Below are 66,011 nucleotides of genomic sequence, written 5' to 3'. Positions count from 1 at the left end.
GTGTGAGATGGCAGACAGTGAGGAGGGTCAGGCAGGTTAGTGGGCTTAGAAAAAAAAGGTGTAAACATTATGTATACACTTATGTATGGGATACATATAAAATTAGTGGATGGTTAACAATGCATTATAAGAAGTTTGATCCCATGGCCACAACCACCCCTGTCTGACCTATTTGGTACCCAGCATACACTACCAAACAAAAGCTTCCCAAAATACAGTAGGTGGACAGTGGGATATCTATTCATGGTGCACCTGACTCTGAATCTATACAAGTGCTGCTGAGGCAAGGAGTCCAGGAGGCATGCACACAAGTGACATAGTAACCGTAGTGACTCTATGGTGACATAACTTGAGTTAACCCACACTTAAACTGTAGATATGGCTTTATGTATATTAAATGTTTGAGAGTATGAGGGTAGATTAAGATTCATTCAGGTGTTTAGGCTCAAGGCATTGGAACTGGCCTTACTGCACCCTACAGGCTCATGAACAAAGAGGCACATAAAAAAAAGATATTTATTTATTAAAATTTCTTGACTCAAGATTTTAGAATTCTTGTGGTTGTAAAGGTATCTTGGGGTTGTAGATGTGTGTTCATTATATTTTGAAAGGAAAAACTATGAATGGGTTGAACAAAGAATTAGATCAGTCCCTCAGGATAAGTAGATTGGCTATTAGCCAAGATAATCAGGGATGCAGGCCCATGCTCTACATGTCCCTAAAACGTTCTTTGACTGCTAGATGCTGGGAGTGAACAATGGGATGGTTCAATTAGTCATTGCCTGGTCTGATCATTCCCTTAGAAGCACCTGGCAGTGGCCACTGTCACAAGACAGGATACTAGATTAGGCGGACTATTGGTCTGACCACCAATATTTACACCATTGGTGGATTGACTCAAAACAAAGTTTTGACAATAGGCCAGAAATTCAGTCAGAGTGGAAGTCAGATGATCCAACAGAATAAACATCTGCTCCAAAAATGAGAAGAAAAAATTAAGAATTAAAAATTCAGGGAATCCTAGCAGCAGCTAATACAACTTGGGAAATGGCTAGGAGACTCTGTGCATTCAGATACAGCAGTGGTTCCCAAACTTTAACAGCCCGCAAACCCCTTTCACTAAATTGTGAAATATCATGAACCCACTCCTAAAAATGAATATTTTCAGGGATTTAAGTCTAAATTTCCTCAATGTGATGGATGCCCCAACTGCCGGCCCTGCTTTTCCTGGGGCTCGGGCTGGGGTTCGGGCTGCCGGCTCCCCCGCTGACGGGGGCAGGGCTCGGGCTGCCAGCCCCAACTGCCTGGCCGTGCTCTTCCTGGGGCTCAGGCTGCCAACCCTACATGGGGAGCACTGGGGTTCAGGCTGCTGGCTCCCCCGCTGCCCACCGGGACTCGGGCTGCCAGCCCCAACTGCCCAGCCCCGCTCTCCCTGGGGCTCAAGTTGCCAGCCCCCCGCGGAGCACTGGGGTTCGGGCTACCGGCTCCCCTGCTGACGGGGGCAGAGCTCAGGCTGCCAGTCCCAACTGCCCGGCCCCGCTCTTCCTGGGGCTTGGGCTGCCAGCCCTGTGCGGAGCGCTAGGGTTTGGGCTGCCAGCTCCTTTGTTTCTGAGGGGATATATATAAAATGTTTCACTGAATTAAGTCTCAGGGATTATCTACACTGGCAAGTTAAAGCTCTCTAACTTGCTGGCTCAGGGGTGTGAAAATTCATCCACCCACCCCGATCGAAGCAAGTTTGAGCGCTTTAAAGCACTAGCGTGGACAGGCTCGGTTCCCAGTGCTTGGAGCTAATCCCCTCGTCGTGGTGGATTACCAGGAGCACTGGCACCCGCGACAGCGCTTTGAAATTTGTAGTGTAGACACAGCCTCAGTAGGTTAGATCAGACAAAGAGGAGATGCATTGACTGGGCATTGGGATGCCTGTGCCTTTAAGAGCCCAGCCCTGGGAAGCCGATTCTGAGAGGTGCTGTCTGTGAGAGGGGAAATAAAAAAGCCCCTCTGCCCCCCCCCCCCATTTTTGCAAACACTGGTGTCTCAGTCACACTGGGGTAACTGTTACCCCCGGTGCCCCTGACTGTGCTGGGTTTTGCCCTCTGACGCCCTCTGCCAGTGCCTCACTCCTGGACTTAACTCCGCCTCCTCACCCCCATTCCTGATTTTCCCTTTAGCCCCTCTTCTACTGCTGCCTCCAGCTGCTTGACCCCCCAGACCAGTAAATTTCCACCCCCTGCTCAGACCCTGGCCACCACCACACCCCCGATTCGCCCCCTTTGCCCCTTTTTAATCCCTGTCAAAAGCAGTCAGCAAAATCCTACGGGTATAAGGGCAGGGTGAAGGGCAGTGGCTTCAGCAGATGTACTGAGCGTGCTCAATACACGGTAAGCAGCACATTTTTAGCAGCGCGCAGAGCGGACCCTGCCGGAAAGGAGCGCGGTAGGGGAAGGAGTTCGGGACGGATTACCCCTCCCCCACGCTATCGACAGGTGAGGAGCAGAGCCGGCCTCGGGGTGTCTGTCTGCAGAACTGGGGGGAGGGGCTGTCCCGGTGCCGAGCTGCCCTCCGCCCTCCCCCGGGGTGTCTGTCTGCAGAGCTGGGGGAGGAGCTGTCCCGGTGCCGAGCTCCCCTCCCGCCCAGGGGTGTTTGTTTGCAGAGCTGGGGGAGCTGTCCCGGTGCCGAGTTCTCCCCCCCCGGGTGTCTGCCGGCAGAGTTGGGGAGAGGGGCTGTCCTAGTGCTCATGGGAGTTGAGGCTGGCAGGGAATAGGTTATAGCTTTGACAACCATCGCCGGTCTGACAGTGTTACTGGTTCATCTCTTGCATCACTAAACAGACCAAGGGGTCTCAGTACCCAGCTCTGCCAACTGGGCTGTGGGCTCTTTACTGTATAGCACTTTGCACACTTGAGCAGTACTCAATTGTAGCCCCATTGGGGGGGGGGGGGGAGGGAAATGTGTGCTTCCAGTAAGGATTCCTAGGCTGTGGAACTCTACTCTCTTCCCCCTGCTCCTCAGAGTCCTGATTTGTTGATCAGAACAAAGCTTATCTACTTTCTGGACTTACCCTGAGTAGGTTGATAGAATGGGGCATAAATGTTTGGGGAGGAGAAGTGGGGTACTGAATTTGGGGAGGGCTGGGTGGTCATTTTGTGGATATGGCTGTGATGGAGTAGGGAGTGGGGCGGATTGACCTGGGAATGTTGTGTGGGAGTTTTACTGGGACTGTCTGCACTGGTGATGGGGATATCAGGGCGTGACTTCACTTGAGGGATGATACGTGAGAATGTAACCTGAGCCCAGGAGGGGGGTTGGGGCCAGGTGACACCTTTGCCAAACTGGACAAAGGCTGGAGGAGGGGAGGGGGGAGAGTGTGAGGCTGGGTGAGACTGCTGGAGGGGGTTTTGGTTGAGAGTTGACTGGGGAAATGGAGGGAGCCCCTGGGCTCAGATCTAAGCTCCCTGCCCCTCAGATGGACCTGACTGAGGGGGTTCTGTGGTCTGTACCTACAAGCTCTGATTTGGACGGTGTTCCTGTCATCTAATAAACCTTCTGTTTTACTGGCTGTCTGAGAGTCACGGTGAATCGCAGGAAGTGGGGGGTGCAGGGCCCTGACTCCCCCACACTCCATGACAGTGGCTCCAGTGGGATCTGTTAATAAAGAAATGTGCAAGCTCTTAGAGTTTGGTAGGAGACATTATTGCACTAGACATAATTAAATCATGATGGTGGCTTGGGTCAATAGTCACTGGCAGCATCCTTTATTCTGTTGGGTCCTGACCCTCTGTCGTGAGCATAGGGTTGCCAGGTGTCTGTTTTTTGACTCGTCAAAAAGGGACACTGGCAGCTCTGGCTGCTAAATGTCTGGTTGGCCACATTAGGTGCTCAGCCAATCATTAAAAGACAAAAACAATCACTTTGCATTCTGCAGCCTCCCCTAATGACATCAGTGATTGGTTGCTGAAGAAGTTGGAGTCTGTCAGAGATGGAGCACCAATTGAAAGTAGCCATCTTAGTTTTGATCCCATTCTTGCCTCCCACCCTTAGAAATCCTCCACAATAGGGAGCTTTCTGAAACTAGCAACTAGATCAAATGCTTTTACTTCTTTCCCACTCCTGAAATGTTACTTTGAAGTACTCCGAGGGGTGCTTCCATCACCGCTTCCTGCTGCCTCTGGATTTCTTCATTCCTTCCTATGATATAAAGGAAGCAAAAGCTCACTTACTGTCTTGTGATTCTAGGTAACAGGAGCGATGTAGGAGGATTCCAGAGCTGCACATTAGCAAGGCCAGCTTTCCTAATGGAAGAGGTAAAAACTCATTGTGCTCTTCTCTGCCTTCTGCACTCAAGTTGATTGATACAATTAAAACTGCCACCTGGCCTGATCTTTCAAGGCATTTTCCTGCTGCCCCGTGCAGAGGTTGCCATGCATTTTTTCCCCTCAAAGCTCCCCACAATTCTCCACATATCAACAGGCTGACCATATGTCCATCTGTTAATATTTGTAATAGCTTCAAAAAAGCCTTCATATTTTTGTAGTGATAAATGCAATGGAACATATTGTTCAGAGTACAGCACTTTGCTAACAGTATTACATTCAGGTAAAAAAGTTTGTATTGATCCCCAAGTATATACGATTGCAAAATGAAACCCTAATTTAAAATATTTCAAAAAATTAAAAAGGGACCAATATAATTTCTAACTCATCTTTAAACTTGTCATCTTTAAACCTACACAAACTATTTTCATTTTAACTTTTTCCTATGGTATATTCTTGAGGAATATAAGAAGTCTTGGAAATCATCTACAGTCAATCAATCCTAAGGTCTACCACTTTTGTAGTAATAATGAAAAAGAATCCAGGTCAAAGTTTTTAAAACTGACTAGTGATTTTGGGAGCCCAACTTGAGACACCTTAAAAAAGCCTGATTTTACTGAAAATGATGAGCACCTGCCCTCTTGAATTCAGGCCCTGTTGAGGTATCTCAAGTTGGGCCCCCAAAAATTATTAGTCAGTTTTGAAAATCTTGGCCCTAATCTTTTGGGTTTAGTGAGTCTTCTGTTTGTTCAATGTAACTCAATTATGTATGTTCAAATGTATTTAATTATCTGTTTGATATACTTCACTCTTTCCATTGTAACATAGATACAAGTTACTTAATGCAACCAAGAGAGAGTGGTTGGGGATGGGGTATAAGTTTTATACAAAGGAGATAATTTCCTGACCGAGAGATCTGTTAGACTGGAAACTGTTTTGCAAAGAGGATTGGTGGGAACCCATCACGTAGGACCTTTAAATTAGACACGGCATCAAACTAGAAAAATCCTATAGGGAAAATCCTGACCGCATAGAAATGGACAGGATGACAGACAGTGGACGCATCTTTTCTGTCACTAATTTCTATGATACAGGGGCCTCATTCAATAGGCTTTTAACAATTTAACCATAAAACCACCACCACTCTCACTCTGAGCCTGGATTAATACAGGGCCCATAGTACTTTTATTCTTCTTTGCTTTGCAGCTGATGTGCAACATTCATAGAATTTAAGGCCAAAAGGGACCATTGTGATCATCTTATCATAGCTCAGGCCAGAGAATTTTAGAACAACCTTTTTTGGTGTCAGCTACAAGGGTGTGGGGTTGGTATATGTACACGTCCACACTTTAAAAATAAACATTGTCCCATCTGTGCACTTCCCAATATCCTAGACTCCCCAAGGGACATTCCAAGATGAGCTGGAGTGGTGTATTTTGCAGCTGGAAACAGGCCTCCTTCGTCTCAATCCAACCCCAAAACAAGGTATGTTTTCTGGTTAAAATCTAAACTCAGTGCTGGTTCAGTTCATCCAGAAGCCTTTCTAATTTCTCTGTCTATTGAATTATAATTGGAATTTTTTCTAAATGTAAAATGTAATGAAACATTTTGTCCTTATTTAACATCTGTTCTACTTTGAACTCCATCTGCCTATCCGCTCTTAATCCTGCCTGTCTCCTTCCTTATGCATTGTTTCTTCTCTCTTCATTTTCCTTTTAGCTCCTATGCCTCATTCCTCCCTTCCCCTTAGTTGTGCCCTTTCACTTACATATTGCTCAGCTACTTCAGGCTTCCTACAGTGCTTTGCAGCTCAGACAGTGGTTTCATCCCCCTCAGTGCTTTGATCACTCACATTCTGTATCTGATACTTTATCTGTGGTATAATCCCACAATCTCAAGTGACTGCTGCTGCATAGTATCAATAGAGATGCCCCTTAAATGCTTGTAGCTTTATTTTTTTAAGCATGTTCCTCATTGTCCCTGGAAAAAGATGAAATCACTTAAAAGAGAAACTTTACTGCCCATTAAAATACTGGCTTCAGGGTATTCAGGAACGTTTTAAGAGTTCACACCTGTTGATCCACCAGGCCCAGTATCATGCCTCCAGCAGTGACCACTACTTAGTGGTTCAAAGGAAAGTGAAACTTACCTTGTAAGGCATCTGGCTGACTGTCATGGTGCACATGAGGATACAAAATTCCTTCCTGAACATTGCAGCCATTGGTTTATGCAGAAGCATGAGATTTGATCATTTATATATTAGAGCATTGTTTCATATGCTATTGGTTATACAAGTATCCTGCAGTCCAGCGGTTCTCAAACTGTGGGTTGGGACCCCAAAGTGGGTCACAACCCCCTTTGAATGGAGTCGCCAGGGCTGGCTTAGACTTGCTGGGGTTGGGGTCTGAGACTGAAACCCGAGCCCCACTGCCCAGGGCTGAAGCCAAAGCCTGAGGGCTTCAGCCCTGGGCAGCAGGACTCAGGTTACAGGCACCCTGCCTGGGGCTGAAGCCCTTGAGCTTCAGCTTTGGCCCCCGCTACCTGGAGCAGAGGGGCTTGGGTGGGCTCAGGCTTTGGTCCTCCTCCTGAGGTTGTAAAGTAATTTTTGTTGTCAGAAGGGGGGTGCAATGCAGTGAAGTTTGAGAACCTTTGCTGTAGTCAATCCCCACATACTATGGGGACAGGTACTATAGAAAGATGTATGCAATAATAAGCTGTGGAGGAAAACAAAGTCCTCACTCTGAGTTTAAAGCAACAAGCCAGAGGCAGCTTTATTATGAGTAATTGCAATATGCACGGGAGAGTACACACGGACAGGGATTCCCCCTCCCAAGGCAGGTCTCTGTTAGATAAATAATTAGGGCAAGCATTTATACCTTTTGTTACAGACAATAATGATCAACAACCTCATCTTGTTTATACATATTCCTTCCTGATATCTTACTTTTCTCAGTTACTTTCTGCTACAGTCTGCGTTCCATTCTTATCTAACACAAGGTCAAAATAATCTCTCACAGTTTTTCCCACTCGCCCAGGCCCTGCATTAAAGTTTCATGTTCTTAAATAGAAGAGTTAGCCTAAGATGTCTGCGCTTTTCCCAACTTCCACAAAGCACATAAAAGTGCTCCCCCAAAAAGCATTACATGGTATTGCATCCATTTGTAGAAATCCCTATCTCTGAACCACTGATAAGGGACTAATTCTGTATGTGGTGTAACTATCCAGTGTCCCAACCAGTAGCCATTCCAGTCCTCATGCAGTCAAAGAATAGCGATTGGGACACATCTGTAGTACTGCCGCTCTGAGACTTTTCTCTGATCCGAGTACCTGGCCTAGGGAAGAAGCACCATTGTTTCCCTCCCTGACTATGGTTCGTAGGACTCACTGTGATCCCATTTCTTGTCTTTGTGTTGGTTGGCTTCTCAAATGCAGCAGAGGAGACGCAGCACATCCTCAAAGTCCTGCGCTCCCGCAAGGCTGCCTTTGTGAAGAAGCGGCAGGTGATGAACCGCGTGTTTGGGGATTACCGACTGAAGATAGCCGAGGAGCAGAAGAAGATGGAGAAAGCAGGTGAGGCTGGGGCCATCCCTGGAGTCTACAGAACCATTTTGTTCCTTCTGATGTGGTGTTAGCAAATGGCCTTTCTTGAGGCTTCTCGTCCAATCATTCCCATGAGGAATAAACCTTCTTTCACCCGTCCTGTTCTTTTAAGGGGCCAGCCAGAAGCCATTAAAGTGGAAGGGCCTTTAAGCATATGTAATCCCAGAGCTGAAGGGGGTTTTGAGGGTGAAGTAAAGGTTGTATCTGTCTGAACTTCATGGCATCACTTTGGGGTGGGTCCAGTGTTAAGGAGAAGTTCATAGTTTTGGAAGCTCTACTAGTGACAGCTAGAGTAAGGCCTAACATGGCACTGAGCAGGATGAAATAGCAGAAGATGGGACTCCTCCAAGAATCCATTGTGGATCTGTGTGTGAGATTGGTATGATGGTGGTGCACAAGGCCTGAATAAATAGGAGCGAGTCCCTCCCGCCCCCCCATTCCCTCTGCATGTCAGGCAGTCCCATGTGGAAATGCTGCACTGGGTATCTTGCCCACAGTCCCTTGCTGGTACCAAAATACAATAGTATTCTGCATACACATAGGTTGGGTGTCCCTTATAGAAGTGAATTGTTCTAAGTGTGGCGCCAACATGATAAGAAATCAGAGAATTAATAGAAACACAAATCTTCCTCTTTTCTCTAGCCATGAAACCTGGGAAAGCACAAATACAGCAAGGGAATGTGCAGGTTTCAGGGAGCGTGGTGTATAGGAAGCGATCTGGACAGACCTCTGAGTCAACAACAAACTGGTTCACACCATCTGATGATAGCTTCCGATTTAGCTTTGCACTTCCTGAGATGGATCCACAAGCAACCAGTGGAACTATGGAAGAGGCCCAGGGGGTAGGTGGTTCTGAACGGAGGCCCTCAGAACTAGATGATTTGAGTGGAGTGTTGAACTTTTCCACCCCTGGACAAGAGCCCAAGTTTGCTTTCAATTTTGTCATCCCAGATAAAGATGGCATCAGGGGGCCATCTGTTACAGGCCAAAGAGCGGAGAGTGTAGCAGAAAATGTGACATCAGGTGGCTTATCTGCAGGACCAATTACGCATTCAACCCTGTGGGAGGCTAACATGCCTGAGGTTGTGGGCTGTGTGGCTGGAGGATTGGGGAGAAAGGTTCTCGTTTTAGAGACCCCAAAACCAGAGATCGCCGCTGAAGATGAGGTTAAGGCAGAGAAGACAGCAGCAACTGGAGCACCCAAGAAGAATAAGAAAAAGAAATTATCAAATAGTAAGAAGGAAATGGCGGAAGCTGAGGTCAGCAAGAAGGTGAAGGTGGGAGCCAGTGGGTGTGAAGACACAGATTTGTCCCTCCAGGACAAGACCACGCAGGTATGTGAATGAATTTCTGGCTAATAAACAAACATAACCTCACTGTTAAGTCTCCATAGTTTCCTTGGAAGGGAAAGTTAATGTATGTGTGAGGTTTCTAAATCTGTGTGGTAGCACAGGCTGGAAATGGATAGCCATTTATTGCTGCTTATCCCATTAGGGTTTCACTGTGACCAGAAACCTAACAAGTGGGGTGGACTAGGTGGCTCAAGTTGATGTTGCTTTGTCCTTCCCTAGAACCGTGTCTGAGAGTCTGCAAGCACTTTGCAGGCATGTAATGATTTAGACCTTGCAGCATCCCTGGCTGGTAGGTATTTATCCCCATTGTGCAAATGGTGAAATTGAGATGCAGAGAGGTTAACTGACTTGGCCAAAATCAAGACTGTCACAGAGCCAGGAACAGAGCCCAGAAGACCTCCTGTCAAGTATCAGGGGGTAGCCGTGTTAGTCTGTATCTACAAAAACAACAAGGAGTCTGGTGGCACCTTAAAGACTAACAGATTTATTTGGGCATAAGCTTTCGTGAGTAAAAAGTGAGGTTTTTACTCACGAAAGCTTATGCCCAAATAAATCTGTTAGTCTTTAAGGTGCCACCAGACTCCTTGTTGTTTTTTCAGAAGACCTCCTGTGTCCCAGCCCCTGTCTCTAGGTTTATAATGGCACGGAAAGAGGTTGAAGGTACCAATTGCTCTGAGTCATGTATTCAGGGATCATTAAAGTACACCTTACCATCTGCTAATGCTGGACTGAAGTCTATAGTCTGTTACATTTTTTTTTTTTTTTAAATGTCAGTGAATTTAGGTCTCATGAATGGTCCCAGATCAGCAATGCTGGAATGTGAAGGCTACAACACAGGAAGCAGCCGTGAGCTTCCTCCACCACCCAGCTGCTGTGCCTCAACCCTGACCTTGAGAGCTCCCCCTCCAAGAGTGTGTGTGGGGGTGGGGGGTTCAGTCTCTGGCCATTCTGTTATTGGCCTCTCTGTTGAGACAGACAACTACAGTGGTTTGTGCGATGTGGACAGCTGTCCATTATGAACTGGACTGAGACCCACAAACTCGCCTCAGAAGATGAATCTCAGCAACTACTACCCTAGACTAGACCAGCCTGAGGTGAAAAGCCCCACAGCCCTTTACCTATCTCCTGAGGCATCCATCCCTCAGGTGGGCACTGTATATAAGGCACCAGGGGGTAGCTTTCCTAGGTAACTGTGACATAAGAGGCTCTGAAGGAGACTGAAAGCCTGTTGGAAAGAAGTTGTGGAACATGGAGGTGATAAGAGCTTGGGGATTCTCATACATGTGTAACAGTTACAACATTGTTAGATCTAGAGCATGATGCTACTTCAATTCTAGGAGGCAACCCTGTTACTCCCTGTGCCAGTGTCCAGTCTGTTGGCTATGCTGGACAACACTTAGTGCTTAAATAGCTCCTTCCATTTTCACAGACATTAACTAGCTAACTTGCACATCCCTGGGAAGGCAGGAGAATGGGAGACAGGACACCAGATTCTCTTCTGGATTTTGTCACTCACCCACTGTGCAACCTTGGGAAGGTCATGTTGCCTCTCTCTTCCTTAGTTTTCCCCGCTGGAAAATGATTTATTTTATGTTTGTATAACTGCTGTCAGACCAAAGGCTCCCATAGTGTTGGACAAACATAGGCAAGCAAACCTTCCACATATAGGTGTTGGGAGGCTTCAGTACTGTTTGTGCAAAGGCTTGACATCATCAGGTGGAAGGTGCTGAACATAAAATGGCATCAAGAATATGAAGTGAAGCCAGCTCTGAGGGAGTGAAAACATGAACATACAACTCCTAAATCTATAGATCCTTGATTTTCCTTGCTGACTAACATATGCTGTTTTAGTTTTTGGACGATTTAGTTTCCTCGCCTTGCTGTGTTCTGTTTTATGTAGCAGTCAGATAAACAGCTGTGGAGGGAAGTGGACTGGTGTGTGGAACAGCTGGAACTTGGCCTGAAGACACAGAAATCCACTCCAAAACAGGGTGAGTAAGCCAGAGAGTGCCTTGTTAGAAGGGAAGGGAGGCAGAAGCGGTGGTGCAGAGAGAGAGCAAAAGGAAAGATTTATATTCTGTGTTCGCATGTCTCTCCTTTCCAATGATTCAGCTGAAGAAGTTCTTCGTGCCATCAAGACACTACGCAGTGACAAGGCCGTGCTGGCAAAGAAGCGTCAGGTAATGCGAGCCATGTTTGGAGATTACAAGAAGATGATGGAGGAGGAGAGACAGAAACAGCTGAAGCTTATGCAGGCAGGTATGAGAGGCAGACTTACATGAGGGACCAGGATGGGAAACCATGCCTGAAAAAAGGGAGCAGGAATACTAATCCCTCCATTATCCATGTAGCCCTAGAGAATAGAATTCTGGTGCATGAGAAGCCTTAATGGTTTTTCTTTGTGTCTTTTTGTCTTCCCCTCTGTAAGCTGCAAAGTCTGCTCAGGTCATGGAGGTGAGGGAGAATGCCCGCAGAAAGAGCAGCCAGGTTTTCCGGAAGTGTTCAGAGGCATCCAGGAAAAGTCCAAGTTCTGCAGGATCCCCTTCTCATCCTCCCAGCCATCCAGAGTCACGCCAGGCCTCTGGCACAAATTCGTTCATGTCCCCAACTTCCCAAGAGGCGTTCCGCTTTAATTTTTTTTAGGAAAGTCCCTTGGACATTTATTGTTTTTGTTTAATGGCTGAAAATGTTGCCAAAATCTGTATAGTCTTAGAGGGTAGAAGGATGCTGAGCAGAGTAAAAGGATCATGTGGGAAACATGCATAGGTTCATAGTGAAAAGACACTAAGTGCCTTGGATCAAGTGTCTATAACAGCTCTATCTATAATGCATACAATTCCCCAGACTCAGTCTGTGGGCTGGACTCCTTTCCTCATACGTACCTTTGCTTGGAAACAAATCCGATAAGAAGAAGATCTATGGTCAGAGAAGGGATAAGTAAAGGTGAAGAGAAGCTTAGCACTTTGAAGGCAATTCTTCTGTTGTATGCGAAGTGCAGCTGTCATGCTGGCTGTATGGAACAGAGTAACAAAGTAGGATCGAAACTCCTTGTGGTTGTGGAAGCAGAGAAAGAACTGACAGGAAGGAACTGCAATGCATGACAGTTCATTAGCAAGAGTCAGGCTAACTGTAACCCTAATAACGCGAGATTTGTAGAAACGAGGATTGTGTGAGGTGAGTGGGAAAGAACTGTGTGAGAAGTTGTTGCAACCTTGTGTAAATAATGTGTAGAAAATATTGTATGTAGGCTAGAGTCAAAACAAGTGAGAAAAATAAGATATCTAGATGGCCTATGTATGAACAAAATGCAGCTGTTGCTTATTGTCTGTAATGAAAGGTATAAATGTTTGCTGTAATTGTTTACCTGTAGAGAGACCTGCTTAGCTCTCTCCCTCTGCGCAATTGTGAGAGAAATAAAGCATCTGACTTGCTGTACCCAAACAAAAAGTGAGAACTGTGGTTTTTCTCCGACAATTTGGGGGCTCGTCCGGGATGGCAACGCCCACAAAAGCACCGGCAGGTGCTACGGATCGTTCCCCTTCAAACCCCATGGCGCCACAATAGAGGTAAGAGACCTTTTGAAATCTCTATTGGGGTGTCAGAGGTGGACTGTCCGTGGGGCCGTCTGTCCCTGTTGGGCTCACGCCATCCGAACTTATTGACTATGCAGCAAGGTCAGATGCTGAGCGGTGTAGGGGAATTGTTTGCCGCCCCCTGTATTCGTATTAAACATGAAAAAGCTGCATCACTCCCAAAGTTCTAGCATTTTGATGCAGTTTACAAAGACACTGCAATAATTTTTTCCCATTGCTGTAGAATTATGGTCGTCTTTTATCCTCACTAGTTTTGTAGTCTCTATTAGGCAAATGTTGACTCTTTTGCTTCCAAAGAGCCTGGAATTAATATAGCAGGATTTTATGGTAAACTGCTATCTCCAAAGGTGGCAGGGGACATGAAAACTGCTTCCAAAACTTGGGAGAGCCATTCTGTGGGCTTTCACAGGTTTGTGCTTCAGACCTCTGTAAAGCTGTTCTATAAAGCCATATTCCTTTCCCTGTGCTTCAGCATGGGAGGATCCAGAATGCAGCTGTTCAGTAAAGGGGTACATTACAGTTCCAAGCACAGATACTTTACCTTTGTAAGTTGGAAAGTGGACTGATCACAAGAATGGGCTCTTCCACAGATGCACTGTGTGACCCTGAGCAAGTTATTCCAGCTGTAAAATGGGGATACTGCTTTCCTACTTCAAAGACTTGTTGAACATTAGTTAATAAATAACTGCTGTATAAGAAGCAAGCTTACAGCAGTTTTTAACTCCACTCTTGTTGCTTTCTCATGCTCGAAGTATCTCTGGACCATTATCAGTTGTTAATGTATCTCTTGACTATTTTTGGTTCAAATAGCACAAACCAGATGCTGTGGGTTCCACAAAAATGTTTAATCGCAAAGACACAGTGGCTTTTAATAAAAAAAAAAAATCTATTTGGAATCTGGGGGACTTTCCTTGTCACTGTTTGTAATAATATGGGGCCTACCCTATGTGACTATTCCAGTAAATTATGAGCGTCTCTTGGATATCTTCCACTCTCTGCTTTGATTCTTTGTAGCCTTGCATTGCTGGGCCTTTTGTGGCCACATCTCTAAACTTGCTTGTGCAGTTGGCTTGGTGTGGTAGGACATCTCACAAAGGAGTTGCTTTTGTACTTGGCTGAGTGTTAATGAAAGTCTTGTAGCACAGGCTGACAGTCTGTTTTCTGGTGCTGGCTGAGTTACACTGAAAGTAGAAGTTTGTTCTGGTTTTCTTATGATCTAACCAGCCTTCTGCTGTAACACCCTACTCATTTCCTTACTGGGGAATTTTCAGCTCATACTGCCTGTGTTGCTTCCTGGTGTGTAGGCTACCTCTACAAGTGAATTGTGCAAAATTGAGGCGCTCCAGCTCCTAAAGCAGGGATCTCAAACTCAAATCACCACGAGGGCTACATGAGGACTAGTACATTGGCCCAAGGTCCACATCACTGAAATCTTTTCATACAACAATACAAAAGTATAGTCAAAAATAAAAGAATGAAGAGTAATATAGTATGCTATTAAAAGTCAATGTATTAACTTTTTTAAACTGTAATGCGAAGGGGTTTTTTAATAAAATATAAATACCTGTAACTATTCCTTATGTGATCAGTAACACTGATTATGATCTACACTAAGTCTATCAACATTGCTGTAATGGCAGGAACTTTTTAAAGTAACTATTCATACAAACACAAGTACTCCTGTTCTTTATTCATACAAAATACGTTGCCACTTTTAACAAACATTCTTCCCAACTACTCACAGCATGCCCTGCTCTGTCTCTAAGGCAGCAGCTCTATGCAAGGTGGAGTACAGCATGCTGGGAGTTGTAGGCTTCTATTGAGCGAATTTACTCAGCAGTCAGCACCTGTGTTGAAGCATCCGCATCCCCTAGGGGATTTCTTTCCCACCCAGGTGTTGTTGAGGGTGAGAGATGTGGGGAACAGGCTTGGCTTTTGTAAACTGGAAAATCCAAGATCCCTATTCCCTCCCCCTTCCCTCATGATATTTCTCTCTGATTTGCCTCCCTCCCAGTGTTAAAGGAAAAGTAGTGACTAGCTGCTGCAGCTTTCCCAGCTCCCTTTTCCCCCAGCGTTTCACACTGTGCATGTGATCAGTGGGGATGAATTTCAATGGCGGGTATGTTTTGGTCCTCCCTTGAGGGAGGGGAGATTTAAAGAGTGGTGAAGGGGCTGGCCGAGGGTTGGTGTGCGTCAAGGTATAGCTGGAGGGGAGGATTGGGGATGTAGGAAAAGCAGGCTCAATGGCTTGGTCGCTGCAAGGCTATTTGTCAAGCTTGGGCAGTTTGACTTGGATAAACTTCAGAGAACTGTGGAAACAGCTAATTGAAATGCACACAACAGACATCCCCCACCCCCAAAGCGAGAGTGACTTTAAACAGCAGCTCCGAGAGCCCGCCTGTCAGCCTGCCCTCCTCCCCAGAGCATGTGTGTGGAAGCTGGCAGCAGCAGGGCCAGAGGTGGATTATGTTTTGCTGATCCAGCTAACAACATCTTTCCTGTCCTGCCTCTTCCCTCTCCTTCCCCACCCCCATTCCAACCCCTTCCCCAAAGCCCCTGCCACAGCTCCTGGCCACTGTGGGCAGGGGGGGTACCCCGAAGTTCCCAGCTGCTACAGGTGACATGGGACCCCCACAGCTCCCCAGCCACCATGGTGGCAGGGGGATCCCCACAGCTCCCTGCCAGCTGCAACAGGGCAGGGGGATCGGCAGGGCAGGAGGACCCCCAGAGCTCCCCGGCCACCTTGGCAGGGCAGAGAGACCCCCGGAGCTCCCCGGCCCCCATCACGAGGGGCTCAGGGGGATCCCTGCAGCTCCCTGTCACTGCAGGGACAGGGAAACCCTGGAGCTCTGAGCCCTAACAGGTGGTGGGGGCCCTGGAGCTCCCAGCCACCCAACAGCTGCCCAGCCCCTTCCCATTTTATCATGGATATTTTTAGTAAAAGTCAGGAACAGGTCTCGGGCAATAAAGAAAAATTCACAGAAGCCCGTGACCTGTCCCTGACTCTTACTAAAAATATCAATGACAAAATCTTACCCTTACTCAAACATTGCCAAATTTCCAGCTATTTGGGCAGAAATTTTCCATGCCAACTGTTTGCCTCAGGCTGTAATTTTTTATTTTATTTTAATTTAATTTTTAAGTTTTAATTAAAAGTGAGTGGCCATTTCCAAGAATGAGGTTAGGGGGAAATATGCTGTTTGCTTGTGCTGGGGAAAAAAGAAAATCTTACAACCATTTCATTGAGAAGCTCTAGTGCCCCCACGTTGTGGAGCGGGGACTTGAAATTTCATTGGGAATGGGGAGGGAGCGTGTATCAGGAATGTGTGTTTTGCCATCCCTGTGAATATCTGACAAAATTTGGCCAAGTTATAAACCTTGGATAAATCTCACTTTGCTCAGACTCAGTGGACACTTGTTGGAGTTTGATAGCTAAATCTGAGGGGTTTTTTTGAGTGCTTGCTCATGTCCATTCCAATATAGGGCGTGTGCACCATCCCTGGAAGTTTTTCCCCCCTACTGGTATCTGTCAGGTCAACTCTGGTGGCCCCTGGAGTGGCACCTTCATGGTGCGGTATATAAGCACCTGCCAACCTGCTGCCTCCTCAGTTCCTTCTTTCAGTCTGTGACAGTTGCTGGAATGCTCTTGTTCTCTTGCTCTGCAAGCAAATACTCATGCCCATTGCCAACAGTGCCGAACAAAAGGACAAAGAAGTGGGATTGGGGACAATCCTCTTTGAGAAAAGCTGCAGACAGAGTGAGACCAGTGCTGGGCTATTCTCACACTGGCAGCGACCAGCCTGCGCCATTGACTCTGGCCCCGGGAAGGGACCCATTGAGTCCGGTGAGCATGGACTCCCCGCCTAGGGTGAGCCACAGATATGACTCAGTCCTGGCCATGCCAACTACGCCAGAGGCATATGAGGCAGCGAAAGGCTTTCAGTCCCTTCCAGCACCTTCTCCGAGCCAAGGCCCATCGGAGGTAGGTCTGGTACCACAAGAACTGTCCCATGGATGCAAGTGCCTGTCTTTGGCAAGCCTTCAATGTTGGCGAGACACTGCCTGGTATCTCACTCATCCTCTAGAGGCTCCACTCCTCGCTGATCACAGTCCCGGCACCTCTCGCAATCACAGCACCGATTGGAATCCTAACACTGGTCACTACCCCGGCACCATCCCACATTGAGGGACCAGTCACATTCCCAGAGCAAATCCTCATCGAGGCACCGCTCCTCTCGCGATACCACAGCCCGGGTGGGTAAGGCACCTCCATGGTCACCCAGAAGTGGGTCCTCGAGCTCCAAGTTGATGGCAAGGTCCTATACCTTGCAATGAAGCAGACATCGAGCCAGACCGTAGGCATCCTGTGCCGGTGACCTAGGGGTTGAGCCAGCCAACATAGCCACCTGTCCAGTAGCAGAGGCCACTACAGTGGCCAATGTGGACTCCGTGGGCAGCATAATCCTACCGAGCCTCCCACACGGGTCGGTCCCACTCGGCACCCTTGGAGGCAAGAGTACCGCCACCTTCCCCTTCAGAGAGGGGTTCAATTCCGGGTGCAGAAGTGGATGAGACCCAGGGAACTGACCAGCAACAGATGATGTGAAAGCCCAGATGACAGTACAAGCCTCCTCATTGTCTTCCCCTGATGAAGAAGTGGCGGGCATGTTCATAGCACCCGCACAAGGTTATTACAAGGCCCATCAGGAGCTCTTGCGTCGGGTGGCTCAAAGCCTGAATGTACAAGCAAAAGAGTTAGGAGTCAGCCCTGGCCCGGGTAGACATACTGGCACACTCAGGTCCAGCTAGAGTGGCCCTACCTTTAAACGAGGCCATTCTACAGCCCATCAAGGCTTTGCAGGTGGAATGTGCCCCAAAGGGGTATGAGTACTTTATACCCATACCCCGCCGGGTTCCCTAGTTGTGGCTGTTGCCAATTAGCGGGAGAGAGAGGGACAGCAAGGATTCTCTCCTAAGGCAAAGGACTCCAGGAAACTGGACCTGTTGGGGAGAAAAGTCTGCTCTACGCAGAGCCTCCAACTGAGAATCTCAAACCACCAGGCCCTCCTAAGTTATGATTTTAATTCATGGTCTGCCATGTTAAAGTTCAAGGAACTCTCATCAACAGAGTCCAGATCTGAGTTTGCGGCTTCGATGGAGGAAGGTAAGGCTGGATCCAAGGCATCCCTCCAGGCCACAGCCATAGTGAGGAGATGGAGCTCTTGGCTCCAGCCCTCTGGACTCCCTCAGAGGTCCAGGAAACAATTCAGGACCTGCTGTTTGAGGAAACTTCCCTCTTTTCAGACCAGACAGATGCCCGCCTACATAGTCTGAAGGATTCCAGGGCCACTCTAAAGTCGTTAGGACTTCACGTGCCAGTCCCGGTTCGTAAACACTATAACATTGTATAAACATTTATAAGCCCCAACCTATGGGCCCATTCCACCAACCTCAACAGCAGAGGCAGGATTTCAGTCAGCAGAGAAACAAGGGTTTTAGGAGGAGACCTACACCTCACGCCCCTTCAACATCCGTGTCTGCGCCCGCAAAACAACCGGTGGGGTCTAAGCAGCCCTTATGAGGGTGCACCCGAAGATGGCACACCAGAACAAGGCTGGAACTTACCCCTACATTTGTGGACTGTTTGTCCCATTTTTACCATGTGTGGATCAACATCACTTTGGATTGCTGGGTACTCTGCATGGTAGAAGTGGGATATACCCTGCAGTTCATTTCCTCCCCTCCTTCCTATTCTCACTCCCATTCCCTCTTCAGGGACCCTTCTCATGAGCGGCTTCTAGCCCAGGAGGTACAGTGGCTTCTAAAGGTGGGAGCTGTGGAGGAGGCTCCTTTGGAGTTAAGAGGCAAGGGGGTCTACTCACTCTACTTCCTGATCCCCAAGGCCAACAGGAATCTCAGACCCATCCTAGACCTGTGGAACCTCAACAAGTTCATGAAGAAACTGAAGTTCCATATGGTCTCCCTGGCCATCCCTTCCTTAGATCCAGGGGACTGGTTTGCCGCCCTCGATTTGAAGGATGTGTATTCTTGCATAGCCATCCTCCCAGGGTGCAGAAAATACCTTCGGTTTGTGGTAGACCACAAACACTATCAGTTTACAGTGCTGCCTGTCAGCTGCCCCATGAGTATTCATGAACTGCATGGCAGTGATGGTGGCCTTTCTCAGCGGGCAAGGAGTCCAGGTCCACCCTTATCTGGACAACTGGCTGATCAAAGGTCGGTCCAGAGACATGGTAGAAGGGCACGTGAGCCTCATACAATCCACTTTCAGGAACCTGGGGCTCCTGATAAACAAGCACAAGTTGACTTTCTCTCCTATACAAAGGAGTTCATAGAAGCAGTTCTCAACTCGAACCAGTCCAGAGCCTCCTTGCCGGAGAACCACTTCCGGGCCTTCAAAGAGATCATAAATGGCCTGAGGTTCTTTCCCGTCACCATGGCATGAAGATGCTTGAGGTTCCTGGGATATATGGCCCCCAGACCTACGTGGTGCAACATGCGCAGCTCAGACTGTGGCCTCTCCTAGTGTGGCTGGCATTGGTATGTATACCAGGCTGTAACCTGTTGGACAAGGTGGTCACTCTTCCCTGTGCAGTAACGCTCACTCTTCAGTGGTGGCTGGACCAGGTCACCGTGTGTGCCAGCGTCCCCTTCACAAGGCCTGCCCCTTCAATGACGCTGGTAACTGATGCCTCGGACATGGGATGGGGAGTTCACTTAGGGCCCCTCAGGATGCCAGAGGAATTAGCCCTACAAGTCAATGTCTGGAAGCTAAGAGTGGTGAGCCTAGCCTGTCAGGTGTTCTGTCACAACCTACATGGCAAATGCGTGTCAGTCCTCCAGACAACACGACCATGATGTTTTATATAAACAAACAAAGGGGGGCTTGCTCCTCTCCCCTGTGCCAGGAAGTACTGATTCTATGGGGGTACTGCATAGCTCACTCCATTCACCTGGAAGCCTCCTATCTACCAGGTGCTCAGAACGGGGTGGTGGACCACCTGAGCAGATCCTTCACCAATCATCACGAGTGGCCCATCCAACCAGACATCTTGAATGCAGTTTTCCAGAGTCGGGGTTTCCCTAGGTGGACCTGTTTGCGACCAGGTTCAATAGGAAATGTCCCCAGTTTTGCTTGTATCTAGGAAACAGCCCGAGCTCATGCTCAGATACCTTTCTCCTTCTCTGGGGAGGGAGGTTTCTCTATTACCAACCCCCCGCCCACTCATCACAGGGTCTTGCTCAAGGTAAGGAGGAACAAGGCGCACATAATCCTTATAGCACCAGCATGGCTGCACCAGCATTGTTTCACAACCTTGCTGGCCTTCTCGATAGTTAGCCTTCCGCGTTAGCAAGCCTACAGGTAAAAGGAAGTGAGTGGGCACCTGTCCAAAAGAGCCAATGGGAGGGCTAGAAATTTTTAAAATTGGGGGGGAAAAAACTTCCCTTTGTGTTTTGGTTCTCCGGGAAAGAGGGGAGAGGCAACTCTAGATTTAGTCCTGAGTGGAACGCAGTAGCTGGTCCAAGAGGTAACTATAACAGGACCGCTTGGAAATAGTGACCATAATACAATAGCATTCAACATCCCTGTGGTGGGAAGAACATCTCAACAGCCCAACACTGTGGCATTTAATTTCAAAAGGGGGAACTATGCAAAAATGAGGGGGTTAGTTAAACAGAAGTTAAAAGGTACAGTGACTAAAGTGAAATCCCTGCAAGCTGCATGGGCGCTTTTTAAAGACACCATAATAGAGGCCCAACTTCAATGTATACCCCAAATTAAGAAACACAGTAAAAGAACTAAAAAAGAGCCACCGTGGCTTAAGAACCATGTAAAAGAAGCAGTGAGAGATAAAGACTTCCTTTAAAAAGTGGAAGTCAAATCCTAGTGAGGCAAACAGAAAGGAGCATAAACACTGCCAAATTAAGTGCAAGAATGTAATAAGAAAAGCCAAAGAGGAGTTTGAAGAACGGCTAGCCAAAAACTCAAAAGGTAATAACAAAATGTTTTTTAAGTACATCAGAAGCAGGAAGCCTGGTAAACAACCAGTGGGGCCTCTTGATGATTGAGATACAAAAGGAGCGCTTAAAAACGATAAAGTCATTGTGGAGAAACTAAATGGATTCTTTGCTTCAGTCTTCGCAACTGAGGATGTTAGGGAGAGTCCCAAACCTGAGCCGGCTTTTGTAGGGGACAAATCTGAGGACTGTCACAGATTGAAGTGTCACTAGAGGAGGTTTTGGAATTAATTGATAAACTTAACATTAACAAGTCACTGGGACCAGATGGCATTCACCCAAGAGTTCTGAAAGAACTCAAATGTAAAGTTGCGGAACTATTAACTAAGGTTTGTAACCTGTCCTTTAAATTGGCTTCTGTACCCAGTGACTGGAAGTTAGCTAATCTAACGCCAATATTTAAAAAGGGCTCTAGAGGTGATCCCGGCAATTACCAGACTGGTAAGTCTAACATCGGTACCGGGAAATTAGTCGAAACAGTAGTTAAGAATAAAATTGTCAGACACATAGAAAAACATAAACTGTTGAGCAATAGTCAACATGGTTTCTGTAAAGGGAAATCGTGTTTTACTAATCTATTAGAGTTCTTCGAAGGGGTCAACAAACATGTGGACAAGGGGGATCCAGTGGACATAGTGTACTTAGATTTCCAGAAAGCCTTTGACAAGGTCCCTCACCAAAGGCTCTTACATAAATTAAGCTGTCATGGGATAAAAGGGAAGGTCCTTTCATGGTTTGAGAACTGGTTACAAGACGGGGAACAAAGGGTAGGAATAAATGGTAAATTCTCAGAATGGAGAGGGGTAACTAGTGGTGTTCCCCAAGGGTCAGTCCTAGGACCAATCCTATTCAACTTATTCATAAATGATCTGGAGAAAGGGGAAAACAGTGAGGTGGCAAAGTTTGCAGATGATACTAAACTGCTCAAGATAGTTAAGACCAAAGCAGACTGAAGAACTTCAAAAAGATCTCACAAAACTAAGTGATTGGGCAACAAAATGGCAAATGAAATTTAATGTGGATAAATGTAAAGTAATGCACACTGAAAAAAATAACCCCAACTATACATACAATATGATGGGGGTTAATTTAGCTATAACTAATCAGGAAAGAGATCTTGGAGTCATTGTGGATAGTTCTCTGAAGATGTCCATGCAGTGTGCAGAGGCGGTCAAAAAAGCAAACAGGATGTTAGGAATCATTAAAAAGGGGATAGAGAATAAGACTGAGAATATATTATTGCCCTTATATAAATTGATCATACGCCCACATCTCGAATACTGCATACAGATGTTGGCTCTTCATCTCAAAAAAGATATACTGGCACTAGAAAAGGTTCAGAAAAGGGCAACTAAAATGATTAGGGGTTTGGAATGGGTCCCATATGAGGAGAGATTAAAGAGGCTAGGACTCCAGCTTGGAAAAGAGGAGACTAAGGGGGTGATATGATAGAGGTATATAAAATCATGAGTGCTGTGGAGAAAGTGGATAAGGAAAAGGTATTATGGGAATAAGTAAACAAAAGAACTAGGGGTCACCAAATGAAATTAATGGGCAGCAGGTTTAAAACAAATAAAAGGAAGTTCTTCTTCATGCAGCGCACAGTCAACTTGTGGAACTCCTTATCTGAGGAGGTTGTGAAGGCTAGGACTATAACAGCGTTTAAAAGAGAACTGGATAAGTTCATGGTGGTTAAGTCCATTAATGGATATTAGCCAGGATGGGTAAGGAAGGGTGTCCCTAGCATCTGTTTGTCAGAGGGTGGAGATGGATGGCAGGAGAGAGATCACTTGATCATTGCCTATTAGGTTCACTCCCTCTGGGGCACCTGGCATTGGCCACTGTCGGTAGACAGGATACTGGGCTAGACGGACCTTTGGTCTGACCCGGTATGGCCGTTCTGATGTTCTAACAGGGAGTAGGTATGCTGTGAGAAGCTTAAGCCGGATATGAAAACAATCAGATCATACCTAGAGATGGCTTATCTGAAACCCCCAGATATACAAATAAATTAGGGAATGTCTAGAAAGATGCGATTAGGTCTATTTCTGTTTATTTCTTATTGGCTTGTGGACTTCTCTGTGCTAACCCCAAATGCTTTTTGTTTTGCTTGTAACCTTTAAGCTGGATCTCAAGACTGTTATTTTTGATGTTTAAATTTTGTAAGTGGGTTTTTAAAGTCTAGCAAAAGCCTAAATTCCAGATGTATTTTCTTTCTTTTTGTTTTTAATAAAATTTACCTTTTTTAAGAACAGGATTGGCTTTTTGGTGTCCTAAGAGAGTTGTGCACATGTTGTTTAATTAGCTGGTGGCAACAGCTGATTTCCTTTTGTTTTTCTTTCTCAGCTCTTCCCCAGAGGGGGGTGAAAGGGATTGAGGGTACCCCACAGGAAGAAATTCCCAAGTGCGCCTTTATGGTTTCAAAGGTGGGGTTTTTTTTGCATTTTGGTGGCAGCATCTACCCATCCAAGGTCAGAGAGAAACTGTAACCTTGGGAGTTTAATACAAGACTGGAGTGGCCAGTATTAACTTTTAGAATCCTTACGGGCCTTCACCTTCGGCACTCAAAGTGCCAGAGTGGGGAGTCAGCCTTGACAGACCTGTTTGCGACCAGGTTCAATAGGAAATGTCCCCAGTTTTGCTTGTACCTAGGAAACAGCCCGAGCTCACTCTCAGATGCCTTTCTCCTTCCCTGGGGAGGGAGGTTTCTCTACACCTTTCTGCCCCCCCCTCCCCCTCCCCGGCACTGCTCATCCATAGGGTCTTCCTCAAGGTAAGGAGGGATAAGGCGCACATAATCCTTATAGCACTGGCATGGCTGCGCCAGCATTGTTTCACAACCTTGCTGGCCCTCTCGATAGACACACCAGTCAGTCTTCCGGTGCTGCCAGACTTGATCTCCCAGGAGCATGGACATATGCTCCACCCCAACCTCGAGTCCCTACACTTGATGGCCCGGAAGCTCCATGGCTGAATGAGGCAGAAAGGAGTTTCTCGGCATTGGTGTGTGCCGTTCTTATGGATAGCAGAAAGCAATCAATTAGAATGGCCTGTTTGGCTAAGTGGAAGAGGTTTACACTGCGGTCACTGCAGAGAAAGATCCTACCTTTTGGAGACCCCACTGCCCGTTGTCCTGGACTACCTGCTCTACTTGAAAAAGGAAGGTCCTGCGGTATAATCCATCAGGGTTCACTTTGCTGCAATCTCGGCATTCCACATAGTGGTGAATGGCCGGTTGGTATTTTCAAACCCAATCTGCGCCCGATTCTTGAAGGGATTAGAGTGTTTGTATCTAAAGGTGCACCAACGTTTGCCTCCTTAGGACCTCAACTGGGTAGTGTCAAGACTGAGTCAGTGGCAACATGCCCGTTGCTCTACTTATCCTAGAAGACTGTCTTCCTGGTAGCCGCAAAAAGAACAGGAGTACTTGTGGCACCTTAGAGACTAACAAATTTATTAGAGCATAAGCTTTCGTGGACTACAGCCCACTTCTTCGGATGCATATAGAGTGGAATAAATATTGAGGAGATATATATACACACACATACAGAGAGCATAAACAGGTGGGAGTTGTCTTACCAACTCTGAGAGGCCAATTAAGTAAGAGAAAAAAAACTTTTGAAGTGATAATCAAGATAGCCCAGTACAGACAGTTTGATAAGAAGTGTGAGAATACTTACAAGGGGAGATAGATTCAATGTTTGTAATGGCTCAGGCATTCCCAGTCCTTATTCAATCCTGAGTTGATTGTGTCTAGTTTGCATATCAATTCCAGCTCAGCAGTCTCTCGTTGGAGTCTGTTTTTGAAGTTTTTCTGTTGTAATATAGCCACCCGCAGGTCTGACATTGAATGACCAGACAGGTTAAAGTGTTCTCCCACTGGTTTTTGAGTATTATGATTCCTGATGTCAGATTTGTGTCCATTAATTCTTTTGCGTAGAGACTGTCCGGTTTGGCCAATGTACATGGCAGAGGGGCATTGCTGGCACATGATGGCATATATCACATTGGTAGATGTGCAGGTGAACGAGCCCCTGATGGTATGGCTATGATGATGTCACTTGAATAGATATGTGGACAGAGTTGGCATTGGGCTTTGTTACAAGGATAGGTTCCTGGGTCAGTGGTTTTGTTCAGTGATGTGTGGTTGCTGGTGAGTATTTGCTTTAGGTTGGGGGGTTGTCTGTAAGCGAAGATAGGTCTGTCTCCCAAGATCTGTGATAATGAGGGATCATCTTTCAGGATAGGTTGTAGATCTCTGATGATGCGCTGGAGAGGTTTTAGTTGGGGGCTGAAGGTGACAGCTAGTGGTGTTCTGTTATTTTCTTTGTTGGGCCTGTCTTGTAGGAGGTGACTCGTCTGCCATGTACATTGGCCAAACCGGACAGTCTCTACGCAAAAGAATTAATGGACACAAATCTGACATCAGGAATCATAATACTCAAAAACCAGTGGGAGAACACTTTAACCTGTCTGGTCATTCAATGTCAGACCTGCGGGTGGCTATATTACAACAGAAAAACTTCAAAAACAGACTCCAACGAGAGATTGCTGAGCTGGAATTGATATGCAAACTAGACACAATCAACTCAGGATTGAATAAGGACTGGGAATGGCTGAGCCATTACAAACATTGAATCTATCTCCCCTTGTAAGTATTCTCACACTTCTTATCAAACTGTCTGTACTGGGCTATCTTGATTATCACTTCAAAAGTTTTTTTTCCTCTTACTTAATTGGCCTCTCAGAGTTGGTAAGACAACTCCCACCTGTTTATGCTCTCTGTATGTGTGTATATATATATCTCCTCAATATTTATTCCACTCTATATGCATCCGAAGAAGTGGGCTGTAGTCCACGAAAGCTTATGCTCTAATAAATTTGTTAGTCTCTAAGGTGCTACAAGTACTCCTGTTCTTTTTGCGGATACAGACTAACACTGCTGCTACTCTGATTCCTGGTAGCCATTACTTAGGCCAGAAAAGTCTCAGAAATCCAGGCCCTCATCTCTGAACCACTGTATATGGTTTTCTTCAAGGATACGGTCCGACTTTGACCACATCCATCCTTTCACCTGAAAGTGGTCTCTCATTTTCATAGTAGCCAGGACATTTTTCTTCCAGTCTTCTATCCCAAACCTCATGCTAATAGGCAAGAGCAGAGGCTTCTACATTCTCTGGACGCTAGAGGCGCATTGGCCTTTTACAAAGAAAGGACCAAGCCATTCTGGAAGACCACTCCAGCTTTTCATCACTATCGCGGACAGGATGAAGGGGAACCCTGTCTTGGCACAGAGAATCTCCTCTTGGGTCACATTTTGCATCCGCATGTGCTATGACTTAGCTAAAGTGTCATCTCCACGCTTGACAGCACACTCCACAAGATCTCAAGTCTCTTCAGCGGCATTCATGGCTCAAGTCCCAATCCTGGATATCTGCTGGGTGGCGATCTGGTCTTCCATACACACATTCACCTCGTGCTGTGCCATCACTCAACAGTCCAGAAATGCTGTGGCTTTTTGGCACAGCAGTCCTCCGGTCAGTGTTTCAGCGAAACTCCAATCACATCACCTAACTGATTGCTTGGGAATCAACTACATTGGAATGGACATGAGCAAGCACTCAAAGAAAAAAAAGATGGTTACTAACCTTTCCTAACTGTTGTTCTTCGAGATGTGTTGCTCATGTCCATTCCACAACCAACCCATCTGCACCTTTGTCGGAGTTGCCAACAAAAAGAAACTGAAAAGGTGGTGGGTCGGCAGGTGCCTATATACTGCGTCATGAAGGTGCCACTCCAGGGGGCACCAGAGTTGATCTGACATATACCACTAGGAGAAAAACTTCTGGCAATGGTGCATGCGGCGCACGCACACCTATATTGGAATGGACATGACCAACCCATCTCGAAGAACAACAGTTATGGAAAAATTAGTAACCATCTTTTTCTGTTTGCACTGAGCATGCTCCATCACCTCACAGCTTCTGCGCACCATCCCCACAGAGCTATTGAGCATGTTCCATCCTAGGGCTGCAGGGGCTGAGCAGCACTTTCCTTGCAATTGCTCCTCCTGGTTGTCAAGAGGCTACTGAGGTGCTGGGTACCAGAACTGAGCAGGGAGATTCTGTCTCTCCTGGGCTCTCAGGGTCCACCCTTGCAGGCGCCCTGGCAGCAAGGAGGAGGAGGAGGAGGAAGATGCTTTATAGGAATACAGAGGGGTGAGGAATGATAGCAGGGGATGAGGAGGTTGTGGGTAGAAGTGGGGAAAGAATGGGGCGGGGGGAGAGACAGAGACTGGCCAGGGACACAGAAGCAGAAGGGTCTATAACCATTAGAGTACACTCTCCTCCAGAACCTGGAGCTGAATCCAGAAGTCCTCAGTCTCTACATTCCTCTGTTGTCAGCAAATAACTGTGAAATCCATTGGCAAAGTGTGTGTCTAGTGACTGGTCTACATAGGGATAACAGCATACTACTGCTACCATTCACTCCATTAATTCAAGTGGTAGAGATCTGTGCTGAAGATATAAAGGGTCAACCCAGGTGTGTGTGGGGGGGTGAATCAATATAGTTCAATGTGATGGCATATGTTTTTTTTCAGGTTTTTTTTACATTAGTAAATTACATCCAAAACAATTATGTTAAGAGGATATTAAGGTTGGAGTTAAAAGGTCGGAAATGGCAGAACTGAGGTTGCTGATGCCCTGGGGTGAGCCTCTGTCATCATGTAGAGTCAGTAATGGATGGGAGAAGGCCAAAATGCTCTTCCAGCTCAGGGATATTTCACAGAGAAGCAGGGAATGGGTTGGAAACAAAGAAATTGGAGTTGTTTTTGCTGGTCATTGAGCTGAGGAGTGTTATATGGTGGAGGCAGGCAATACCTGGGCACAGTCTCTGTCCCTTTAAGGCTTGGCACCCTCATCTGTAATAATATCCCACAGCAAAGGCTCTGAAACATAATCCCATTCCAGTCAGGCCCTGAAAAGAGTGGCACCACCAGCCAAGCTTTCCCCACTCCCTGATTGGCCCAGTACTATCAGCTCCTTTTCTCAGTTTCCATTTTGGCTGTGATACCCAATGCTAAGAGCCGATTGGCCAGCTGCCTCCTTCTCCTTCCCCCTGGGATTGGTTGAAGGAGTGAACTGATTGGTCCCTGGGCTGCCCATGTGGTGCATGAAGTAAGCAGATGGGACAGCAGAGCATCCGAGTGCTTAGACATTGAAGAACAGCCAACGGAGGATCTTGGGCTCCCTGCAAAGGTGCAGCTGGAGTTATCTGTGGAGTCCCAGCAACCACTTCCATCATCTGCTTTGACCGCCTCTCCCCAAGGCCAGCAGAGAGAGAAGCCACCTGAAGTCACTCCCACTGAATCTTTATCTAAAGTAACAGTTTGTTTATCATTCACCTGGGTCATTTAATCTTTTTTAAAAATAGTGTTAAAGAGAGGGGGGGAAACTGCATTTAACAATCATTGGGGGATAAAATATTTTATATCTTCAATTAAAAATGAATCCTGAATTACAATTTTTTTTAAAAAATCAAACAAAAGAAAACCTTGATATTTAATTAAAACAGCAGCCAAGGAAATAATCAATACTCGATTTAAACATAATAAAAGAAAAGACTTAATATTCAGACATTAAGGAGGAATTGGACTTGGAGATACCTAATTTCACATAGAAACTCTAGCTGTGACGTTCCTGACCTAGGATTCTTTGGGACTCTCTTCCCCTGAAGATATTCCCACTCCAAGAGACTGCATCTAAAAGTTTGAAGCTAGTAAAAAATGAAATATTGGTGTTTCGGGACTATAAAGTGCTGGCAGGCATAAGCTTGTAACTTTCTACTGAAGCTGTTTCATTCAAAAGGTAGAAGAAATCATTTTTATTTTCCTCTCTTCAAGAAAATATCTGTTTTATTGGCTGTTTACTGCTTATGCTATTTTCTTACTTGGTATTTTCATCTGAAGAAAGCTTTTTAAGTTACCTTGCTTTAATTTTTTTTTTTGGTTTTGAACATTTTTCTTGGTAAATTAGAGGGTGGTTTAATTACTGGTCCTCTTCATAGTAATAGACCTTTTCCCCCTTGACAATGAAAACAGTGAGGCTTGTTAAATTAACCCTTGTATTGGTTAGCAAATCTCTCTCTTTCTCTCTCAGGCACCTATCTTCCTAGTGTCTGTGTCGAGATGGAAGAAGTGTGGGTTGTCTACTTGTCCCTGTTCTTGCTTGTCTTGGTGCTCATTTTAATGAAGCGTGACCCAGATTTGGAGGCCGCAAAGAAAGTTAAGGAAACACCAAGCGCCCTAGCGCCAACCACCTATTATTCCAGTGGTGCTGGCAAACATCTGGAATACACTGAAGAAGAGATGGAGAAATCCCTGGAGAGGCTAACCAGCATCTTGTATGAGGTAGATGCTAGAAAAAGGGAAACCCACCATGAGCAGAAAACAGCAAAGGCAGAAGCCTATCACCATCACAAAGCACCTGACGCAGAGTCTGAAAATAAAGAGCTAATGGGAAAGGGGCCAGGACATTCCCAGCATCTATCTAGCCAGCACAGGGTTCAGGTAATGGAGCAAGGCCACCCAAGAATTTGAGTCAGCACTACATTGAGCTCTTGGTTGATATATTGAGTCCTGTTGAAATATATATGGTGGGTCGGTGGGTGGAGATGTGTATGTATGTAATACACACACACAAACACACAGGCTTATGCTGTATTTCAACATGATCCAACAGTTCAACCTTAAGCTCCATGTAGTGTGTATTGGATATAGATATTTCCCACTTGTGTGTATATGAACCTGGTAAATCCATCTTATTTTTGACTGTACTAAGCATATAAGTAACTAGGATTTTTTTTATTTTAAGAAATAATGGGCCAGATCCTCAGCTGGTACAAATCTGCAAAACTCCTTAGACTTTAATGCATCTGTGTCCATTTAAACCAGCTGAGGATCTGGTCCAATATGTATAGATGCTCTGCTGACGCCCATGCTTGCCTGTTGCAGGTATAATGCTGAATGGTGGACAGTGTTTATATATATTTGCCCTTGTGTGGGGTGATAATGCATATTATTTTGGTGGTGTTCCTAACGCCTAAGAATATGAAAGATGCTGTTGTAGACTTGTAAAATGCAACTTGCCTTAGGCAAGTAATTTTTTTTTAAGGGGTTGGGGACAAGTTAAATACCTTTATATTTTTTTAATCATTGTTCTCATTACAATAAGTCAGATTTTTGTGCTTGGGCTGACAAAGTTTTGTGCCAGTTTTGCAAAGCTCTATTACTTTCTGCTAGCAGCTGTTTGAGGCACAAACGTCTTCCATTGCCAGTACCCCACTTGTGAGATAACATATTCTTTGCTCAATGGGAGATATTTCTAAATGCTGAATCCCTGATGCCCAGAGGGGCAGACAGGCACTTAATGTCAATATCCCATTTCTTGTCAAAGCAGCAAAAGGTGCTCCCAACTTCCCTTGGTATGAGTTACCATTGCATACTGCCTTTTCGGTTAGCTAGACTCTGAGCAGCTGACTAAGAAATCCCATTTTAAATTCCCAGTCGTCAGCAGCTGACAGAGTGGCTATTTATGGATTAAAATAATCTAACTAAAGGGAGGTAGAGGTGGAGGATATCCAAAATGTGAGATTATTTCATGCAGCATATATTGAGAGACCCAATAACTCAGTTAATGACAAACTCCCTGGCATGTTAGATATATTTTTTATTTATTTATTTTAAGTGTAGGTGCTGTTTGTTTTATTATCTCATCTTTAGGCTGAAAATGGCAAAGATCTGTATTTGAAGTACTATGGCTCATCCAGTGGAATAATGGCATTACTTTTTGTTTATAGACACGTTAGTAGGAATTTAGATTGTAAAGAAATACTGTCAGCTTGTTGTTGTAGTTTGGAAACAGTGTTCTTAGGGTATCTGTCTTCCATTCGTTTGCCCAAAAACTAGATTTTTTTTTCCCCGCCATCTTGATGCCATATATCCGCACTTTTGGGGCTCTCTTGGGGCACTTGACAGAACTGTTGTGTATGCCTCTGAACATCACCTTTATACACCCTTTTATTTTGTGAAATGATTTTTAAATATGGGCAGTTGCCACAATCATAAAAGTGAAGTCTTGTAGAATTATTAAATTATCAACTTGTGGAACTCCTTACCTAAGAAGGTTGTGAAGGCTAGGACTATAACAGAGTTTAAAAGAGAACTGGATAAATTCATGGTGGTTAAGTCCATTAATGGCTATTAGCCAGGACGGGTAAGGAATGGTGTCCCTAGCCTCTGTCTGTCAGAGGATGGAGATGGATGGCAGGAGAGAGATCACTTGATCATTGCCTGTTAGGTTCACTCCCTTTGGGGCACCTGGCATTGGCCACTGTCGGCAGACAGGATACGGGGCTAGATGGACCTTTGGTCTGACCCGGTACGGCCTTTCTTATGTTCTTATATGATTGTGTTATTGCAACATCCAGTTAAGCTAATTTAGCAAATCTAACAAAATTAAGGGGAGTATTTCATTACTAAAGCCTGAGTTTTGTAAGAACTTTGAAGTGACCGACCATCCCATTTGTAAAATAGTTACTGTGGATGCTCTGAAGCCGTTTTTGATGAGTTAGATACAAAATCTCATTTCTGACTATAGATTATCTTTCCTTGGTATTCATGAAACTTGATTGTTAGGGTTTCTTATTTCTGCTATTGTACTATGGGTCAACTGACATTTGGTAACCCAAGTATGTATAAAGAACAGGAATACTTGTGGCACCTTAGAGACTAACAAATTTATTAGAGCATAAGCTTTCGTGGACTACAGGCCACTTCTTCGGATGCATATAGAGTGAAACATATATTGAGGAGATATATGTTTCACTCTATATGCATCCGAAGAAGTGGGCTGTAGTCCACGAAAGCTTATGCTCTAATAAATTTGTTAGTCTCTAAGGTGCCACAAGTACTCCTGTTCTTTTTGCGGATACAGATTAACACGGCTGCTACTCTGAAACCAAGTATGTACGTATTTTCCAAATACACTCGTGTTGCTCTATAAAGCTAGACTGATACATTCATAGATGCATAGATTTTTCAAAGCCTGGTAGGAACATTAGACCGAGTCTGACCTCTTGTATAACACAGGCCATAGAATTTCATCCAGTTACCACTGTATGAAGCCCAGTAACTTATGTTTGACTAAAGTATATCTTCTATTTTACAAACCATCTCTTTCCTCCCCATACTTGTGGAAGCTGAACAGTCTAGTAACATGAACCACTTGTTATAATTCAGACACACAAAACCAGGTGAAAGGATTCAATACTCAAATATAAGGGGCGGGAGGTTTAGATGGGTGTAGGCCATAAATGTGGGATCAACAGCAATCATATTGTGAAAACGCAACACAAATGAGGGGAATCCCGCTCCACTGAAGTCTCCTGGAGCAGGGTCAGACTCTCAAGTTGTTCTTTAAAGGTCGAGAGAAATGGACTGAGACAGATGGCACAGAGGATGCTAATCTTATTGTACCCTAAAGAGGGGTGTCAGGGTGCACATACCCATTAGGGCAAGGCAGAAATAGGAAGTCTTCAGTATAACCAAGGGCTTTAAAAACCAAGCGTGCCAACTTAGTCATTCAGGGCTAGTGTAGTAACCCAGCTAATGACAACATGGGGATTGTGTCCAAATCTGCTTGGCTGTAGATTGGGGTAAGGCTCCATGATAGGGGAAATTAAAATTTGGCATGAGCATGTCTTAGTCTGTCTCCTTAGAGTATTTACAACTAGAGTCTGTGCTGTCAATCATTGACTGTAAAATTAAATTAAGATATCAGTGGTGTAAATCCATAGTAACTTCCTGGCTATGTAACTGAGACCAGAATATGGACCTCTGTGTGTGTGTGTGTGTATGTGTGTGTGTGTATATATATAATATATTACTCTTATTCAGACTGCATTCACCTTTGGTCAGTGGGTCAGGTGAAGTCACTTCTTTCAGTGGACGTGCCTACAGCCGGTGCTCCTGAACCAAGTAGCTTTTTTTCTAGTATTAGGGCTAGGGCTGTCCTAAACATGGGTCTCCTTTAGCAGGCCTCAGAAAGCTGTACCCAGGAAACTGCTTTATGACAGTGCTAATATAAGTCTAAGTCATATGTGTTTGGTATTTATTACAGCAAGTGGACGGAACTGCAAGGAAGTATTTATTATACATACTTAATGGTGTTGCCTCTTATGATACAAGAATGAGCCCCTCTCCTTCACTCACCCCAAATTTAAAGAGACTAGTAGGCTTTCTATTAACTGACTTCTGATGACTTCCAGTTGCTTTGAATTTTGCAGCAAGGGACTCTAGTGCTTCTATTTTAAGTTGAGGAATCCATCCTGACACACACACACACACACACACCCATCCGCTTTGCTTGCTGTAAGGTAAGGCCTAGGAGTGGAAGATCCAGTAGGATGATAACATCTTTTGCGGGTTCAGAGCTCATCATAAGTAGAAATCATTTATTACAGGTCCAAAATTTCTCTCTCCTGGGACCAGGGCCTATAGCTCAGCTGTTGGTGAGCACAAGCTTTATTTGTAATATAGCAGATTAGGCTTTTAAACTTGCAGGATTTAACTTCCATTTTGCTATGAAATCAACATGTAATCTATGAGGCCTTGTAAGAATCCAGTATATCCAAGCAGTTTACAACGTCAGCCAACAATCAGCAATGCTGATATGAGCACATCAGCTCTGCAAGCAAGGAGAAGATGGCAACATCAACCACTTTTTAGTTAGGTCTTTCAGTAGTTTGTGCTTTGGGTAAGGCAGCAGGCAGGACTTCTTGCAGCTTTTCCCACTACAGTTCACTATTCAGGAGATGGAGGAATACTAAAGAACCTAATCTTAGATTGTAAACTCTCTGGGGCAGGGGCCACCTTTTGTTCTGTGTTTTTGTACAACACCCAGCACACTGAGGTCCTGTACCATGTTTGGGGCTGCTAGGCACTATGGCAATACAAATAAATAAGGTCTAAAGAGACATCCCATTTTTGTCACTGTTTTTAGTCATGTTGAACCAACACGATGTTAGTAGATCTAGAATTTTACAGTGGAGGTATGGGGCTTGGGAGTGGGTGTGGTTTGGTATGTAAATTAGTAAGAATATTTGAATCCCAAAGAAAAGAATGATGTTTTGTCCCAAACAAGTTAGTTGTGCTTTTTTTTTTAACTAGATCTGAACCTGAATCGGAACCACAGATCTGATCATTCCTAAAACTTAGGGAGTGGTTGAAATCAGATCACAGATCTGAAGTTTGGAAATGACCCCACCTTTGTTTGTACTGCATAATTGTGTGACTGTTTTATGTGAACGTATTTCAGCTTTGGGTCATTTGCTACATGTCTTATCACCGCTGTTTGGTTAATGAAGCATCTTAGCTGTATGGCGTTTGTTCTGCTCCCAGCTGGATGAGTGTAGCTGCGGTAAGAGGAGGCAAGTGTGATACAACACGAGGGTGTTTGATTCTCTCAGGAAGAGAGTGGTAGCAGTTGGGGGGAGTTAGGAGCTAATCATAACTTAAGTCAGGAATTGTCTGAGACATCACTGCTAACAAAAGCAGGCTATGGTAATATACGCATGTAATGTGTGCATCCATGGTCCTAGACGGTAATGACCAGATGCTTGCATGACTTATTTAATTCTTTTGGTTCAGGGATTTTGCAAAGTACAGAGAATGAAGAGTGCAGTCATATGCCCTTGGCCAGCTCCTTTAATTGAGTTTGTATTAGAGCTCTGGCCAGGAGTTTTGGAAAAACAGTCCTACCACATGTTCCTGTGTTGTTAAGCAATGTGTCATATAAATACTCAGTGCCTTTATTGAATTTATATTTTTTGCCACCCAAGCAGTATGAAAGGAAGGCAGAAAATTGGGTGGGTTTTTTCCCCCTCTGAGACTGAACTGCCGTAGGGGCTGATCCAAAGCCTGCTGAATTTAAGTTTCTAATTTTTTTGCCACCCATTACCAGTAACTGCTAATGGAATTTTTGCTGTTTAGTTGTGTACACACTCACCTCTCTATCAATGCTGATTGGACACTACTGTAGGTGAGAGAATGGGAGAAAGTTGAAGACTGGCTTTGCCTATCAAAAGAAACATAATGAATGCTCTGCATGAAGTGCTTTTTAAAACCACCATAGCAGATCTACTTCACTTTTGACTCCGCTGTAACAATGCTTTAGAAATTCTCCTTCATCAGCTCATGTACTGTCCTATCAACATGGAGTGAATACAATTTGGCTTTATTAATATTGTGATGTGGGTTTTTGTTGGAGACCAAAATTCACTTAAAACAGGTTTGCACAAGACCTTCAGATTATTGGTTATTTATCTAGCATCATGGCACTTGCTAGGTAAAAATAAAATGACTAAAGATTTCCATGAGATTAGGGATAAAAATAGTCTGATGGCAGATGTGGAGGGGTGAAGACAACATAAGGCAGGAAAGGAGGCGGGGATTAGAGGCTGCAGAGTAGTTTCCACAGTGCACGGTAAAGAGAAATCAGTTGTATCTTGGACTTTAGTTTGGTTCCTTTTTGTAATAAGATCTGAGGGAATGAGCTATATAGCATGGGAGGTTAGATTTGAGAGGACTGGGGAAGGGATTCTAGAACATTTTGAGAGCAGCAGCCGAGGTAATTTTAGATAGGGCTCAGAAATTATTCCTTGGCTCAGTCAGCCTGCTTCCTACATCAGTTCTGCTAAAGTCTTATCTAACCTGCACTGCCGGTGACCTGGCCACCTCTGCTACAGATTTGGCAGGAACAGCAAAGGGAGCCATATTTTCCTAGTACAGCTAATGTAATAAAAATTCATATAGGAATATAATGAGAGAACCAGGACTTTCAGTACAAAGCACAGGATGTCTCCATCTTTGTTTCTTGTAAAGGATTGTTCTTCTCTTGTTAAAAAAAACTGGGTGACATTTTCTTTTCATTGTACTGTCATTGGAGCTCACAGGATGGGAAGAATTTCTTGGGCAGAATCTGTTACATTCAAATTGGCATTGCTATGAGCAGTCGTCATAATGTGCAGGATACTCCACAAGGAGAATCTCAAGGCAGTTTGCTGCCCATCCCACAGGATCCATTGGTTTCCCCATGGCAGGGGGCAATCTGACCCATAGCATGAAATATCAGCACTATTGGCCCAATCCACAGCTCTAAGGGAGTCTTTCCAGTAAATTCAGCAGGCTTTGGATCAGGTCCTAGAGCAGTCCAGGTCTGGAGGAAATACCACCCCCACGCCAATTTTCTGCCTTTTGTTTCATACTGCTTTAACATTGGAGGAAGAATTTTAACAAACTGTCTAACTTGTGCCTAGTAAAGTTCTTGTGATTGTTACATTAGCATTAAGGCAGGATAGAAATTGGTCGTTAGGGTCTCCTAATGGATCCATATCCCAAAGTACTTATGCTACAAATACAACCAGAGGTGCCCTTTGGGCACTATAATAGTTCTCAAGAGTTGATGTCCTTGCCATCTGTGTCAGAGAGGAACTCTCTTCTTCAGCTCTTAGTTTTGAGAGAACCTTTCCCAATGATGTAAATAACAATAACAAAAGTATAGTAAAGCAGGTGGGTGTTATATCACAGAGGTTAGAGTAGAGGCAATAGGGAACTTTATACTTCTAGATTGCTGCTTCAGAAGCTACTAGGTTGATAGTGACTAAAGGTTCTTGCTGTCCAACTATTCAGTGCTTGTGTGACTGTTTATGATCTCAGTCCAGGTCTTCGCAAACACACGTAAACAAAGGTACGAACTGAGATGAGGACAATCTTTGCAGAACCCAAGGAGTAAGATAGCATAGAGACTGTTACTGTCCATGACAGACCTTTTTGTGGCCTCCCAGAGGATTTCAGCCTCCAGGGCTGTGGGACTTTGCACTTTTAAACAAGCACCAAATTTCCTTTATTTTTAAAAGGCATAATTTTTAATTTTGAACTTAATTATCAAATGCAGGTCACAGTTTTTCCAGGGGTGAGAAATGCTGCTCATTTTGTTTCTCTTCTGGTTACTGCACTCTGCTAACTTTATTTTGTTTGTTATAAAATTGGTCTATTGCACCCTCTTTAGATGCATGGACAGAAAGTCAAAACAACACATATATATTCTCACTGATGGACATGTCAGACAACATAGACTTCAGCTACAGAATAAAGCTTAACACACTCCCCACAATCTCCCCATTAGGCAAAATTGTGAGTGAACAGGCCAGCTTTGCCTAAGAGGTGAATACATTCAAACTGTGATGGTCCAATAGATGGAAGCAAATTCCAAAGATGAGATCTTAGAAGAGCTAGTCACCAGATCCATCAACCGATAGCCTGTTCGTAAATCTGGATAGCAGTTATCCCAGTTGTGCACAAAGAAAGAAACTGTATGGCTTAAGCTTTCTTATCAGATTTAGCTCCCAAGCTATTTATTCTACCTGTTCTTGGTGAAAAGAGACATTGCCTTGTTTATGCTATTCTTTTGTCTCCTAATTGGAATCAAACTGGAACTTAGTTCCACCCCCAAAGAGCTGTAGCAGTCAAAAATAGACTGTTTGATATGCTGAACTGATGAGGGACTGAGCAGGTGTATTGGACATTTAGACCTTGCCATTTCTGCCTGATGGGAAGAGAGTCTTCGGTCTGAAAGAACATATAAGGTGAATTCTAGGTCAAACCAAGATAGCAGGTTGTTTCAGCCAGCCAATGAAAATTAACCCAGTTTTGACAAACCAGGCTTCAAGTTCTCTTCTAACCGTGGGCACTGGAATGGAATCTAGCACAGCAGCCAGCTAGCCAAAACGTAATAATGAAGTGTTTATGTCAGTCCTCATAGTGACCGATTTACAGCTAATCGTATATCTTTCTTCAGGTTCTAGGCAGCTGAAGTGCCAGTGAAAACTGATGATGGAGTAGAGAGGGTCCTGAAATAGCACACTGTCATAGATGGAGATGGGGAAAATAATCTGTTGGGGCAGAGCCATAGGAGAGCAATTACAGAACTGGAGTAAGATTCATTAGGCAGCAGACATGTGAGAAGGCTCTCTTCAAGCAGGTGGTAAGCCTGTGCCTTTCAGCTGGCATTACTCTCCTTCCTCAATAAGCATTTGCATCCATCTGGAGTTAGTGTTCTGGAATTAATGCTGTCCATGTTTTTGGCCCTTCATCCCATACTTCAGCCACTTGAATGCTTCTGTTAAAATTTTGCTCTTTGAAAGACTGCTGACTTCCCACCTCCAGACTGCTCCTTCTGCTTGTTTCTAAAATGCCTAAATCAGCTCTAAATTTGTAACACATCAGCAAAGTCACTGGTGAAAACCCTGGGTGCATCTGCAGCTGATCTGAAAGCCAGGTCTTGCTTTACGCTTGTTCCAAGCAACGTGCCATCCCTGTGTGCTGTAGTAACACTCTGTCCGAGGGTCATTGGCTGAGCTGTAGCACACATTCTGTGAGCAGTGAAGAAGGAATCTTAGATTCCTGCTCTTGCAGGGAAGGCTGATGTCACATGCCACATGCTCAACATGGGCAATATTTAGTTACACTCAAGCCCCCACAGGAATGTAAGGCTATACCAATATGATCTAATATGATATGCTGGAGCCCTTGGAAGCCTTGAACCCAAAAGGTCAAATTAATGTCATGCCATGTCTCTGCCAATGACAGGGCTTCTGGAAGTGCAACTAGGGAGAGATAATCAGCTGTAATTTTACCACCTGTGCTATATTTTTCCTCTCTTTGTTCAGTATCTCCCACTGGTTGATTAATTTGTTATAAAAACTTCCATCTCTGTATGCTATAGGGCAGCACACTGGGTCCAGGGCAAGCCAACCTTCTACATCAGACTTTCAGCTTATTGTCTGATCTTTGTAGGTTCTTACCTACCTGCCACTACCACAGTATGAGTGACGGGGAGAGATCAAGAGATCCATCTAGCAGGAGGAGATGGTCAGTGGGTACCTGGCAGGAGAGGCCAATGCCAACAGCAACATCTACTTTAGGAGCCCCTTCAAGACATTTAGAAGGGATGGGAAATTGAACTGTGTTTTCCCCATCCCAAAGGTCAGTTCCAGATAGCCCAGAAAACATGCACTGCCAAACGATAAGTAAAGACTCCAGTGCCAAGGCATGTTCAAGGAAGCCCAGTTAGTCAGAGCAGCCCTTCAAAACAAATGAAACTAAGGGGGTTCATGTGAGATTCTTGTTACAGCTAGAAAGTGACATTGAGTGCCTGCTGTCGAGGAATCCTCCCTCCCCAGGAGCTCTTACCAAAAGAGCCACAAGCTGTTAAAGGCTTCAGAAAGTAAGTGGCAGGACTGGTGGCAAATCCACGGATATTAGGATGGAGTTGGTCCATAAGGGCAAAAATATATCTAATTTCAACATATTATCATCAAGGGGCTCAGCATCATACAGAACGTCCAGTAAAGATAGTCCTTGCCCCAGATAAATACCTACCACTTTTTATCAGTAGGTCTGAAAGCACTTAACAACGGACGTCAGCATCTACAGATGGGGACATAAAAAAGGTGAAGTGACTCAACCAGGTCACCCAGTAGACCTGCAAATAGAATCCAGGACTCCTGAGTCCTAGTCCAGTTCTCAAAGGCCACACTACCTATTACAGTCTAAGCAAGAGTGATACAGAAGGAGAACACAGTGGGAAACCCAGAAAGGATTTTATGTTTAAAATCCAACTTATATGATTGTATTATGGACTCTTTTTATGGGCAATGCAGATTTAGATTCCAATGCACAGTCAACCTGTGGAACTTGTTGGCAGGGGATGTGGTGAAGACCAAAACTATAAAAGAACTAGATAAATTCATGGAGGACAGGTCCATCAATGGCTATTAGCCAAGATGGTCAGGGTTGCAACCCCATGCTCAGAGTGTCCCTAGTCTCTGTTTGCCAGAAGCTGGGAATGGGCTATGGGATAGATCACTTGATGATTGCCTGTTCTGTTCATTCCCTCTAAAACGCCTGACATTGGCCACTGTACTGGGCTAGATGGACCATTGCGCTGACCCAGTATGGCCATTCTTATGTTCTTAATAATTATTGTAATTGTTCATATTATGTTACTGCCTACTATTGACTGGGGCTCTACTGTGCTAGACTCTGTGCAGGCATATAGAAAGGCACAGCCCCTGTTCTGAAGTGCTTACACTGTAAATTAAAATAAGATGCAACAAGTAAGGGAACAATTGGGAAAATGATGTTGACAGTACTAAGACCATGTCTACACTTACAGGTAGGTCTGAGATCAATGCAGCAGGTGTCGATTTAGCGGGTCTGGTGAAGACCCACTAAGTCGATGGCAGAGCACTCTCTGGTTGACTCCGCTACTCCAGCTCCCTGGGAAGCATAAGGTAAGTTGACAGGAGAGCGTCTCCTGTCTACACAGTGGGGTTTAGACACTGCGGTAAGTCAACCTAAGCTACGTTGACTTCAGTTACTTACCGCAGTAGTGTAGGCAGTTATATGATCCAGCTATGTGCATCAGTGTGCAATTGATTCAATTACATCATGTTGTTGTTAGCTTTTTCCTTTTGGGGGGGGGGGAGGAAGTAGAGTTTTTGTTCGTTTTTTTTTTATTTAAACTCCTTTTATCTTAATTTTTATTTTTTAAACCTCAGCCTAGTTTTTATATATATATTTTTATTTTTATCACTACTGTTTCTGTTTGGGACCAGCCCACAATTTGAGCCAGCAAGTTCTAGCATCCTTTCTGTTGGCCTGTGGCATTGACATGTTGATCCAGCAAACTTCCTGGATATGAGTCAGGAGAGTGACAGTGAATTGAGGTCTTGGTGTATTGGCAGTTCCGGAGTGGCCAGAATCTTGTTTAACTCCCAGACCACTGCAACATCTCACCTGATGTTAGCTAGTGTGATGCCCGCCTAAAGTAGGAGCTTCAGTATTAGCATTGATGCAAGAAAATCATTAACAATCCTGAGTGCTGCATTCATTTCAGTGTCAATGAGATTGGTGTGGGAGCTGTTGCACCAAACTGGTATGCAATACTCCACTGTTGACAAAACCTGGGCTTGTACTGACGTTCGAAGCTTGTGTGCATCACATCCCCAGGATGTGCCAGAAAACTTCTGGATAATGTTAACCCTCATCCTTTATCTTCTTTGTGGTGTTGTCAAGTTGTTGGTGATGGCTCAGCATCCAATCAATGGTAGCTCCAAGGTACCATGGGTTGTGGTCATGCAAAAGAGGTAGACCATGGCATCATGGTTGTTCAAGTGGAAGACGGAAACAAGTGTTTTCGAAGTGTTGGGTTTCAGTCACCAAGCTTTGAAATATGTCTCAAGTGTCCAGAGTTAATTGTTCATGACCTTTTCTGTGGCCTTCAGAAAGGACGCTTGTGTTGTTAGCATAATGTCATCCACATAGATGAATTTATGGGATGATGTGACCAGAATGTCACTGGTATAGAGATTGAACAGTGAAGGCATTAAAACAGATCCCCGTGGGAGGCCATTGTTCAATCTCCATAATTTGCTAGAAGACTCACCAAGGTGTGCAATGAATCTTCTGTTACTCAACACCTTGGTGATGAGTCTGATGACTGATTGGCACGGGAGAGCTAATGTTACCTTCAGCAGACCTTTGTGCCACACAGTATCGTATGCAGAAGAAATATCAATGAATGCTGCTGCTGTTTTAAATTTTCGCTGGTAGCCAGATTCTATGTAGCTGGTTAAAGCCAGCACCTGGCCACAGCAGTTGTGACCGGTTCTAAATCCAGCCTGCTCTTTGGAGACCAGTTGCTCCAGAGTTGGCTGTAACCTTTGAAATAGGAGCTGCTCCAACAGTTTATAGCAACTGTTAAGGAGGCAGATGGGCTGGTAGCTTTTTGGGCCAAGTTCTTTTCCAGGCTTCAAAATAGCTATGAGCTTGGCTACATTCCACTCTTTCGGTATTATGCCAGAAGAGTGGATGTTGCTGAAGAAGTCTACCAGCCAACTTCTTGCCTTCAGGCCAAGGTTCTTCAGCAATTTTGTGGTATATTCTGTCCATTCCTGCCACTTTCCTAGACTTAGTGTTGGAGGCTCCCCTTGGGATAACAAGCCTGGTACATATCAATTTCTTTGTTAAATTGATGAACTCGTATAAGCTTGCAGCGTCCAGCGGGCATAACTGGGTAGTGCAAGATGGAGGTTCCTAGGGTTGGGTTGTGTCTGGGACTGGAGGTATTGGCTAGTGTCATTCGGTTGCACAATCCAAGGAGCAACTTACATGTCAGAGGCTGTGCGTGAACAGCCCAGGAGTGGGGGTTCTCATAGCAGAGCAGGGTGAGGCTGGCTCCCAGAGTCAAGGATTAGAGTGACCTAGCAGATCACTGGTCCAGATAACATCAGAGGGGAACATCACAGAGATATACCCATATGATCCTGGCAAGTGACCCGCACCCACACACTGCAGAGGAAGGCGAACCCCTCACCCCCAGGGTTACTGCCAATCTGACCTAGGGGGAAATTCCTTTCTGACCTCACATATGGCAATCAGTTAGACTCTGAGCATATGAACAAGAACCTGCCAGTCCTGCACCTGAGAGAGACGATGCTCAGTATCACCACAGAGCCGTGGCCCACTCCTCCAATGTCTCATCTCCAGCCATGGCCATCCCTGATGGATGGATTCCTTCAAAGGAAGAAAAAAACCCATCTCCAAATACATTGGGGGAGAATCCCTTCCTGACCCCTCCAGGTGGCCAGCTGAAACTCTGAAACTTGAGCTTTAGGAACATAAGCCATAAAGTAGAATCGAGCCCCAGGGCTTTTGAACCCTGCCCTGACCTGCACCATCACAAGCAATCCTGTCATACAACTGCACTCATACATTTGTCCACAATTTCTATTGGGAGGCTGTTCCAGAAGTGCACCTCTTCGATGGTTAGAAACCTTCTTCTAATGTCCAGCCTGGATTTGTTCATGGCCAGTTTATAGCCATTTAGTTTTGTGCTAACATTGTCCTATAGCTTAAATAGCCTTCACCCTCCCTGGTATTTATCCCCCTAATGTATTTTATAGTGCAATCATATCCCCTCTCAGCCTTCTTTTTGCTAGACTCACCACGCCAAGCTCTTCTAGTCTCCTCTCAGAAGACAGGCCCTCCATTCCCCTGATCATCCTAGTAGCTCTTCTCTGTACCTACTCCAGTTTAAATTAATCTTTCTTGAACATGGGTGACCAGAACTGTACACCTTATTCCAGATAAGGTCTTATTGTACAAAGGCATTAACACTTCTCTATCTCTACTGGAAATGCCTTGTCTGATGCATCCTAGGATTGTGTTTGCCTTTTTCACAGTCACATCACATTGGTGGCTCATTGTCATCTTGTGCTGGACCCACACACCTAGGTCTCTCTCTTCCTGTGTCAATTCCAGTGGATGAGCCCCCAGCTTGTAGCAGAAATTCTTATTATTAGACCCCATGTGCATGACCTTGCACTTTGTACTATTGAAGGTCATCCCGTTTCTGTATCTCTGGTGTTCAATGTCATCCAGATTTTTCTGTATAATGTTCCAATCCTCCCCTGTATTGACGATGCCTCCCAGCTTTGTCTCATCAGCTAATTTCATTAGAACACTTACATTTTGTGCCAAAAATATTGAATAAGGTTGGGCCCAAGACCAATCTTAGAGGAGCTCCACTACTAACCTCTTTCCAGTCCCTTTGTTTCATGGTGGTGGTGTTTTTCAGGCTCACACTGGCAGATACACGAAATAGTGTCACTGTTTTGTATTTAAAAAAAAAAAATGTCATAGGCTGATAGTGTGTCCTCTACTTGATGGAATGGAACCAGGTGACTGTGTGGCCTAGCCCTAATACTGCTAAAGATAAAGGAGATTTTCCTTCAGCTGAAGTGGTAGTGGTCTGTGCTTTTGGAGCAGAAGGATATGAATTCTAGCCCCACTGCTGCTGCAGCCATAGGGTGTGTCTACACTGCAGTAAAAGACCTGCAGCTGGCCTGGGTCAGCTGACTCAGGCTCGCGAGGCTCAGACTTCAGGGCTATAAAATTACAGTGTAGACATTTGGGCAAGGGGAAGCCCAAGCCTGAATGTCTAAACTGCTCTTTTTAGCCCCACAGCCCAAGCCCTGGGAGTCAGAGTCAGCTGAGCTGGGCTCTGAGACTCGGTGCTGTGGGTTGTTTATCACAGTATATGTATTATAATTGTGGCCATGAAATCTTATGCGCCTATTACTGCCTCTCTCAGAATAAAGAATCAGGTCAGAGAGCACCCATCTGAGGTTAGCTGTTTCAGGGAGAGGAAGTTAATTCTGTCCTGGACAGAAGGCTGCAGTATTGATGTTTCTTTTGTTTTTGCTGTGTGTTTGTTTTAAAACAGGAGAAAGCAACTCATCCTGGAGGCCCTGGGAATATCATGGATGAGATTGGTGAGTTGGGCTGATCAGTGGGATCACAGACATCACAGAGCTCACTGGAGTAATTTCATCTGTTACGTGCTGAATGGAACAACAGACTAAATACACTTAGCTTTGCCTTCTGCAGCACAGTGAGCACCCAGCAATGGATTGTGATTTCTTCTTAGTTCACTCCCGGAGTCCAGGGTTCCCATCTAGTGTATAACCTGCTAACCAAATGGAGATTTCCTTAGAGAGAAAGTAAATCCAGAGGGAGGAAATGCAAGAGTTTGAGTGTAGGGGAGTCCTGGCTGTGTTAGCGTAGTTGAGGTGTGTTAAGGGAGGGAGCATTCACTGTCTGGATGCAGTGACTCCAGAACGTGGTAGATTGAAGTGGGAATCCTAAAACTAAGTCTGGGCTTCCTCTTCCCCCATTTAATGCCATCCATCACACTGCACCCAGCTGCAGCCATCCAACCATGCAGCTGGTCTGAGCCTGCAGTCAGCCACTGGAGTCAGCACTATCCATTGGATTTCCTTTTTCACCTGGTTCCAGTGTTGTTCTGATATCTCTCTGGGGAGTCCCTACGGTGCGCCCTTAGATTTAACTTACTTCTTTAGTGCCCTGGAAACATTCTTAAATGTAAACCCTTCCAGTGCCATTGCTAACCTGTTGGGTTGCAATCCTTGACAGTAAAGCTCCAAGTATAATAAACCATGTGTTACCTGCTTCAGATGAATTGATCTGATCTGTCATGGCACCACTATGTTGGGGTACCTCTGAGACCTTGTCCACTTGGTTCCCCAAGAACTTTGTTTGGCACCGGTCTCGTCACTCAGGGTCCTTTATTTGGCATACCTCAAGCTATGCTGAGTTGATCAGACTGAGATGTGGGGGTGGGCACAGATTATACCACATATCCAAAGTTATACAGAAACTCCCTTCCATTATATACATTATATTCACTATATATTGCATTATTCCTTTGGGGATTGGCTTGGTTACTTTGCAGGAACCTATCCCTGTATAGCAAGCTCTGCCCACGTGCTGTCCATATTCAACTTTACTCTTTACACTCCTGACTTCTCTTTCCCCATTGTTATCTTGTTCTTAGTAAATGGTTCCCAAGGTGTTCTCCCTCTTATCTTAGCAAGCTCAGACATTCTGTTTCCAGCCTGCTTATCCATTTACCCACCTAATCCTGTCTCCCAAGATATGAGGCCTCCTCCATATTTAATTACTCATGTCAAGCCAGTCCTACATAGGGGTATGGGACTATATAAAGCCCCTGACGCATGATTCTGCTAATCCAGGATGTGAGAGTGCCTTCCCCATATATATGTGTGTGCTTTACCTGATTCATGTCATTCATTTTATCAAATTTCATCAAATTACCCTTTCCCCTTACAAATCACCTCTCATTTCAGATGCAGAATTCCACTACACCCCAGCCCCTTAGTGTTCGCAAAGCTGGGAAACTGTTTTGTATGATCTGTCTAAATTCTGGAGCTGGTCAAAAAATGCCAGTAATTTTTCACTGGAAATTTTGAGGGTTTTTTGTTTTCATCGAATGTCTCATGAGAATTTTTCAACCAAAATGATACACCAAAAACCATTTTCAGATAAAATGTACGGTTCCCAAAATCTGAAAATCATTCAGTAAAAATTTTCAGGTTTGGGTTTCCATTTTTTTTCCTGTGAAAAAACAGAATAGTTTGAAAATAATTTTTTCCACACACAAATTGTTTTTGACCAAAAGCCTTGTTTGTCAGAATTACGTCTTGGCAGAAAAAATGTTTCCCAGCTTTATCAAATACATCTTTTTGGCATTGTATGTTTGTGGTCAACTGCACATACACGCTTTTGACTGTGAATAGATGCGTCATACCACGAGTGACCTGGATGGCCAATTTCGAAGCTTAGATAGTCAGTACCAATACTAGACACAACATAAATGCTCCATAGATGGCCATTCATTCATTTGTGATGTCGGTTGAATGCCGATGAATGATGCACCAGGGCTTCACAAAAAAGCCCAGATCTGCCGAATTATGCATCCAGGGAATGTTATTCGATCAGCTCTCTACAGAAGTTTGTACTGTACATGTTGAAGAAAAGGAACCCACAACGTTTCCTCCTCTGCTCATTATTTTTGGTTTTGGCCATATCCCTCATCTTGGTCTGTCTTGTGCCGTTCGGGCACAGCCCTGCATTGAGGGTGGCATGGCCCTAAAAGGAGCTCCTGGAAACAAGTTCAAGTGCTTCCCTTAGCTCTGGGGAGTGGAGGGTAAGCACAGTCCTTGCTGCACCTGCTGAAAGGGTGTGACATGCTCCCTTTACCTGGTGTAGGACCAGCTGTGCTGGCCAAAGTGGCACAGGAGAGGGGACAGATCCATAGCTCCCACCCACTTTTGGAGACCAGTGCCACTGTAGGCTCTTGCCCTGTGCTCTAGGAGCACAGGACTATGATTTTGCCTGGAACCCTCTAATGCTACCTTTCATAGCTCCATGGGTCTGGTCACAGTCCTGTCCTTAGAGACCCCTCCTTGATGTTGGAGGGATGAGAGTGCTATGTTCTCTTGTGCTGCTGAAGTGTAATGCTCTCCAAAAGGTCACTGTTCTCAGTCACTACATACAGCACCAAAAATAAATGCTGAATTAAAATAAAAAAGTTTTGAAATGATAAAGGCATTTCCAACTGAAGGAAACCTCAGGGCTGTTTTATAGGCTTGCAGGAGCTTTGTGTCAGATGTAGGACTCATAAGCAGCAGGGAAGACAGAAGTTCAAGTCCTAGCCTCCATCAGTGGTTAACCTGATCAAGAGCTGGTACTGCAAGGCAGTCTCAGATCTTATCAAACAGAGAGAGATATTTTTCTATGTCCTGCTTCCAGAACAAGCAGTGCAGTAGACAGCAAACACAGAGCTGTGTGTGAGAAGACAGCACCAGACAATCCCCAGGAGCCACGGTGAGGCTCAATGGTAAAGACAGTTCATCCTGGGTGTGCTTTTGGCTCAAGCCTTGGTTACACTTGCAAGTTAGAGCTCATTAAATCAGTCCCGGGTGCTCTAACTCTTGAGGTGTCCACACTGGCAAGGCACTTAGAGCGCCTGGACTCTGCAGCTGGAGCACTCCTGGTAATACACCTCCACGAGAAGCATAGAGCTTGCTTGTGTACTGGCTGAAACACCCAGGTGTCAGCGTGGATGATGTGTTGCATTACTGCGCTGTGATTGGCCTCCGGAAATGTCCCATAATCCCTTGAAGTCAAGTGGCCACTCTTGTCATTGTTTTGAACTCGGCTGCAGGCATGCGGATATCCCCTTTCAAAGCTCTATTTCTGACAGCCAGCATGCTTATCTGCTCTGGGACAAAGGAAACCGTTACTGTGGAATGCTGCTGCTGCCGAGGTGTGTGTGTGTGGGGGGGGGGGGGGGGGCGGGGGCTAATGTTGGGGTTTCCCCCTGCTGCTGTCTGAACTTACAAGACAGCATGCTGACACACTCTTCCCCCAAAACACGCTCTCTCTCTCCCCCCACGTACACACAATGCACTCCTTGTCACACTCCCCACCCCGCCATTTGAAAAGCATGCTGCAGCCACTTGCACACTGGGATAGCTACCACAATGCACTGCTCTCTGTGGCGTTGCAAGAGCTGCTAATGTGGCCATGCCACTGCGCTTGCAGCTGACAGTGTAAACACATGGCAGCGCTTTCCCTGCTGCGGGCTCTGAAGGCTGGTTTAACTCCCAGCGCTTTACATCTGCAAGTGTAGCCATGCCCTCAGTGATCTTTGGCTCTTCAGATAAGCTTTTTATTTGCTCTTCTGGATTTTCCATTTCTGCTAAGCTCGGCCAGTTCTTTCTGTCTGAATAGCAGAAAGGAGACAAAGCTTCTAAAAGAATGACTGCTTGCAAGGGAGCTCACAGCAGCATGGATGCTGCTGCAGCCTCAACAGGCATTACAGTAGGCAGCAGTGGGTAACCGAGGAAATGGAGATCAATTGAAAGGGTAACAGCCTGAAGATTGGACACTGGCAGAATGTACAGTGCAATCTGTCATACGTCCCATATGTACAGCATATAATGTATTTTCTTCATGGTTAGGGAGGACACCTAAGGCCATATTGGATGGCCTACTCCAAGTGGGATGAGCTTCTAGCATAGTTTTTGCCAATACCTGCTAAGGCTGGGATAGAAAACTTGAGGAGGGGACCATTTTCTACCTCCTTTGGGACAGTGAAGACAGCTAATTATCAATGACCCCAGCTGGTTACTTCACCAAGAAACATGTCACTTGACTCTGATCATTCATTCTGCTGACTGGCTTTTCTTTAAAAAAACAAGTTCTTCTTTCTCAGGGCAAGTCAACACTACCGCGCTACATCAGTGCAGCTGCACCGCGTCTGGTGAAGACCTGCTATGCCAATGGGAGAGCGTTCTCCCATTGGCATAATTATTCCACCTCTGTGTGAGATGGAAGCTATCTTGGTGGGAGGGTGTCTCTCGCTGACATAGCGCCAGTGTGGACAGCGTTTAAAACAATGTACCTTGCATCGTTCTGGGGGGTGTATTTTTCACACCCCTGAGCGATATAAGTTACATCGACTTAAGTGGTAGTATAGACCAGCCCTTAGTAATGCCAGTGTAAAGCTAGAGCCACTCCAACAAACTGACTCTGGATTTACAGCAGTGTAGCTGAGGTCTAACTCTGGCATAGAGTCTGTATTACATAGTAGTACACCATGGTGTATGTGTTGTGTCAAATTCTACAGTAGTCTGTGTTCTGTATTAGATATGCTGCACAATATTGTATGGATTCTTTTCTACCATGGTATAAAGAGGGACTATACTTTTAAGACAAACTGAAAAAGAAAAATAAATGTGGCTGTGTGCCTTCATAGAGACATGGTGGAATCGCAACTGAAACCAAATAATAATAAAGATGGAGAACTGAAGATGGATAATGACATCTCAAGAGGGTCAAACCTCATCTGCAGTTTTCCTACCCCTTAAAATATTGACCTGAGGCTCAACATCCCAACCTGTCTAATGAGGGTTGTGAAAGCTACAACTCAGGTTTCAGCCTATTGCCATATGATTGTCTAACTGGATTTCCAGGAAATCAGGGAAGTAAAGAGCAGATATTTCTAATGGTTTTTTTAAAAAGGAGTTTAGGGGAGAATTAAAAAAAAAAAAAAAAAGTTGAGGCCTGGTTAGTGTATTATGAAACCATAAAAGGTGCATGGTTTTTTTTACAGCTCATTGTTAATGTATATACATATAGGAGCATTCAGTCTTAACTTAGAATCATAGAACTGGAAGGGACCTCGAGAGGTCATCTAGTCCAGTCCCCTGCACTCATGGCAGGACTAAGTATTATCTAGACCATCACTGACAGGTGTTTGGGGATTTTTAAGAGCAGGTTGGACAATGATGGAGATTTCACAACTTCCCTAGCTGTCATTAAGCACTGGAATAAATTGCCTAGGAAGTTTTTCCTAATGTCCAACCTAAACTGCCCTTGCTGCAATTTAAGTCTATTGCTTCTTGTCCCATCCTCAGAGGTTAAGAAGAACAATTTTTCTCCCTCCTCCTTGTAACAACTTTTAATGTACTTGAAAACTGTTATCATGGCCCCTCTCAGTCTTCTCTTCTCCAGACTAAACAAACCCAGTTTTTTCAATCTTCCCTCATAGGTCATGTTTTCTAGACCTTTAATCATTTTTGTTGCTCTTCTCTGGAATTTCTCCAATTTGTTCACATCTTTCCTGAAATGTGGCGCCCAGAACTGGACACAATACTCGAGTTGAGGCCTAATCAGCGCGGAGTAGAGCGGAAGAATTACTTCTCTTGTCTTGCTTACAATACTCCTGCTAATACATCCCAGAATGATGTTTGTTTTTTTTGCAACACCGTTACACTGTTGCCTCATATTTAGCTTGTGATCCACTATGACCCCCAGTTCCCTTTCCGCAGTACTTCTTCCTAGGCAGTCATTTCCCAATTTGTATGTGTGCAACCGATTGTTCCTTTCTAAGTGGAGTACTTTGCATTCGTCCTTATTGAATTTCATCCTATTTACCTCAGACCATTTCTCCAGTTTGTCCAGATCATTTTGAATTTTAATCCTATCCTCCAAAGCACTTGCAACCACTCCCAGCTTGGTATCCTCTGCAAACTTTGTAAGTGTACTCTCTATGCCATTATCTAAATCATTGATGAAGATATTGAACAGAACTGGACCCAGAACTGATCCATGCGGGACCCCACTCATTATGCCCTTCCAGCATGACTGTGAACCACTGATAAACTACTCTCTGGGAACGATTTTCCAACCAGTTATGCACCCACCTTATAGTAGCTCCATCTAGGTTGCATTTCCCTAGTTTGTTTATGAGAAGGGCATGCGAGACCATACCAAAAGCCTTACTAAAGTCAAGATATACCACATCTACCGCTTCCCCCATCCACAAGGCTTGTTACCCTGTCAAAGAAAGCTATCAGGTTGTTTGACATGATTTGTTCTTGACAAATCCATGCTGACTGTTATTTATCACATTACACTGGTCTACAATTTTTGAAAAGTCGTCTGCTTCAGAGATAAAATGTGCTATTTATTATGTATTTTGATGTGCTGAATTCAAATATGACAATTAAAACAACTGCCTCCTCAGTTCCTTCTTTCAGTCTGTGACAGTTGCTGGAATGCTCTTGTTCTCTTGCTCTGCAAGCAAATACTCATGCCCATCGCCAACAGTGCCGAACAAAAGGACAAAGAAGTGGGATTGGGGACGATCCTCTTTGAGAAAAGCTGCAGACAGAGTGAGACCAGTGCTGGGCTACTCTCACACTGGCGGCGACCAGCCTGCGCCATTGACTCTGGCCCCAGGAAGGGACCCATTGAGTCCGGTGAGCATGGACTCCCCGCCTAGGGTGAGCCAAAGACATGACTCAGTCCTGGCCATGCCAACTACGCCAGAGGCATATGAGGCAGCGAAAGGCTTTCAGTCCCTTCCAGCACCTTCTCCGAGCCAAGGCCCATCACAAGAACTGTCCCATGGATGCTAGTGCCTGTCTTTGGCAAGCCTTCAATGTTGGCGAGACACTGCCTGGTATCTCACTCATCTTCTAGAGGCTCCACTCCTCGCTGATCACAGTCCGGCACCTCTCGCAATCACAGCACCGATTGGAATCCTAACACTGGTCACTACCCCGGCACCATCCCACATTGAGGGACCAGTCACATTCCCAGAGCAAATCATCATCGAGGCACCACTCCTCTCGCGATACCATGGCCCGGGTGGGTAAGGCACCTCCATGGTCACCCAGAAGTGGGTCCTCGAGCTCCAAGTCGATGGCAAGGTCCTATACCTTGCAATGGAACAGACATCGAGCCAGACTGTAGGCATCCTGTGCCGGTGACCTAGGGGTTGAACCAGCCAACATAGCCACCTGTCCAGTAGCAGAGGCCACTACAGTGGCCAATGTGGACTCCGTGGGCAGCATAATCCTACCGAGCCTCCCACACGGGTCAGTCCCACTCGGCACCCTTGGAGGCAAGAGTACCGCCAACTTCCCCTTCAGAGAGGGGTTCAGTTCCGGCTGCAGAAGTGGATGAGACCCAGGATACCCCCGCAGGGGACTGACTAGCAACGGAAGACGTGAAAGCCCAGATAACAGTACAAGCCTCCTCATTGTCTTCCCCTGATGAAGAAGTGGCGGGCATGTTCATAGCACCCGCACAAGGTTATTACAACGCCCATCAGGAGCTCTTGCGTCGGGTGGCTCAAAGCCTGAATGTACAAGCAGAAGAGTTAGGAGTCAGCCCTGGCCCGGGTAGACATACTGGCACACTCAGGTCCAGCTAGAGTGGCCCTACCTTTAAACGAGGCCATTCTACAACCCATCAAGGCTTTGCAGGTGGAATGAAAGTACTTTGTGCCCCGAAGGGGTATGAGTACTTTATACCCATCCCCCGCCGGGTTCCCTAGTTGTGGTTGTTGCCAATTAGCGGGAGAGAGAGGGACAGCAAGGATTCTCCTAAGGCAAAGGACTCCAGGAAACTGGACCTGTTGGGGAGAAAAGTCTGCTCTACGCAGAGCCTCCAACTGAGAATCTCAAACCACCAGGCCCTCCTAAGTTATGATTTTAATTCATGGTCTGCCATGTTAAAGTTCAAGGAACTCTCATCAACAGAGTCCAGATCTGAGTTTGCGGCTTCGATGGAGGAAGATAAGGCTGGATCCAAGGCATCCCTCCAGGCCACAGCCATAGTGAGGAGATGGAGCTCTTGGCTCCAGCCCTCTGGACTCCCTCAGAGGTCCAGGAAACAATTCAGGACCTGCTGTTTGAGGAAACTTCCCTCTTTTCAGACCAGACAGATGCCCGCCTACATAGTCTGAAGGATTCCAGGGCCACTCTAAAGTCGTTAGGACTTCACGTGCCAGTCCCGGTTCGTAAACACTATAACATTGTATAAACATTTATAAGCCCCAACCTATGGGCCCATTCCACCAACCTCAACAGCAGAGGCAGGATTTCAGTCAGCAGAGAAACAAGGGTTTTAGGAGGAGACCTACACCTCACGCCCCTTCAACATCCGTGTCTGCGCCCGCAAAACAACCGGCGGGGTCTAAGCAGCCATTATGAGGGTGCACCCGAAGATGGCACACCAGAACAAGGCTGGATCTTACCCCTACGTTTGTGGACTGTTTGTCCCATTTTTACCGTGTGTGGATCAACATCACTTTGGATTGCTGGGTACTCTGCATGGTAGAAGTGGGATATACCCTGCAGTTCATTTCCTCCCCTCCTTCCTATTCTCACTCCCATTTCCTCTTCAGGGACCCTTCTCATGAGCGGCTTCTAGCCCAGGAGGTACAGTGGCTTCTAAAGGTGGGAGCTGTGGAGGAGGCTCCTTTGGAGTTAAGAGGCAAGGGGGTCTACTCACTCTACTTCCTGATCCCCAAGGCCAACAGGAATCTCAGACCCATCGTAGACCTGTGGAACCTCAACAAGTTCATGAAGAAGCTGAAGTTCCATATGGTCTCCCTGGCCTCGACATCTTCTAGGTGTTTGCAAATTGATTGCTTAATGATTTTCTCCATTATCTTTCCATGTACAGAAGTTAAACTGACTGGTCTGTAATTCCCCGGGTTGTCCTTATTTCCCTTTTTATAGATGGGCACTATATTTGCCCTTTTCCAGTCTTCTGGAATGTCTCCCGTCTTCCATGACTTTTCAAAGATAATTGCTAATGGCTCAGATATCTCGTCAGTCAGCTCCTTGAGTATTTTAGGATGCATTTCATCAGGCCCTGGTGATTTTAAGACATGTAACTTGTCTAAATAATTTTTGGCTTGTTCTTTCCCTATTTTAGACTCTGATCCTACCTCATTTTCACTGTCATTCACTATGTTAGACGTCCAGTCACCACCAACCTTCTTAGTGAAAACTGAAACAAAGAGGTCATTAAGCACCACTGCCATTTCCACATTTTCTGTTATTGTCTTTCCCCCGCATTGAGTAACGGGCCTACCCTGTCGTTGGTCTTCCTCTTGCTTCTAATGTATTTGTAGAATGTTTTTTTGTTTCCTTTTATGTCCCTAGCTAGTTTGATCTCATTTTGTGCCTTGGCTTTTCTAATTTTCTCCCTATATACTTGTGTTATTTGTTTATATTCATCCTTCGTAATTTGACCAAGTCTCCACTTTTTGTAGGACTCAAAAAAGAGTTTTATATCACTGAAGATCTCTTGCCATACTTCCTATCTTTCCTACACAGTGGGATAGTTTGCTCTTTGCTCTTAATAATAAAAAACTTTTAGCATTTCATGATTTTTAAGAGCATGATTTCTCAAATTAAATGTTGAATTAGTGCTCTTCTTTTGCATGAAATTGTGCATGTGTTTGTGTCTGTGTACACATACTGTATATAAAACCCTGGGCCCAATTCCACCTGCTTTAACACAGGTGCATCTTTCTTTGACATCAGTGGGGGTTATGCCCATGTAAGGTTAGAGTACAAGTAGATATAAATAAGTATGTGTATGTACATGTGAACATACATATAATGTAAAATGTGTATACTGTGTATTTTGTAACATAGAGAGTATGCATATAGTGTATATATACATGTATGATGCCAACTAAAATGGCTTAGCTGTGGTTTGGCTCTGCAAGGTGGATGGAGTCAAATTCTGCTACTCGAAGCCATTTTAGACCCCGATTGTGCTAGCTCACAGTATCTAAAATGGTTTATAATAGGATTTAGAATCATAGACTATCAGGGTTGGAAGGGACCTCAGGAGGTCATCTAGACCAACCCCCTGCTCAAAGCAGGACCAATTCCCAACTAAATCATCCCAGCCAGGGCTTTGTCAAGCCTGACCTTAAAAACCTCTAAGAAAGGAGATTCAACCACTTCCCTAGGTAACCCATTCAGGTGCTTCATCACCCTCCTAGTGAAAAAGTTTTTCCTAATACCCGACCTAAACCTCCACCACTGAAACTTGAGACCATTACTCCTTGTTCTGTCATCTGGTACCACTGAGAACAGTCTAGATCCATCCTCTTTGAAACCCCCTTTCAGGTAGTTGAAAGCAGCTATCAAATCCCCCCTCATTCTTCTTTTCTGCAGACTAAATAATCCCAGTTCCCTCAGCCTCTCCTCATAAATCATGTGCTCCAGCCCCCTAGTAATTTTTGTTGCCCTTCGCTGGACTCTTTCCAATTTTTCCACATCCTTCTTGTAGTGTGGGGCCCAAAGCTGGACACAGTACTCCAGATGAGGCCTCACCAATGCCGAATAGAGAGGAATGATCACGTCCCTCGATCTGCTGGCAATGCCCCTACTTATACAGCCCAAAGTGCCATTAGCCTTCTTGGCAACAAGGGCACACTGTTGACTCATATCCAGCTTCTCATCCACTGTAACCTCTAAGTCCTTTTCTGCAGAACTGCTGCCTCGCCACTCAGTCCCTAGTCTGTAGCAGTGCATGGGATTCTTCCATCCTAAGTGCTGGACTCTGCACTTGTCCTAGTTGAACCTCATCGGGTTTCTTTTGGCCCAATCCTCTAATTTGTCTAGGTCTCTCTGTATCCTATCCCTACCCTCCAGCGTATCTACCACTCCTCTCAGTTTAGTGTTATCTGAAGACTTGCTGAGGGTGCAATCCACGCCATCCTTCAGATCATTAATGAAGATATTGAACAAAGCCGGCCCCAGGACCGACCCTTGGGGCACTCCGCTTGATACCGGCTGCCAACTAGACATAGAGCCATTGATCACTACCCATTGAGCACGATGATCTAGCTAGTTTTCTATCCACCTTATCCATTCATCCAGCCCATACTTCTTTAACTTGCTGGCAAGAATACTGTGGGAGACCATATCAAAAGCTTTGCTAAAGTCAAGGAATAACACGTCTACTGCTTTCCCCTCATCCACAGACCCAGTCATTTAATCATAGAAGGCAATTAGGTTAGTCACGCATGACTTGCCCTTGGTGAATCCATGCTGACTGTTCCTGATCACTTTCCTCTCCTCTAAGTGCTTCAAAATTGATTCCTTGAGGACCTGCTCCATGATTTTTCCAGGGACTAAGGTGAGGCTGACTGGCCTGTAGTTCCCCAGATCCTCCTTCTTCCCTTTTTTAAAGATGGGCACTACATTAGCCTTTTTTCCAATCATCTGGGACCTCCCCCGATCTCCATGAGTTTTCAAAGATAGTGGCCAATGGCTCTGCAGTCACATCCGCCAACTCCTTTAGCACCTTCGGCTGCAGCGCATGTACTTGTGCTTGTCCAGCTTTTCTAAATAGTACTGAACCACATTGGCCTCATCCATGTTTTTAAATAATTTTAGCTGCAGTTATATTTAAATTGCTTGTTAAAATGGTTCAGTAAAGTCTATTTAAATAGCACTATACACTTCTCTAGCACCTTCCTCCACTGGTGTCCAAGTTCTTTACAAACATTAATAAATCAAGTCTCACGTTCCCCTCTGAAATAGAATTTTCCCTATTTTACAATTAAGGAAATTGATCCCAGAGAGATTACATGACTTGCCTAAAGTCACAGGCAGGATGGGACTAGAACCCAGCATTCCTGACTCCCTGGCCTGTGTTTTAGCCACAAGGGTATGCCCCGTCCCCGTTTGAGACCTAGTGTAGGCAGGGCCTAAGAGTTGAAAGACACACCTATAGCCAGCGTTCACCTTCTGTTTCACTCAGCATAATTTTGAGATTCTACCTTTATCTCCCCCTGCACCTACAGACACTATAAATCCCTGACATGATCCTGTGTTGTAGGATCCTTACAACTGAAGAGGGCTGAATGGGCTACTACTACTAAAACCCCCAGTGGGTTGCTGTTAATTATCAAGAGTCCCCATCTCTGTCCTCCTGATCCTGCAAGCCTGCTGAACAAGAAGGAAGGTAGACTCAGACCAAGATCTCATGTTTAGAAGCATGGAATGCTGTCATCACCTGGCAAGCTAGTGAGTGCCCCTCAGTTCTGAGTGGAAGGGGTCAGATCTGTCCCCCAGCCCTTCAGTGGAAGGCAATTTCAATTGCTGAAATAACCCCCCTGAAACATGTGAAACACCTACCCGCTGGTTTATTAATACAGCCTATTTCCTGAGCGTTACATATCCCAGTAGCTACAAGGTGAGGAAAGGATGTGGGATGCTGGGCACACTGCACGGGTACTGAGGCCTGGTTAATAACACCAACCCACATCAGTCACCTCATGGGAAGGCATCCTTCTGGGATCCACTCTTCCAAAGTATGATTTGGACATGAGTCCCCGGGCACAAGGCTGGGACTGAGCACAGGGACATGCTTAGGATTGACTGGATGGGGGTAGGGAATAGCCAGAAGTGCTGGGAACTTGGGCTGTTTGCCTTAAGGACATAGTAAACAGGAGTTACAGACAGTAAATGCAAATATTCCATCCCACAGGGACTGAGAGCAAGGAACTCTGAGTCCCTTCCACCTAGGCCTAGTGGCACTTAAATCAGAGATCTTGCAGTGCTCCCCAAACAGAGCAGGGGATAGCCCTGATGTTCTGACCAGCACTGAAATAAGTGCTAATGTCCAGGCAGGGGGTAAGCTACGGTTGGAGATACGGACTCAGACTTACAAGGCAACCTAGAATATTTGGACACCCAGTTAGCACTAAAATTAACAGGAATTGAGCATCCACATGCAATTACTGGTTTTGAAAATCTGAGCCATAATGGCTGGCTGTTTGCAGGTATGTGCACTAGCAGGGCTTGCTTCTGATCTGTTGCAGCAGTGTAAATGCAGAGTCAGCACACTGTGGTCAGTTACACTGGTGTAAATCCAGAGTTACGCCACTATGGTCAGAATTGAGGCACTGGTGTTAAAGTCATGGCTCTGAGACTCAGTAAGAACTAGGTCAAAATATCAAATAAAATCTCCCCCTTAGGAGCTGGAAACAATACTCTCAGCTAATCAAAGTGTGCTCAGTGGAGTTCTCCTCTAGGGCTGTCCAGCAAAATTCTTTCCCAGGGTATTTTTTCTACTCTTCCCGCTGATGCGAATTGCTGTCCTGCCACTTATTGTTTGTTTTATTCTTGCAGGTCTGAAATGACTGTTCAGTCTCAGGCTGATCAAATCTAGAGGGGCTCCTGGTAAGTGTTTCCTGTTAGCTCTTCCTATAGCTCCATCCACTCGGCTGAGCTAAAGATGGCGAGTAAAGTACTTCCTGCTTGTAACTCACCCATGTACTGTAAAGACAATGGACACAGTTACCACATAAATCAGACACATAACTCTGTGGAGCTAGGGCTAGAAGCCTGTTTCTTCCATTCCAAACTGTTATCACTCGAGCTGAAAGCTGCAGTAGATCCCGTCTCCTTTCTGTGGGCCAACCACTGAACGGCAACATCCTGGGATCTCTTCTCTCATCTGTGGGCAGCAGTAATCTGCTCTGAGCCACTTCGACAGAACAGAGAGAGAGGCCCGTGGATCAGTTTGAGCCCACAAGAATGGCCATTTGGATCCTCCACTGAAAGCCCAGTGAGTTGGGTTTATGTGGGGGTGTGGGCGGGGTGTCACCATTTAATCTGGAGAGCTGAAGGTGGGGTGTTCACGAGGAAGTCATATGTTGATAAATTAAAATCAACATTATTAACTATTTCACAGCTGGTCATTTTAGCAGAAATATCTACTCTGATGCTATGGGGGAGGAGTCAAGGGTTGTGGGTGGAGCGTGACTAAAGTAACTGTAGTCCCCTGCATCTCCAGTCTGTCCCTTGGCAGTTTCACACAGACAGAAGCAATGCGACTCTAGTGGAGTTACACCAGGGATCAGTCTGGCCAAGAACGTGGACCTGCTCTCTCCCTCTGCTTATATAAGACTCATGAACCATATTGCAGTCAGCAGCTATTAGTGGAATTAGGGTATTACACTTTGTCTGCAGATGGGAGTGGGTTTATAGTGTTATTTAGGCTCAAGAACCTTTCAGAGGCTGCTTGGATGGACTTGGTGAATAGTGGGGACCTTATCGCTGACCACAGTCAAATCTGAGATAGGGCGCTCTTGGCAGAATGTCATAGAAGTCCTTTCTACCAGTGGTCAGGGCACAATTCAGGACAGCTTCCTCAGGAGTCCAGCTGCCCATTCTTACTTGCCAGAATTGACCTAAATTGCCCCCTGAAGGCATTTCAGAGCATGGGGAGAATGTGTGTAAGTGGAGCTGACAGTAACACATTATATTGCCCTGCAATATAGGACTGCGGGGAAGAGAGATGGGGCCATGAAGATTCCTGCATCTGCCCAGACATGTCACTGCTTTGCCCCCACCTGCCCAGACTTGCAGGGGGGCTCCTAGAGAGGGATGGCGGGTGATGCCATATACCACCCTATTTTGGGGTGGGGGGAGTTTGCATTTCTCTTCCCTTCTGGGTGATTTCTAAGAAGGCCTGTTAGGGACTCAGACCATCACCAGGTCTGAGGGGGAACTGGCTGCAGGCTGTCTGAACTCGCAGCCCAACCACAGCAGGCACTGGTGGAGGCATTGGCTGATGGGAGGGTGACCCAGAGCAGCTGTGTAAAGATTAAAGGGAGCCACTTCAGACATCTGCTTGTTCACTTCAAAGGCTGCAAATGGATTAAACCAATCTCCAATTAGCTCCCCCACACTGAGCAGGAGAACAGTCTGAGCCATCCACTCGCTCAGAGCCTCTGATGCCCCTTTGCCTGGGGGAAACCAGCACCGATACAGCCAAGCACAAGCAGCAGCAAGAGCCAGCGTGTTTGTTAGTGACCAGAAACAGATGAACTTCCTTGGCTCGATGGCCATGATTGTTTCACCTGTCTCGAAATGGAACCATCAGACCCTTTGGGAGATGGGCTGAAGCTGGAAGCACAGCTGGTTTCACAGCAGTCTCTGTAGGGCCTTGAATTTCTAACTACTGACTCTGCTGCCCCAGGCGCTAATCAAATCTGTCTTGCTGCCAGAACTCAGGACAACGGAAACCTTTCAGTTAAAGCCAGACCCTAAAGGTTACTTTTGAGGGGGTAGGGCTGCTGTGGCAGGGGGCTAGATGAACCAATGGATTCCTTCCAGCTTTCACATCGGTGGTCTCTGTGAACCAGCACCATGCCAATGTGGGGAGCATTATGCCTGCAGAAGGCACAACAAGTGTCATGTGGCAGGACTGCTGGGGGTGCCTACAGCAGTTGCTTTAGCTATTCTACAGCGCTCTCCCCAGCGCTCATGCTAGTGCCTCAACACATCCCCCCTTGGCCAGTTAGTGCTGGCCAGACTGGTCCCCCCTCCCCCTACTCCCAGCACTTCCAGAGCACTAGCAACCAAATTACACTTGCCATCTGCAAACATGCTCTGGGAGGGGGAGGGGAGAAGGGGTCCCCTTTACCCATTTCCCCCCCTCAAGGGCACCTGCCTAGGAGCATGCATGAATTGGAGACCCTGTTGTTGCTCAGAGGGCAATGCAGCTGTTGCCATACATGCCTGTTCACTCTGATCTACTCCCCCAGCTTGGGGTTAGCTGCTCACGGGGGAGTTCCCTCATTGTGAGTAATTCTCACTTAGTAAGAGCCGCTCCACCCAGCCCTGCCTTGCTGCTGAATGTGGCTTGCCAGCTGACATGGCATGCAATGGGAAGACTTGAAGCTGACGCAACCATCTGCTCAGCAGCAAGTTGGGCACCGTTTCCACAGCCCTTGGTACTGAGTCAGCGAGGGAAGTCGTTTGCAAGGGCATCTATAACTGAGCTCTGGGGAGGCAGTGCCTGGAGAACAGACCACACGTTGCAGGAGGAAAAGAAGCAGAGCTGTGCACTGTGCTCTTGGCTTGTTCCAGTGAAGGCAAAGCTGAAATCAGCACTAGAAGCCAGTGCTGGGAGCTAGGAGTCGCCAGCAGGGGGGACTGGAGAACAGCAGGAAAGAGGTAACAAAGGGTATGTCTACACTATGAAATTAGGTCAATTTTATAGAAGTCGATTTTTAGAAATCGATTTTATACAGTTGATTGCATATGTCCCCACTAAGCGCATTAAGTCGGCGGAGTGCGTCCTCACTATCGTGGCTAGCATCGACTTACGGAGCGGTGCACTGTGGGTAGCTATCCCACAGTTCCAGCAGTCTCCGCTGCCCATTGGAATTCTCAGTTAAGCTCCCAATGCCTGATGGGGCAAAAACATTGTCGCGGGTGATTTTGGATGCATGTCATCAGTCGCCCCTCCCTCCGTGAAAGCGACGGCAGACAATCGTTTTGCGCCTTTTTTCCTGGGTTACCCGTGCAGACGCCATACCATGGCAAGCATGGAGCCCACTCAGCTCACCGTCACCACTACTGTTGTGAGCATTGTAAACACCTTGCGCATTATCCTGGAGTATATGCAGAACCGGGCTAAGAGACGCCAGCACAAGGAGGATTTTGATGAGGATGTGGACACAGACGTTCCTGAAAGCACGGGCTGTGGCAATTGGGATATCATGGCGGCAGTGGGGCTGGTTGATACAATGGAACACCAATTCTGGGCCAGGCAAGCAAGCCCAGACTGATGGGACTGCATAGTGTTGCAGGTATGGGATGATTCACAGTGGCTGCGAAACTTTTGCATGCGTAAGGCCACTTTCCTGGAACTCTGTGAGTTGCTTTCCCCCACCCTGATACACAGGAATACCAAGATGAGAGCTGCCCTGACAGTTGAGAAGCGAGTGGCGATAGCCCTGTGGAAGCTTGCAATGCCTGACTGCTACCGGTCAGTCGGGAATCAGTTTTTGGAATGGGCAAGTCTCCTGTGGGGGCTGCTGTGATCCAAGTAGCCAATGCAATCATTGACATTCTGTTATCAAGGGTAGTGACTCTGAGAAATGTGCTGGTCATACTGAATGGCTTTGCTGCAATGGGGTTTCCTAACTGTGGTGGGATGATTGATGGAACGCATATCCCCATCTTGGCACCGGACCACCTTGCCAACCAGTACGTGAACCGCAAGGGCTACTTCTCAATGGTGCTGCAAGCACTGGCGGATCACAAGGTACGTTTCACTGACATCAACATGGGATGGCCAGGAAAGGTGAATGACGCTCGCATATTTAGGAATGTCGCTGCTGTTCGAGCAGCTGCAAGAAGGGACTTACTTCCCAGACCAGAAAATAACTGTTGGGGATGTTGACATGCCTATAGTTATCCTTGGGGACCCAGCCTATCCCTTAATGCCATGGCTCATGAAGCCATACACAGGCAGCCTGGACAGTAGTAAGGAGCAGTTCAACTATAGGCTGAGCAAGTGCAGAATGGTGGTAGAATGTGCCTTTGGACGTTTAAAAGCTCACTGGCCCTGTTTGCTGAGTAGATCAGACCTCAGCACAACCAACGTTGTTGTTGCTGCTTGCTGTGTGCTCCATAATATTTGTGAGAGTAAGGGGGAGATGTTTATGGGAGGTGGGAGGATGAGGCAAATCGCCTGGTGTCCGATTTTGAGCAGCCAGACATTAGATTAGATTAGATTAGAAAAGCACAGCAAGGCGTGCTGCGCATCAGAGAGGCCTTGAAAACCAGTTTCATGACTGGCCAGGCTTCATTGTGTGTGTTTCTCCTTGATGCAAACCCGCCCCCTTTGTTGATTTTAATTCTCTGTAAGCCAGCTACCCTTCCCCCTTCGAAATAAAGTAACTATTGTTTTGAAACCATGCATTCTTTCTTTATTAATTAAAAAAAATGAGATAACGGACAATAGCCCGGGTGGGGTGGGGGAGGAGGGAAGGATAAGGCCACATTGTTTATTGTAGCCACACTAAAAATCAAACTGTTGCTTGGGCCATCCTCTGGAGTGGAGTGTCTGGGTGCCTGCAGCCTCCTCCCATCACCCCCCCAACGCGTTCTTGGGCATCTGGGTGAGGCTGATCTGGAACATGGGGAGGAGGGTAGGCGGTTATACAGTGGATGCAGTGGGAGTCTGTGCTCTTGTTGGCTTTCCTGCAGCTCCAACAGACCCTTCACCATGTCCGTTTGCTTCCCCCAACAAACGCTTCATCATGTCAGTTTGCTCCCCCATTAGCCTCAGCATCATGTCCTGCCTCCGCTCACTTAATTCTTTCCTGGCCTCTGCCACTGAATGCCTCCATGCATTAAGCTGTGCCCCATCAGTGTGGGAGGACTGCATGAGCTCGGAAAACATGTCCTCGGGAGTGTGGTTTTTTTCGTCTTCTAATTTATGATAACCTCAGGGACGGAGATGATAGGGGGAGCGTAGAAACATTTGCAACTGGAGGGAGATAAAAAGGGAGAGTAAAATTTAAGATGATATATTTCTGAGAACAAAAGGGAGACTCTTTCACAGTGAATTAAGCAATTCACAGCAGACAGCACATGTGCTTTAGGTACAAGGTTGCATTTTGCCTTTTATATTGAGCGCCTGCCAGTATGGTTACACATCACACACGGCTGGGCAACAGAATTCAGTTTCCAGGCAGCCATGGTAAGCCTTTTGGTACGCAGGGTTGGCTTCTTACGCCTTCATAATGTGGGAATGTTTTCAAACTGCAGCGCCCTCCTTTCCCAGAGCAAGCAATGGGTTGGGTTTCACATTTAAAAGGAGGGACTGTGGTTTTTGGGTAGATGTGCAGCACACACCTACCCCCACCCCACCATGTGGCTATTCTCTGGGATGATCCCTTTTAGCCAAGTGCAAACAGCCCAGCATGAAGGGGGTCCTTTTACTGTTCCCTTACAAAAATTCCCTATTTCAACCAGGTGACCATGAATGATATCACTCTATTGAGGCTAACACAGAAATATATAGACTGAATGTTGCTTGAATGCGACCAAAACCCAGGACCATTCGCTGCCATGCTTTGTGCTGCAGTGCTTCCAGACTACTTGCTACTGGATTGGCGTGGTAAAGTGTCCTACCGTGGAGGATGAAATAAGACAGCCCTCTCCAGAAACCTTCTGCAAAGGCTTTCAGAGTACCTCCAGGAGAGCTTCATGGAGATGTCCCTGGAGGATTCCCTCTCCATCCCCAGACATGTGAACAGACTTTTCCAGTAGCTGTACTGGCCGTGAATGCATCCCAAGTCTTCAGGGCAAATTAAACATTAAACACTATTGCTTTTAAACCCTGTACTGTAGTTACAAATGTGCACTCAGCAGAGGTGCCTTCTCCAGCTTCAGGGTTTGGGGATCCCGCCTTGGGAGGGTATTGGCTCCAGGGTGATGAAAAGGTCCTGGCTGCTGGGGAGAATGGATTCACCACTTGCCTGCTGCACATTCTCCTCCTCCACAAAATCCTCCTCCCTGTTGCGTGAGACTCCCCCCTTGCAGGTGTCCACGGACAGTGGTGGGATAGTGGTAGGGTCCCCCCCTAGAATGCCATGCAGCTGATCATAGAAGTGGCATATATGGAGCTCTGACCTGGAGTGACCGTTTGCCTCCTTTGTCTTTTGGTAGGCTTGCCTGAGCTCCTTAACTTTCACGTGGCACTGCTGTGTGTCCCTGTTGTAGCCTCTGTCCAACATGCCCTTTGAGATTTTGGCAAATATATTTGCATTTCTTCTTTTTGATCGGAGTTCGGCCTGCACAGATGCTTCTCCCCATACAGCAATCAGATCCAGTGTCTCCCTTTCGGTCCATGCTGGAGCTCGTTTGTAATTCTGGGGGGATTGCACGGTCACCTGGGCTGCTGAGTGCTGCTGAGTTCACTGTGCTGACCAAACAGGAAATGAAATTCAAAAGTTCCCAGGGCTTTTCCTATGTACCTGGCTAGTGCATCGGAGTTCAAAGTGCTGTCCAGAGCGGTCACAATGGAGCACTCTGGGATAGCTCCTGGAGGCCAAGACCGTCGATTTGCATCCCCACTACCCCAAATTCGACCCAGCAAGGTCAATTTTAGCACTACTCCCCTCGTCGGGGAGGAGTACAGAAGTCGATTTTAAGAGCCACTGTGGCCCAGGGCTGTGGTGGTCTTGGGGGGCAGAAAGGAGCAAATGAGTTTCAGGGCCACATTGGGGGGCAGAATGGGATGGGACTTTGGGTGGAACAGGTGCAGGGCCATGGGGGTGGGGGGGATGGGACTTTGGGTGGAACAGGTGCAGGGCTATGGGGGTGGGGGAGAAGGGACAGAACAGGGATGGGACCACAGGTGAAAGGGGTGGAGAGCCTTAATCCAACTCTGCCTAAGACATCATTTACTTTCTTTCAATCTGTGGGAAAAGGGGGAAATTGAAATTTTGAAAATTCAAGATTTTTAAAAATATTCTGTGAAAATTGATAGGAAAAGCGGTTCAATTTTGAACCTCATGAAACGGAAACAACTTGGTGGTTTTTCATGAAATTGTCAATGTTTTTGCCCAGTATCCAAACGACTGGTTTCCCTCTCCCGTCGGAATGCTGATGAAGAAGGCATGCCCTAGTTTTTCCTCTTTTCAGACTCTTTCTGCTTCCTGCTGCCATTTGCACCATGCACGACACTGACTTACTTTCACTGGCTTCTCCGACAGCTCCGGTTCCCGGTGTGTGCAGCGGCAGCTTGCAGAAGTAGTGACATCACAGCCTTCCTGAAAAAGCCCTGGAGTAACATGAAGAAGAGGGGGATGCTGCACATTTGACATTGTATTTACTTTTAAAAAAAAAAAAAAGGCAACAACCCAATCTCCCCGGGGAGGCCAGGTCAGACACATTTGCTGTTTCTTGAGAATAAACTTTCCAATATGTTTGTACAGCTGCATACTTAATCCACTCTAAAATTCAGTCACTGCAGGCTGACTGATTGCTTCAGTGGAAGCCCTGTTTCCTGTTCCTCAAAGAGGACAGCTTCTCCCAGGCTCCCTGTGGCTGGTACAGTGCTCAGCACTGGCAGGAGAGAGCAACATTTACAATAAAAAAAAGCTACTGTCTCAAGAAACCCTCATTTATTTGGCCTGGTCAGTTTCTTTTTGATGTTTGGAGTGAAAACCCTCCTGTACAATCTGTGTTGTTCCACAGTAGGTCCCTTTGCTCTCTGCAATCCTGTGATGTAAGGCCTGACTGTGCTGGTTCCTGCCTCTACGTTGATCTCTTATGGCAATCAAGGGATCTCTAGCTAGCAAGCTGCAGTATCTGTTTTCTTTTTTGTGCAGGCTGCTCTGGACCTTGTTGCTTAGCATTGGCTACTTTGGCACTCCAAGAGCTGGGCCTCTGAGCGTAAG

General features: G+C 45.8%; 1 protein-coding gene and 1 long non-coding RNA gene across 4 annotated transcripts; both read left to right on the top strand.

The window, feature by feature from the left end:
* Positions 1-2,200: 2,200 nt before the first annotated feature.
* On the top strand, positions 2,201-14,383 carry C10H8orf33 (chromosome 10 C8orf33 homolog). Of its 2 annotated transcripts, none has more exons than XM_054042923.1 (8): positions 2,201-2,486; positions 4,237-4,304; positions 5,708-5,798; positions 7,746-7,883; positions 8,556-9,247; positions 11,166-11,256; positions 11,378-11,524; positions 11,694-14,383. In XM_054042923.1, the coding sequence occupies exons 2-8, from the start codon at positions 4,296-4,298 to the stop codon at positions 11,906-11,908; spliced, it is 1,383 nt and encodes a 460-aa protein (XP_053898898.1). In that variant the 5' UTR covers positions 2,201-2,486; positions 4,237-4,295; the 3' UTR covers positions 11,909-14,383. The 2 variants fall into 2 exon arrangements, with proteins under 2 accessions (XP_053898898.1, XP_053898900.1); XM_054042925.1 differs by having other exon boundaries at positions 2,204-2,486; positions 9,045-9,247.
* Positions 14,384-28,117: 13,734 nt separating this feature from the next.
* On the top strand, positions 28,118-65,734 carry LOC128844866 (uncharacterized). Of its 2 annotated transcripts, none has more exons than XR_008446539.1 (5): positions 28,118-28,280; positions 29,058-29,467; positions 44,307-44,355; positions 57,931-57,981; positions 65,325-65,734. It is a non-coding gene; the product is annotated as an uncharacterized LOC128844866 (long non-coding RNA). The 2 variants fall into 2 exon arrangements; XR_008446540.1 differs by having other exon boundaries at positions 28,118-28,766.
* Positions 65,735-66,011: the final 277 nt, after the last annotated feature.

Source organism: Malaclemys terrapin, chromosome 10, assembly GCF_027887155.1.
Source record: "Malaclemys terrapin pileata isolate rMalTer1 chromosome 10, rMalTer1.hap1, whole genome shotgun sequence".
Classification (NCBI taxonomy): Eukaryota; Metazoa; Chordata; order Testudines; family Emydidae; genus Malaclemys; species Malaclemys terrapin.
The sequence above is the reverse complement of the archived record's forward strand: the minus strand, read 5'-3'. Positions and strand labels throughout refer to the sequence as shown.

What these genes read in the sequence shown, in the direction of transcription:
- C10H8orf33 (XM_054042923.1), top strand. An exon ending in GAAGAAGATGGAGAAAGCAG is followed by an intron (nt 7,884 to 8,555) that starts GTGAGGCTGGGG and finishes TCTTTTCTCTAG; the next exon opens with CCATGAAACCTGGGAAAGCA. An exon ending in TCCAGGACAAGACCACGCAG is followed by an intron (nt 9,248 to 11,165) that starts GTATGTGAATGA and finishes TGTTTTATGTAG; the next exon opens with CAGTCAGATAAACAGCTGTG.